Raw genomic sequence first — 72089 nt, 5'->3', positions numbered from 1 at the left:
GGCGTCACACATAATGGCAAGACTTGATAGACTACGAGTAATTGGTAGACCCCTGCAACCCTACCCAGTAAGCAGTTACCTGGATTTCTTCTTGCCACCACCTCATACTGAAGAGGGTTAAGATTGTTGGACTTAGGACTGCGCAACTTACTTCCACTAAAAAAAAAAAAAAAAAAAAAAAAAAAAAAAATTATCAGTGTAGGGTACTACTCTGCATATTTTCTTCATTATGAATCATCATCATCATCTTAACCGAAAAGTCCTAAGGCGATGGGTATGGGCTCGTAGGCACAGGCTATAGGCGCGGCTAGAATTCCCTACCTCCTATCTGCACGTAGGCGGTGCAGGGGCTATGTTCGCTGCGAGTTGGGATTAAAACGGCAATTCTCTTAAGAAGCTCCCTGCAGGACCGAGCAACCCATGCACTACTCACCTCAGATGGGGAGGGACCATGAAAAGGCGGTCTAAACATTTCCTGTTTTCCAAACTCCGAATGTGTTAATAGAAACCTGGAACATCAGGACTCTACTCGACTACGACGACCGTGATCTCACCTTTGGACCATAGAGAAGAACTGCGCTAGTGGTACATGAGCTATGCTAATACAACATCAATATTGCAACCCTCAATGAAAGTGGGGAAGACTCATTAACTGAGTCAGGAAAGGATTATATATATACAGTATATATATATATATATATATATATATATATATTTATTTATTTATTTTTTTATTTTATTTTTTTTTTTTTTTTTTTTCTCTCCCTGAGGGCGAACTGAACAGAGCCTTATGGTGTTGGTTTTACCATAAAAAATTACTTATGAAACGCCAGTGAGACGCCAGTCAGGATCAGTGAACGACTGATGTCATGGCAGATACCCTTTGAGTAAAATTCGATACTTAACCATCATTAGTGTTTACGCTCCTACCCCTGTAGCAGAAGCAGAAAAAATATACTTTCTATAATTCTCTTGATGCGCGTCTACATTTAGTTCGGCGCACCGATAGAACTCTTCTAGGCGATCTCAATGCCAGAGTTGCACTGGAGCGTGATATCTGGCCAGAAATCCGTTAACCACGCCTTCTCGTGGACACTATTTGAAAGATGGAGTTCCCCCATAGTTTCTCACGGTGCTAAAACACCTTCATGACGGAATGCAGGCTAGAGTTCTTACGTGTGGTTCACTCCCAAATCCTTTTCCATTAAAGGTTGGTGTAATACAGGCTTGCATATTTGTTCCTGTCCTTTTTAAAAAAAAATTATGGCCTTATACAATCTTAGCCATGCTGCCCTCGATAAAGATGCTATTATAACCATCCATTATCGGCTAGATGGTAACCTCTTCAACCTCCGCCGTCTCCAAGCCAGGACTAGAATTTCCTCAACACAGGTAATTGAGCTCCAGTATGCTGACGATGGAGCTGGCTCACTTCAGACCATCCTTAACATATTCTCCACCGCCTGCGCTACCATGGGGCTCAAAATAAACTTATCTAAAACTGAAATCTTAGCACAATGCTGAAATTCGCCACAAATTCCTTTTCATTTCAACATCAAAGGGGAGCCTGTCAATTGAACCAGTTGGACATTCCACATACCTCGGCAGCGCACTTACTCAAAACTGGTCAACAGACCTCGAAATATACGTAAGGATAAACCTTGCTTCTATTGATTTTGGCCGGCTGAAAGAGTCTTCTTAAGCAACAACTTGAGAGTAGACACTAAGGCTGTCGTGTACAGGGCAGTTTGTATCTCCACTTTACTGTACACCCCAGAGACATGGATCCTCTACAGGCATCATACACGCATCGCATCCCGGGGGAGATTTAACAACAGATGTCTACAGAGAGTTCTAGATGTGTCATGAAAGAACAAAATCACTCATGACGAATTATTTCACCGCACTCAGACCTCTAGCATAGAAATCATTTTAGTGGAATGACATCTTCGATGGTTGGGTCACACTATAAAAATGCCAGAATATCGACTCTTCCAAGATAAATTCTTTATGGACAAGTTGCAGAAGACAACAAAACTGCAGCACAAGGACCTCTCTAAGAATCTTCTCTAAAGGTGTGACATTACAAAGGATTACAAAGGAGGAGTATGCCGACAGGAGACCTTTTGGTCCATAACTAGGTCGGATGCGAAAAAAATATGATAAATAAATAAAGAAAATATAATAATATGAATAATGATAAATATGTATAGTTGAATAATAAACAGGTAAATAGTAAATAACAATAAATTGACAGATAAATAATAATAAATGAAAATCAAGCAAATAATAATAAACAAACAGACAAATAATAACAAACAAACAAATAATATAAGATAAATGGCAGGCATTACAGCATCTTGCTTAGGTGTTTATCTAAACGAATCTTAAAGCTTCGAACTGAACTACATTGTACTGCCTCTGCAGGAAGTTTATTCCATTCATTAACTACACGGTTGGCGAAGTTGTTTCTACCCACTTCCAAATTAAATCTATTTCCTAACAGTTTGAGACCATTATTTCTTGTCGGATTCTCATTCAGTGTGAAAATTTTGTCACTTTTGATGTTGTCAATTCCCTTTAGAATCTTAAAGACCTGTATCAAGTCACCTCTGAGTCTACGCTTTTTTAGGGGAAGCAGATTCATATGCTTCAGTCGATTTTCGTATGATTTATTTTTCATATTTGGAATAAATTTTGTGGCTCGCCGTTGTACTTTTTCCAATCTGTCAAAGCCTTTAATGAGATTCGGTAACCATACGGAAATAGCATATTCCAAATGTGGACGAACTAACGATTTATATAGCTTATTAATGCGAGGTGAACTTTTGAAGTCAAAAGATCGCGCAATCAGTCCCAGAATTTTATTTGCTTTCTCAGAGGCTGAAGTACACTGCTTAGATGATTTGAGATCGTTACTGATAATCATGCCGAGATCCTTCTCATTATCCACTTTTGTTAACGAATTTCCAAATAACCTATAATCGTACTTACTGTCATTTTTACCTATGTGCATAACCTTGCATTCAATTGCGTTAAATTTCATTAGCCACTTTTCAGACTATTGCTGTAGTTTATTTAAATCTTCTTGAATATCTTAAATGTTTAAGTAATCATTTGCCATTCCGCACAGTTTTGTATCATCAGCAAATTTGGAGATGATAAGTTTCAGTCCGTGATCTATATCGTTTATATATACTTTGAATAGAAGCGGCCCAAGAACGGAACCCTGAGAGGACCCCAAAAACTGGAAATACTGGCTTCTGACAGACCAACCTGACGAGTTGTGATTGGCTGAGGTGTCGCCCAACCAGGAGACTCCCAATCCAGAAAGAGAACAGAAAATCGTGCCCGGCGACATCAGCGTGATGCAGGAGTCCGGCCTACTTGGAAACAGCATCCATATGCAGCAAAATATGTGGTTCCCGCATCGGACTCAACAGACACCTTTCAATAGTACCAACGGCACGGTCGCTGAATCTCATGTTTCATCTCACTGAAACCAGAGCAGCGTCGTCATCGGCAACGATGGACGGACTTGAGCAAGAATTTTATGTGTGTTTGTGTGTGTGTGTGTGTGTGTGTGTGTGTGTGTGTGTGTGTGTGTGTGTGTGCGTGCGTGTGTGTGTGTGTGTGTGTGTGTGTGTGTGTGTGTGTGTGTGAGTGAGTGTTTTGTTACAGGCTGCCCTAAACTGAAGAGAATTGCTTGGTGTTGATAGATACGACTAGTTATTTTGTCAATTTAGAGTAATTCATCTAAAGAGGATCATCTGGCGCTGACAACTCTACAGCCTAAGCAAATAACCTTTTCATATGTTTGCATTGTATTTGTATTGGATGGGGGTACGAGACATGATAGCCAGTGCAATGGTGCTGTATATCTACTACAAGAAAGCAAATCAAGATTTGTATAATTAATCCTTTTCGTATGTTTGCATTGTATTTGTATTAAATGGGGGTACGGGAATTTTTTTTTTTTTTTTTTTTTTTTTTTTTTTTTTTTTTTTTTTTTTGAGATATCAAGGGGTACTAAGGGCACTGACAGAGGTTAAGAACCACTGGGACTCTAGTCTGAGGTGTTCGTTCCCGGGGGGAAAAATACCGAGCGACAACAAATCCTTCGACCACGCAGGATCTCCTCAAACTTCTGCAGCAGCAGGAACATTCCTGAGCGCGCGCGCGCGGCGACGTCGGCGGACATCGCAACGGTTCCTGCAGACTTTTCAGCGCCACCACGACAGCCATCACCTCCGCCGCTCCACAACCGAAGAGGAGGAGGAGGAGGAGGAGGTCCTCATCACCGTCAAGTGACTCGAAGAATGATGGATTTTTTTTTTTTCTTTTTTTTTTTTAGATGAGTGGGTGTGGGTGGGTGGGTGTGGGGCTCAGGGTGTTGGGTGAACCCCTCGAGATAAAAAAAATGGGACCTCCCTCCACTACCTCCCCCAGCATGTCAGGGTTTCTCTTACGAGGAAGGAAAAACAGCGTGGAAACCAATTTTGAACAAATGAACTTCTGAAGTGAACATAAGGCGCGTTTCATAAGACGATGTGGACCTGGCGAGAGAGGCACATACGCACACACACACACAAACACACACACGCGCACCCGCGCACGCACACACACAAAAACACAAACATATACACGGAGGCACAGACACACACACAAACACACACAAAAACACAAATACACGAGCACAGACACACGAGCAAACGCGCGCACACTCACAAAATCTCTCTCTCTCTCTCACACACACACACACACACACACACACACATACACACACACACACACACTCCTGGCGCAGTTGGTAGAGTTCCCGGCTACCACTACGGCGGTTCGGGTTCGAATCCCGCCCAGGGCTGAAATGATTTCAGTATCGCTGCGCTGCGTGTTGGTACTCCGACTCTCGTGGGCGGGGAGTTCGGGGTGTGTGTGTGTGCGTGTAAAGTCACAGCATTACCCATAGATCGGTCATATACGAGCTCTGAGCTCTCTTCCGGGAGGGAAATAGCTGTTGATCACGAGTCCAACACGTGATCCAAAGACCATGGTGAATCACAAGTGTCTTGGTCTTCTCTCTAAGTTTCATGTTAGCGTAGCAGTCTCCGGCTGGCCGAGAGAGTGTCATGAACAACATGCAAATGTGCGTGAGGTTTGCAGTTTTACATACTGGACATATGGTCAAATTGGGTCAATTAGGCTCTGATCTTCTTTGTATGTCTTTTATTCTGTGATATATGTGTAGGTATTTAGTGTAGCGTTGTTTACGGGGGGATGGACAAATGGTCAAATTGGGTCAATTAGGCTCTGATCTTCTTTGTATGTCTTTTATTCTATGATATATATGTAGGTATTTAGTGTAGTGTCGTTTTCGGGGGGGGGGACTTAATTAGACAATGACCCGATCTATATCGTTGCCTCTCTGTTCTGTGTCTGTTCTATCAGGCTGCCCTATTTTAATCTCATACTCTGTTACAAGCTTTCTGTCGCGTCTCTTGCTTACAAACTTCAAAACCCTAATGAAATGGCAGTACGGACTTCTCCTTTCAGGTTGGACCTATATTTTGCTAATTTCATGACGTATGGAAATAAGCTCCACGGCAAGAACTCGAACCTTCGCCTTAGCGACTGCTTATTATGAAACAAAAGCGATAGCATTGAGCCAACCAGGCCGTACAAAAGGAACCACTTAATGCTATCGCCTTTGTTTCATAATAAGTAGTCGCGAAGGCAAAGGTTCGAGTCCTTGCGGTGGAGCTTATTTCCGTTTGTCAAAATGACACACAATTTGTGACGTATCCTTTTCTTTCTTGGAGCTCTCTTCCGGGAGGGAAATTGCTGTCGATCACGAGTCTACTACTGACACATATTCCAGTCTTGGACGGATCAGGGTTCTGATAATTTTTTCACCAATTTGATCTTCTCCCACAATCCCACTGATATGTCTGTCAGGTGGCAGATTGCATCTTACCAACACTCCCAAATCTTTCTCCTCTTTTGTTTGTTTTTGTAATGGGTTCACTTCCCATTTCCAGAACTTTTTTCTTTCTTTCTAATCGTATGACCCAATGCCTCAAAGCCATTAAAAGAGTATGGCTGTGTGCACAGAGAACGCTGTTTTTTGTTTTTGTTTTTTCGCGCGGGCAACCAGTGCCGACCAGCGCCGACCGACGCCGAGAACTTCACCGTACAAACAGCGTAACCGTGCACAGAGGAAGCAGGTTCCAGCCTGTCGGCACTGGCACCCAGCTTCAGTCAACTATCCCGATTCCCCCGGACCATTCCTGCCTGTTCAGCTCGAGCGAGTGGATGTTTGGTAAGATGGACATGAGAATTACTTATTAGAGTATTTGAAAAAAATAATAATAATAATTGTGGGATAAGGGAATTAAGTTTCATGCAAACAGGAATGTTGTTTACAAGCTGTGGGCAGGTCAGAAATGAGCTGGGCTGTGAAGGTGTGTATGTGTGTGTGTGTGTGTGTGTGTGTGTGTGTGTGTGTGTGTGTGTGTGTGTGTGTGTGTGTGTGTGTGTGTGTGTGTGTGTGTGTGTGTGTGTGTGTGTGTGTGAGTACGAGTCTTGATGTATGTGCAAGTACACACACATACACATACACACACATACACATACACACACATACACATACACACACATACACACACAAACACTAAAAAACACACAAATTCACATACACAAATACACACAAATGCACACATATAAACACACACACACAGACACACGCACACAAAGACAAAAAGACACACACACACACACACACACACACACAAACCTATGCTCAAGAAGTCATCGCCCGATGGCGGCTTGCATTCCTATCCACACAACAAATTTTACTCTTTTTCCTGCTGTACATCAGCCAAGGCCCAACCCCCTGCCCATTCCCTGGGGCACAAGCTCTGAAGTGAACTGGCTCGTGTTGTTTATGATGTACTCCAGTTCTTGTCCACTTGATATAATTGTCGTTGCTCTCGGCGGCCGCGATGGCGAAAGGGTCCACCCACCTTCCCCGTCCGACCGACCGAAAGTGGTGGTGCACAGTTGCAAGCTAAAGTAACGACAATGCCTCTCTCCGCGATGTACATCCATGCGCATGCAGCTTTCGAGAAACTCGTTTTTTCTTTTTTTATGTCTGCGATAATTTCGTCCTAATAAGATCTAATCTAATTCGTTTGCGATTATGCCGTAACTATCTCAGGATTGTGTGATGGTGGCTTTTTTTTTTTTTTTTTTTTTTTTTTTTTTTTTTTTTTTTTTTTTTTTTTTTTTTTTTTTTTTTTTTTTTTTTTTTTTTTTTTTTTTTTTTTTTTTTTTTTTTTTTCCATCCGACCTAGATATGGATCAAAAGGTCTCCTGTCGGCATGCTTTGCCTTTGTAATCCTTTGAGTGTGTCCGAACTCTGCACCCCTCTACGATTCCCAGCAGAGACCGTTTACTTCCTCCCAACAGTCCAACCGCATAATAGAGCAAAGGTGACAGTTACCGATGTAGCTACGCACCACCTGCCGTGGCCTCCTTACCCAATCCAATTCAACCAAACCACGGAAAGGTCATGTCATTCACCGACGACTGCCCGCGCTCACCATTCCTTTTCCATTTGGTACAGTCTTGCGGCACCGCTTCTGACCGAGGGCAGTGGACAAGATACAGGGATGACCCGACATCCAAGAGGAGCCAAGATAAGAGGGAGGGAAGAGGGTGGAGGGGAGTGGAGTATGTTGGGGATGGAATGTGTGGGAGTGTTTTTTATGCCTTTGTTTTTTGGCTACATCCCTTGTAAGAAGGAAAAAGCCTTTGATATATGTATGTACATTCTGTTCTATACAGCACTTTCCATGACCTCTTTTTTCAGCCTTTCTGCTGAAGAGGATCACAGATAGCTGTTATAGTATGCATAACTCCCAGTTTCCAATTTTCTCCGACGGAGGATTTGATTATTATTGTACAGAAATTATATCATACTGCAGCGGCTGTGTATTTATTTCCTCGACAGGAGGAAGTGGGGGTGATGTGCAAACAATCTGTTTTCTCCAACCTCGCCATGTGTGTTTACGTACACTGGTTTCACTTATAAGTACTACAGTGACTGGGGTCATCCATCCAAGAGGCCGTGGCAGAGATATTTCTTTACATACGTCGAACGCTGGCGGTCCGAATAACTCTACGACGAGATTGTCTATGGTTCGGTGATATAGCAGATGGGTGGTCCAAAGACTGTCTTCCACAGCAGCTCCGTCTGAAAGGGTAATGAGGATCCAACCCCAGGAGGCTCCGGCCGAAGCCGTCACTTTTGGACTGTTCGTAACAGTCATTTCTGGGAATCGGAGAGGAGTGCGGGATTCGAACCCACAACTAAGCGAATGCGAGACCAACACGCTTCCGATGACGCCACCAAGAAGACGTCGAAATCACTGGAATATTTAGAAATGGGAGCGACTGTACGAGGCATTTCAAGAAGGTAACGCATCGTGTGATCTACATAAGCAACAAGTATTTCATTTGTGTGTGTGTTTTCAAAGCATTTTATTTGTATTTTTGTAACAAGTATTTCATTTGTATTTTTTGTAACAAGTATTTAATTTGTATTTTTTTGTATTGAACATGTTTGTGTATTCCTAGAATGTAGAAACGAGGTCACCTTAAATGTAGACCACATACTTAAGCGGCAACCTTTCTGTAGATCACATACTTAAGCAGGAACCTGTCTGTAGATCACATACCTAAGCAGCAACCTTTCTGTAGATCACATACTTAAGCAGGAACCTTTCTGTAGATCACATACTTAAGCAGCAACCTTTCTGTAGATCACATACTTAAGCAGCAACCTTTCTGTAGATCACATACTTAAGCAGGAGTTTTTTGGTGGATCACATACTTAAGCAGCAACCTTTCTGTAGATCACATAGCAGGAACCTTTCTGTAGATCACATACTTAAGCAGGAACCTTTCTGTAGATCACATACTTAAGCAGTGACCTTTCTGTAGATCACATACTTAAGCAGGAACCTCTCTGTAGATCACATACTTAAGCAGCAACCTGTTTGTAGATCACATACTTAAGCAGCAACCTTTCTGTAGATCACATACTTAAGCAGTAACCTTTCTGTAGATCACATACTTAAGCAGGAGCTTTTTTGTGGATCACATACTTAAGCAGCAACCTTTCTGTAGATCACATACTTAAGCAGGAGCTTTTTTGTGGATCACATACTTAAGCAGCAACCTTTCTGTAGATCACATACTTAAGCAGGAGCTTTTTTGTGGATCACATACTTAAGCAGCAACCTTTCTGTAGATCACATAGCAGCAACCTTTCTGTAGATCACATACTTAAGCAGCAACCTTTCTGTAGATCACATACTTAAGCAGAAGCTTTTTTGTGGATCACATACTTAAGCAGCAACCTTTCTGTAGATCACATAGCAGGAAACTTTCTGTAGATCACATACTTAAGTAGTATCCTCTCATAGATATCGCAAAGCGATCCAACGGTGCAGCGCCTGGGCGGCGACGACGGCGTCGTGTTGCGGTCAGGTCCTGTTCCTTAGCCTCTACCTCCCGCCCTCCCTCCCGTTAGTCTACTCCGGAAGACTACCGGTGTTTACAGTCGTTATTCCGGATCATTAGCGACGTTTTGTCACTGACCCTTACCCCAACACCCAAACCCAACCCCAACGCACAGAATCGGCACAGTTGAACACGATTTGACATCAAACGGTGAGATCCCACACTTGTGTTATTTTGTCCGAAATGACCAGCGATTGTAAACTTCAGGGAAATATCGAAGCGAAGAGGGGGAGTCACAGAGGTGGCAAAGGAATGATTTCAGGAGGGCAGTACAAAGGAAGAGAGACAGTAGGATTCTATCTAATTTCTATTTTATTTTTTATTTATTTATTTATCTATTCTATTTATCTATTTATTTATCTATTTATTTATTTATTTTTACGCGAGAGTAAATCGCCACCCGCAGCAGGTATACCCATACTGCACAATTTTATTCCAGTGATATTCAAAACATTCTAGTGCCAAATATACGAGATACCAAGGACTTCTCCCCCCTTACAAGGGAGGTAACCAGCCAAGGCATGTACCTATCTAAACCCATCATCCCACCCCCCACCCCCGTAGTAGTGCGGGGTGGGGGGATAAGCCAACATATTCCCATGCGAGTCGTGAAAGGCGACAAAGGAGGGGAGTGATGGGACTAGGGATCCTGCGCTCTGCATGTTCATCCAAGTATTAGATAAACGGGTAAATGCGGGGTTTCGGATGACAATCAGTTCTCTAGTATTGGAGATATTATCATTATTTTTCATTGAAACTACCATTATTTCATTACGTTAATGCCGTTACTTCTTATTCCATTGAATAACAATAGTAATCATGACCAAAAGCGTGCGCTATTTTGTCTAGTTAACTTAATCTAACCTAAACTAAGCTGAACTGTACGAGGCTAACCTAACCTAAGCTTACTTAACGTTCGACATACCTCATTATAAAGGGTCATGATGTCTGTGTAACTTAGTGAAGAAAACCAAGTCTAATGAGGACCACAATGGAAATAAGCTTACATGCTTTTTTTATGTTATCCTCGGCAATTGCAATTGTTATTTCGAACTATGTGTTCTTGTCATTATTACACACACACACACACACACACACACACACACACACACACACACACGCACACGCACACACACACACTTTCAACGAACGGACGGCTTGAAGAACGTTCTGAAGAAAAGTGCAGATTGTGGATCCCAACGCAAAGAGAAGTGCCTTTTTGTATTTACAGGGTGGGGGAAATTGCTCGTGGGGTAGTGGGAAAGTAAGGAAAGAGGAGAAGGGGAGGGATTGCTGGGGAAATGGAAGGTAATGAGGATGTAGAGGACTTGGCCCTAACAGACCGCCGAAAAGTAAACAAGCGACCGCAAGACGAGCTGGAAGATGACGACATGTCTAATAAGAATGTAAAGATTAGAAGTATAGATAGGAGCAATACAGTAGAAATTGATGAGAATATTTTCAAGGGATTTAAAGAGGGTGGGGGGGACACAAACCCCCCCCCCCCGACTGACAAGACTAGAAGAGAAGGTCGATAAGATGATCGAGGACTTGGAGCGTAGGTTCGGTAATGTTGACAGTATGATACGAAGAATTGAAAAATTGGAAGAACTAGAGAGGGCGAACAAAAACTTAACTAAGGAAATTGAAGAATTAAAACAACAGTTAAAAGAAGTAAAAGATGAGAATAAAGTCTTAAAGGAGAATAATATGGAGAACAAGGAGGGTTGGAAAAAAATTCATGAAAATAGCAAGGTTGCATTCACTGACATAATCAGACAGCAAATGAATGAACAAACTGAAAACTCAGTTATTAAAGTGATGAGACAGAAGGAGAATATAGTAAGAGACTTAGCAGACAAAAAGAAATGTCTAATTATATTAGGAATGGAAGAGAAACATAACCCAGATAGAACCACAAGAATCAAAGAGGAAAATGAAAAAGTAAGAAATTTACTAGAATTAGTTCAGGAAGATGAACCAGAAATAATAAAACAAATCGAAGAGAAATTCAGGCTAGGGAAATATAGTACAGACAAGACCAGACCAATCAAGATTAAATTCAGGTCACAAACTACGGCTGAGAATATCTTATCCAAAACAGGGAAACTAGCAACAAATGAACAATATAAAAAGGTATGGATAAAAAGGGAAATGAATAAAGAGGAAAGAGAGGAAGAAAAACAGAAAAGACTTGAAGCAAAGGAAAAAAACGAGATAAGAACGGAGTCAGAAAAAGAGAGATTCTATTGGAGAGTAGTGAATATGAAACTGAAGAAAGTCGACATACAAGAGAAAAACAAAAGGGAAACAGAGAACACAATGGAAGTGGCAGAAAACTAAGAGTGTCTTACACAAATATAGATGGATTAATAACAGGATTGAATGAACTGAATGATTACTTGAAAGAAAAAGAACCAGACACAATGGGAATTGTAGAAACAAAATTAAAAGGTCCACTACCACCCAACAGTGTAGGACATGATGCATATAATTATTGGATTAGAAACAGAGTGAAAAAGGAAGGGGGTGGAGTTATGTTCCTAACTAAGAAGGATATAAACGTGAAGGGTGTCACATATGGAAAGAATACAGTAGAAATGATAATGATGGAAGTAGAAGACAGAGATAAGAAGAACAGAAAGTTTGTGATAAATTATGTGCCCCCAAAAACAGCCTCATGGGAAGAGAGTGAACATAAAAGTATGTTAGAGGACACAAAGATAACATTAAACAAGATAATGGAAGAGGGAGGAAAAATAGTTATGATGGGCGACTTTAATTGCAAAGAAATCTGCTGGGAAGAAATGACAGTAAAGGGTGGAGACGGCTCATGGGGTAACGCTCTACTCGAGATGGTTACTGACCATACAATGACACAATGGATACAGGAGAACACTAGGTATAGAAATGAAGAAGAGCCATCGAAACTAGACCTAGTAATTACATCCGAACCTAGAATAGTGGACAAAATTGAATATAAAACACCAATAAGTAAAAGTGACCACATACTGATTGAACTGGAACTTAATGAAGAAAAATATATGAAAAGAAATTAACAATACAGAAAAGGAAGAATGATGTATGAAAAAACAAACTTTGATAAAATAAGAGAATTCTTTCAAAAGGAAAACTGGGAAGAAATATACAAAGAAAAAACAACAGTAGAAGAGAAATGGAATATTTTGACAAAAATTTACAAAAAAGGAGTGGAAAAGTATGTCCCAAGACAAAAACAAGAAAAAGAATATGTAAAATGCTGGTACAACAAAAGCTGTAGGGAGTTAAAAGACAATAGAGACAAAGCCTGGACCAGATGGAAAAAAGACAGAAGACCTGAAAAATGGAAAATATATACCTGCTATAGAAATGAATATGTACAAATGTGCAGAGAAGAAAAGAGAAAATATGAAAAAGATATCATAGAAAAGTGTAAAGATCAACCGAAACTATTCTACAGATTTGTAAACAATAAACTGAAAAACAAACAAGACTTGGAGAAATTAAGACAGGAGGGAGTTGAATACACTGAGGAAATGGAAATGGAGGAAATTATGAACAAACATTTTAAATCAGTGTTTACAAGGGAGAACATACAACCTGAAGAGAAAGAATGGAAAGAGAAAGTCCCCCCTATGGATGAAATAGAAATAACAAAGAATGAAATATTAACACACTTGAGTAATCTTGATGTCAGAAAATCGCATGGACCAGATGAAATAGCAAACTGGATACTAAAAGAATGCAGGAATGAACTGGCAGACAAAATACATAGCATACTAAATAGTTCCTTGAAAGAAGGAAAAGTTCCAGAAGATTGGAAAAAAGCAAACATAGTACCTATATACAAAGGAGGAAATAAAGAAGACCCTACCAACTATAGACCAGTCTCTCTAACAAGTACAATAGCAAAAATTTGTGAAAGAATTATCAAAAGCAGATGGGTAAAATATTTAGAAAAAAAACAAAGTGTTAAATCCAAGGCAATTTGGATTCAGACAAGGACGATCATGCGTCACCAATTTAATATGTTTCTATTCAAGACTAATAGATATAATACAGGAAAGAGATGGATGGGCGGACTGTGCATTTTTAGATCTAAAGAAAGCTTTTGACAAAGTACCACATAAGAAGTTGCTTAAGAAATTAGAAACTGAAGGAGGAATACAGGGCAAACTACTAAATTGGATGGAGGACTTTTTGCAAGAAAGAAAAATGAGAGTAGTGATAAGAAACCAGCACTCAAAATGGGATGAAGTAATAAGCGGTGTTCCGCAGGGAACAGTTCTGGCCCCAATAATGTTTGCTATATATATTAATGATATGGATGAAGGAATAGAAAGCTATATGAGCTTCTTTGCAGATGATGCAAAACTACTGAAAAGAGTGAAAACTGAAGAAGATTGTGAATCACTACAGAGAGATCTAAATAAAGTACAAGAATGGAGTAGGAAATGGGAGATGGAGTTCAATACAAAAAAGTGTAGTATAATGGAATTTGGAAAAAGCAAAAACAGAATAACAGGATCATATAAATTGGGAGAAGAAGGAATAAAAAAAGTAGAAAACGAGAAGGACCTGGGAGTCATTGTTATGAATAATATGTCACCTGAGAAACATATAAATAAGATTTTTGGAGAGACTTATAATCTAATAAGAACAATCAAAGTTGCATTTACATACCTGGATGAAGAAATGGTGAAGAAAATCCTAATCACCCTGATAAGACCAAGATTGGAATATGCAGCAACGATATGGTCACCAAGTACAAAAAAATGTATAAAAAAACTTGAAAGAATACAAAGAGCAATTACAAAACTGGCACCAACACTCTCAAAACTATCATATGAAGAGAGACTAGAAAAACTTGAACTACAGACACTAGAGCAAAGAGAGAGAGGAGATTTGATAGCTATTTACAGAATCATGAAAGGCATAGAAATTACTGACAGAGAGAATCTGATAAAATGGGATGACAGAAATACTAGAGGACACGGAAAGAAAATAAAAAAAGACAGCTATAGAAGAGATTTGAAAAAGAACAGCTTTCCTCACAGAGTAATAGACAGTTGGAACAAGTTAGATGAGAAAGTGGTGTGTGCAAAAACAATACATGAATTTAAAAATAGTTTAGATAAAATGAGATATGAAGACGGGACCCCACGAGCATAGCTCCCCTTCCCGTAAAATACAACTAGGTACAACTAGGTAAATACACACACACACACACACACACACACACACACACACACACACACACACACACACACGCACGCACGCACACACACATTTACGTGAGGGATCGGCAGGGCTGTGTGGATTTGGAGCCCAAGGCAAGGAGAAATTTTGGATGATAAGAGACGGCCTAGGACTAGGCAAAATAACTGGGACTCTAACTCCGGCTGATTTTGAATAGCGTTCTACAGCCAATTTCAGGCACAACAACCACTTAGTGGCAGTCACTCTCAGGCTGCCGCAGTGTGTCAGCCGATTTTCAAATAAGTATCATTGCTTAAAATATCATATATAAATTGCATAGTACTATAACTTCTTAAACATATTCAAGGACTTTAACACTCAAAAGTCGGGCGTGTAATTTAAACTAGAAGCAGTGAATCAGAAGCAACATGACAAGGTTTACATATGCATTCACTTTATTGGTTCAAATTTTCTACTATACCCTTTTCTAGTAGTTCAGCGACTAGTGAGTCTATACGGTGTCACGGTGTGCCAAATTTGTATGTTTGTAGCAAAACCAATCTTATGATTTATGTGTTTATTTATGCATTCGATGTTTGTTAAGTTTACTTGTTATAGATTGTATATTTCTATGTATATATTTGTATATACCTATTAGTAATTTTATCTACTGGAGCATATATGTAATTATTCTTACAATATCTATTAGTCTTTGGACATCTTAGGAGTGTATGTGTAAAAAAAATAGGAATTAGGGTACTTTACGTAGGGGAGGGTGAAGGTTTGGCACTGTGGGTAGCTGGAGATTGACGACGTCGGGTCCTTGACAGTATCGTATCGTCGATGTGCTGAGGTCAACTAGATGGGGAAGTGGGGAAAGGTAGTTCACCAGACGGTGGGCGGACAGTTTGAGAACGTGGCCGATTTCCTGGTGCCCACGTTCAACCGACGCGAAGTACCTGTCCTTGCCGTGATAGTACAGCAATAATGTAATTTGTGATATACTGTTATTTGCGGATGTTATGTACTGTATTTGTATACAACATGCTGAAACTTTATTTTGTATAATACTGCATTGTATTTTGCCATCATCAGATCAAGTTTCAGTTTAAAGGGAGGATAGTGTTATATAGTACTTATTATTTACATAAAATTGTCTTTATATTTACATTACATAAATGCTCCCTTAAGATTTCGTTTGTTTACATTTAACTGTCCCCTATCAGGATCAAATTGAACATGGCCGATCAACACATTTCTTTCCCCAATTACGGAAAACATCACAAAATTTAACCCTATATTGTATGTGGGACTGTACGAGTAAGATGAATATAAGAAAGGACCGTATGTGATATAGCGTAGTGATTGAATCAATGTGTTCATAAATGTGTCAAGAATATTGAAATACGCAATTATCAATACAGGAAAACGTAAATGTATTCTTGTCTTCCTCTGTGAATTATTATTCGCGAAATGACCTCGCCTGAACCCATAACGTAATAAATTATCGTGAGAGAATTACTCCCCTAAACGTAGTTTTGTTGTAATATTACAATCACTACACCCACCCACATTACATGGCAGAACAGACACACACATACCAAGAAACATCAATACAAGCGGTCGATTTTTAGAAGTGCACACCTACGCGATATAGCAATAGAAAATTAGATAACGATTTGGTAAATTATAATACATCAACGTAACATACGTTATTCTTGGCGAAAATCAACAATAGAAAAAAGGTGCATAAAAACTATAAACAAACAAACATAGCCGCTTTGACTACTTGAGACGCCATCTTTGTTTTGATAGAGGCGGAGATCGAATAAATTAAAGCATGATAAATTCGTCTATTCTAACCAAACCTACGTACCTAACCTGCATTTACTAATGTGGTACCTGTAATTCTAGAGGTCATCAGGTCGTCATCGTCGTTTCTGCATAGCTTTTCGCAACGTTTTCTGATATTGATTTCCGCCAAGAAAAAATCTATTACATACAGACAATAGCCTCCAGAAGCATATCCATAATCATTTCGCCCACTGCTCTATGAACAAACTGAAAGACAAAAGGCTGCATTGTTGTATATACCAGATCCCGTTTCCCCCGAGAGAGCAAAATCCATTTGACCAGACTGTGGTACGACCACCATACAGTCCTTCAATCAATCAGAAGAGGCTGTATGACATCACAAATCTGTCCCGGATGTAACACTTCACCTACAGTGCCCTTACATGCCTAAATGCCGCCCCGAGGCAAAATTCTCAGTGACGCCCTCACCCATCACCGCTTCCCATCTGCACCATCCCTTACAGCCTGTTTTAGCTATTGGCTTCCGGAATAATTAAACAAATTTTTAGAAATGGTATCTAATGTCCCTATTGAAGAAAGGTCAAAGGAAAAATATTTCATGTTCTGTTGATTCTAACGCCAAATTCGTATATTACGGTAAAGTGTTCAGAGCTCCTTTGAACTTTTTTTTATTATAATTATTTTGTCAGCTTTGTGGGCGGAATTTCCAGACTAGAATTGCCGCCCCGCTAGATGTGCCGCCCCAGGGCATATGCCCCCCCCCCCCATGTGAAGGCCCTGACAACACATTATGGAAGATTGTATTGCACACAATCATGCACTCCAACAACACAATATACTCTCTATAAAGGGTTTGTGGGAAAACACCCATTTCAGCCATAACGTTCCTCAGGGAGATGAGATTACTCGGCCACTCTAATGAACGACAACCACGAAAAAATTCTCTCTCCCTTAAGATTTTCGTTCTTTATATAAAATAGGTGTCATAGAAAATAACAATTGTAGGAGTGACTTTAATATTTTCTTAGTCTCAAATCTGACGTTAAAGTAGGGTACACATTATACAATATTTGTAATTCATCACGGTTTTGGACACGTGATCGACAGCTATTACCCTCCTGGATAAGAGCTCATAGCTCATATATGGCCTGGCCTATGTGTAATACTGATCTTTAACATATACACCCAACTCCTTGCCCACCAGAGTTGGAGAGTCGGTTAGCAGTGCAGCGATTTTTTTTCCCAGTCCAAGGCAGGATTCGAACTCGGATTACTGAATCAGCGGTCGAGAATCATACTACTGAACCATCGAGCCGTGGGAGACTGTGTGCACATGTGGTAAACAACACTCTTGGATCTTGTACTTGACTTGTGATCGACAGCGATCACCATCACGAACGAGAGCTCAGAGCTTATATATGGCTCGATCTATGGGTAATACCTTACCCCTCACCCATCCCAGTTCTTTGCCCACCAGTTAAAAACTTGAGCACGGATGAGACTACATTAAGAGACCACAAGGCCTACACTAGGCAGTTCCATGTCCCTAACCACCTGTCATTCCTATCCATAAAGTTATCTATTCTCATAAAATATTCATTTTTTTAGTACTCGCTACATGGTTACCAAGTCTTACACTGGTTTACCTGTTGATAAACCAGTTCTTCCTTATTTCCTTGAACCTAAATTTGTCCAATTTAAACTCATTACAACGAATCCTGCCCTACTGTCTTAATATGATGACCTTGTCTACATCACCCTTGTTAAAGCCCTTGACCCATTTGAATACCTCTATTAGATCACCAATCACTTTTTGTCTTTCCAGAGCCTGTCTTCATATTGTCAATTTAAGACCTTGTATCATTCTTAAAGAATTAGTTTCCATTCTATTGTATGACATAACTGGATGGAGTAAAGGGGACATAGAGCAAGCGTCTGTTGAGTAAAGAAGGGAGAAGGCAGAAAATGGGGATGAGTGGAGAGTAGTTGCATTTGTATAGACGATACTGTTATGTATGGAAAGGAGAGACGGTGCTTACGTGTGAATTATATTTTGACACATCTCAACGGGATTTCTCCCCATATTCTGCATGAGGGGACAGGAAGGGGGGCCACGGATAAAGTAAAGCAGCCTTGCTGTGGATGTACTGTGACTTGCTACCTTGCCTCTGACCCAGGTACAGTGGACAGGATACATGGATGACCCATTATATATGAGGAACCAAGACGAGAAGAAAGGCTGGTGGAGCGGAATGGGCAGGAGTAGGTACATGCCTATGACTTGGCTACCTACCTTATAAGGGGGAAAAGGCTATTGGTATAGATACATAGACTATTGGACAGACCAAAACACCACATCATCAAGGATGGGTCACCTTATTGCCAGATGGAGTTTTATGATTAACTCTGTACTGTTTTGTAACTGTCCTAGCAATAAATTCTAATGCGGTTAATCCCATTCCTGGCACTGATGCACTGTTTCCCGGATTTAAGATCCAGATTTAACACTACTAAATCCTTTTCATGTTGTTTTCTTTAATATGGCATGAAAGACTAATGTCTAAAGGCTGTGAACAAATAACTTTCCATACAAATACATAAATCCTTGCAACAGCTTAGGTGATATTGCCCATGCTAGAACAATACACGAATCTAAATTAAGTAAACATAATTTAATATACCAAGGCTTTTTCTCCCTTACAAGGGAAGTAGCCAAAAAGGAAAAGGCATAAAATCATTCCCACCCATTCCATCCCCGAGTTAAATTAAATTAAATCAAATTAAGTACGATAACAAGAAATTACAGAGACATACCCCCAAGTTGGAACCATGTTTGAATTTGTTGCCAGCTGAAGCAAGACCCCATGAGCATTGCTCTATTACTATATAGTACAATTAGGTACACACAAAGATATATAGGCAACAAAGCCCTATATAGGATAAATAAAAATATTTAATTACAAAAATTCACACCTTTATTATATTACACCATGATGCATTGCATTATCACCTAATGTATTGCAACTCAATGAAGAAAAGTTGACATACAAAACCCCTGTGAGGCATTTCCCAAATTCCCCAACATGGCTCCCCGAAAACTAATACATCCCGACCCCCTTTTTTTTTTGTACTTGGGGGTTGGGGGGAGTATCTGTTCCTGTGCATTACCTGACCTCTTCAAATCAATGATTTGCTTCACCTATTTTGTTATGACCAGATGACTTCATTCACTTGAAGGGTAGTCCTCCCCAGCACGAGGTAATGGCTGCAGGTTTTGTACAGCCAAGATTTTAGGAACTTTATTGACATCCCTATGGAACAAGTCACTCCGTTTTCTTTTAAGATTGGTGACTAATCTTAACTCAAAAAAAAAACTCTGGTTACGTCTAACTTATTGTCCTCTTCTGCTACCCTCTTTAAAATTCCTACTTCCCCACTTCTATGACTTCCCCACCCCCATAAAAAAAGCCCTCTAATTGAAATCATACTCTCTTCCATAGGGTGAACCCTTCAACCAAATAAAATCACCTGGCTTTGTTCAAAATAAAATATACAGAGTACGGCACCTCAGTGGAGTGAGCTATTTCATCTTGTCATTTAATCTGTTACCCCAGGGGACCCTGGGTCCCAAGTAACCAGCTCCAGCCACTGGGTAGGCCCATAAATCACTTGAGAAATCAATCAATCAATCGATTATTGCCTCAAGCTTCACTAATGGACAACCTGCAGCACCACAGTAGATGGCAACAGCCCTCAAAACCTCCCAGTTTTCTCTGGAAAGAAACTTTGATCTGTTGTATGTGTGTAGGTTTTGTGTGGGACTTGTTCTATGGCACCAGTTCAGAGTGGTAGGTTAAGTAGAGTTGTTGTTGGTTGTCAGATCTCCATGTGTGAAAAAAAAGTGTACAAAATACAGATGAAGCTGACAGAGATCTTAGGCCCAGTCTGGAAACAGCACCTTAGGGGAGCACCTTCTGATGGGGGGAAGGGAGCTAACTGGTTTTGAAAAATGGGAAGTTTTGCTCTCCAATTATCTTGCAAGACTACCACATGCAGGTACTAGTCGTTGGTCCCTAACTCTGGTAAAAAATATTATATTTTTGTCTAGGGACTGTTAGTGTGGGCACTGTAGAATGGGTCTTCTGTGTGGTGGTTGCATCTAGGCCTATTTCATACTGTTTTAATGCTGGATGATGTCTTGAATGTAGTGTGGTTCACATTTCTGCTGAAAGGGACTTTTCTGTGGGGCTGATGTCTGAGGGTTGTTGGTGGAGCACTGAGCTTGGTGGTCTGTTTGGGAGTGCTTGTTTAGTGATCCAAGTGCGAATGTGTTTTTTGCATGAATGTATTGTATGGTACAGGTAGGCTGTTGTATGTTTGACCAATAAATTGCTGGAGTGTTTTTTTTTTTTTTTACGTTATGTTCAACTGGAAAATCTACAGTACGGCCACTTGATTTACACAGCGACACTATGAGCATAGCTCCCTTCCCGTATAATACGACTAAGTAAATACCCCCTCCATGTTCCCTTCATCCACTAGGAGTTATGATGAGAGGGAAACAGTGAGTGGTGGATGGCAGTGGAATGGTAGGGAACGGGCACATGCCTCGACTGGCTAACCCCCTTATAAGAGGGAAGAAGCCCTGGCTCTTGGTATGTAGACAGATATTCAGCTGATGATGTTTGTGTGTGAATGGTGTTTCGGCTTCTAGTATAGAAGTGCGTACCTATAATTTTCATGTGGCATTCTATGATGGGGAATTTAGTTTGTGTGTGCATGTGCCCTACTGGGATGGTTTTAGTACATCCTGTTATTACTCTCAACATTTCATCTTGTATTGTTTGTGAAGTGTTTATGTTTGTTTTGCTGATTGTTGGGAACCAAGCTGTGGAACTGCAGATGAGGGTGGTTCTTTTGAATTGTTTGAAAACGGTTTTTGAGTTTTTTGTTGTCCGAGGCCATGCTTTTGATAGATTTTAGTATTTTTTTTTCTTGTTAATTTTCACTGTCAGATCTTTCACACATGGGCTCAGTATCAAATGTGAGGCCTAGAATTCTAGGATTCTTTACCAATTGATGGGTTCGGCCATTTAATTTCAAGGCCAGGTTTTTTGATTCATGATTGTCTAGAATGTAAGTGACAGAGAACTGCCTAGTTGTAGGCCTTATATTCTCTAGTAGTCTCCTCCATTCATATGTTATGTTACTGATGATTTCTGGGATGATGCTTCCATTCTTTGATTTGCTTTTGTTCAGTGGTTCCCAACCGATGTGCCGCAGCACTGGAGTCCCACGAGATCAACTGAGGGTGCCGCCAAAATTCAGGGCAAAAATCATTTTCGTATTACCGACTCTGTCATCCATTTTTGCTCATTAAAGCAGCATCAGTGTAAAGATGAGTATTTTCATATTATCCAGGGACAAAATTTTGTTACACTGATGTTGAATCAACAAACTACTGACAAACTAGAATTTAGATTTACTAATAAGGGTGCTGGGGACTTCTGAAAGGCTTGACAAGCCAAAAAAGGCTGGGAACCACTGGTCTAGGTTGTTGAAGTAGGCTTGGGTGTTCTTAACTGCTATTTTGAGGTTACAATACCGGGAGCTCACTTGTGAAAAAATTGAATAACATAAGCGAGAGTATTGCACCTTGGGGGCCTCTTTTGCACAGTTCTTTTGCCCCAGAAATTCTATTATTTTGGGTCATCCTTTCATTAATCCCATTTATTTGGTGATCGTTTTGGTTAATGACAATGGATATCAATCGGCTTAAGAAATGTATCAAGAGGATGTGTGGTTTGCCTTGACAACACCTTATAAAGAGGAAAAGGTCTTTGGTATATATATCTTACAATAATTAACCACTCTTGTAATATGGTACTAATGATGAGTACCTGCTAGCGGTGATCCTGCAAGATGGATAGTATATACATACATATAGCAAGGGACTTTTCCCCCTTACAAGGAGGTAGCCAAAGTCAAAGGCATAAATCCACTAACACCCATTTCATCCCCACACACTCCACTCCTATTCACCACCCCTAGACCTAGCGAAAGGTTCAAAAGTACGATAGTAAGGGGCTGGCAGCCTATGGATTGGACTGAACATCTCTTTATTAGTTCAAACTGTATTTCCTCCACCTTTTATGACAACCAGTGACTATTCCCCTCTTCTTACTATTTTCAACCAGTGACACAGAATGAGTCCCACATTAATACAACACACAAGTCCGAAATATCTTCCCAGAGATCTATGGGAGGGCCCATATCATAACAATGTGTTTCATAATCCAACATCTAACCATGAACTCTTGAATACTGTGGTACCATTTTCTTGTATGACAGCACCAGTTCTTTTCATGAATTCTTACATCTCTGTACATCATGTTTCTTTGTGCTTATGAAACGCTGTTAACAGGTGTGCATGTATGACATGGATATGATATGTAAACACTGTAAGGTCTTTTATGTGTTGGACCTGGCCACTTGCCAATTTTGTTCTATAATACTATTTTTGGTTCTATGCCATTTTACTGTAGCCTTTTGTATTGAAGTGAACACTTTGTAAACTATCTCAATTAGCCCTTTCAATATAGGTGACCACACATCATCTGAATATACACATCTGGTTTATGTATTAACAAAATCTATTGAGTACATCACCATTGTGACAAGACAGTCATTCCCCAGACCTTGTATTCATCAAATCACCCAAGTGTCCCATTTCTAATTCTGCCAAAAGCAGAATGCCTCTAGAAGTTTTCCTGTAGCAAAAATATATGAAATTACAACATATAGAAAAGGTGAAAGGTGTTTATCTATCCTGTGGTTTCATTATCCCCGTCTGGGGTATTGGCTGCATGTTATTGTGGCAAAGGAGCATGCAGTTGATACTTTAGGGTCTATATGGGGCACCCCCACGGACCAGAGCCACACATCATTTTGTCTGTGATAGAGGAAAGCTCTGTTCATAGAGAAATGATGACACTTTTATACTACGACTGTCCCTCCGTTATGCTGTCCCCCAACCCCTTGTTACTGTCCTGTACAATTTCTCTGAATATTCATTTCCTTTTTCGCCTACCTACCCTGTGGTGGGGGCAAAAGAATACTGCCACCAAGTATTTCCACTTGGATTGTAAGAGGCGAGAAAAAAGGGACGGGGATTGGGACTAGGCATCCTTCTCCCTGTAGCCCCACAGGGGGACATTCCTAAGAGGGTCTAGTTTTCCAACCAGCACCCTAAGGTTTGGTTCTTTTAATGTGCGTGGATGTAGTACAGATGAGAGTAAAAGGGAAGAGATAGGTAGTATGTTTGTGAAAAGAAAGGTAGATGTGTTGGCTATGAGTGAAACTAAGTTGAGAGGGAAGGGCGAGTGTAAATTTGGTAGTATAAGTGGGAGGTTATCAGGAGTGAAGAGAGGACGAGGGAGAGAAGGGGTGGCTATACTAGTAAGTGAAGAGATAGGTAAACATGTAGTGGAGTGGAAGGAGGTTTCCTCAAGGATAATGTGGATGAAGACGAAACTGGGAAAGGAGATGTGGGTTTTTGAAAGTGCATATGGTCCTGGTAGTGAGAAGAGTGTAGAAGAAAGGGAGGCTTTTTGGATAGATTTAAATGAGTGCATAGAGGGATTAGGGAGAAATGTCAGTGTAGTAGTACTGGGAGACCTTAATACTAGGGTAGGAAATGAACCAATAGATGGAGTGGTTGGGAAATGTGGAGTTCCAGGAAAGAATCGTAGGGGAGAGTTGATGATAGCAAATACAGTGTTTCGGAAGAAAGTCAAGCATAAGTACACATGGGAGAGGGTGGTGGATGGAAGGGTGGTAGATAGAGCATTAATGGACTATGTAGTGGTAGATAGGAGTATAATAGGAAGAGTTAAGGATGTACTTGTGCTAAGAGGAGAAGGTGGGGGAATATCAGATCATTTTTTGGTGGAAGGTAAGTTGAGAGTGGAGGATACATAGAGAAAGAGGAAAAGGACAAAAGGTAGGGAGGTGCTTAGAGTGAAGTCTTTAAATGAAAAGGAAAAGGAGAAGGAGTACAAGAAGAAGTTGAGAGAGGAGTGGGAGGGAGTAAAGGATAGAGTAGAGCTAGGAGTGGGGATGGTTCAAGGAGGGAGTCACAAAGTGTGCAAAGATAGTGTGTAGAACAAGAAGGACAGGAGGAAATAGAAGGAAGGGTAGTGAATGGTGGGATGAGGAAACAAAGAAGGTTGTAGAAGAGAAGAAATGAGCTTTCACAGATTGGTTACAAAATAGGACGAGGGAGTCATATGAGAGGTACAAAGAAAAGAGAAGTAAAGCACAAGGTAAAGGAGGCAAAGAGGAGAGCAGATGTGAAATGGGGTAAGAGTATGACAGAAAATTTTGAAAGTAATAAAAAGATGTTTTGGAAAGAAATTAAGAGAGGAAGAGGAGGCGAATCAAGTAGAGAAGAAAAGGTAAAAGGTGCAGATGGAGAGATGATAATGGAAGAGAAGGCAGTAAGAGGAAGATGGGCAGAATATTTTAGGGAGTTGCTAAATGTGAAGGAGGATAGGGAGGGAAAGATAGCTGCAGTGGGAAGTGCTAAGAAAATGACCATGATGAGTGAGGAAAATGGAGGAGAAATAAGGAAGGATGAAGTGAAGGCAGTTGTTAAGATGATGAAAGCAGGTAAGGCACCTGGTCTGGATGGATGCCATGCAGAATGTCTAAAAAAAGGAGGTACAGTGATGGTGGACTGGCTGGTGAGGTTATTTAATGTTTGCTGGAGAGGGTAGAGTGCCAGAGGACTGGAGGAGTGCCTGTATAGTTCCACTTTACAAGGGAAAAGGGGACAGGTGTGAGTGTAGTAGTTTCAGAGGGAGCTTGTTAAGTGTAGTTGGGAAGGCTTATGGGAGGATCTTGATTGAGAGGATTAGGAGAGGAACAGAGGGAGTAATTGGTGAGGAACAGTGTGGATTTAGGACGGGTAGAGGTTGTGTAGATCAGATTTTTGTGGTAAGACAGATATGTGAGAAAGCTATAGGAAAGGGGAAGGATGTTTTTTGGGCTTTTATGGATCTGGAAAAGGTTTACGACAGGGTAGACAGGAAGGCACTGTGGGAGGTTTTGCAGATATATGGGATAGGAGGAAAGCTTCTAGGAGCTGTCAAGAGTTTTTACGAGAGTAGTAGAACATGTGTCAGGATTAGAAATGGAGAGAGTGAGTGGTTCGAGGTAAAGGTGGGACTTCACCAGGGATGCATTATGTCGCCCTGGTTGTTCAACTTGTACATGGATGGGGTGGTGCGAGAGGTAAATGCAAGGGTGGTGGGTCAGGGATTGGAGATGGCTAAAGAAAATGGAGAAAAGTAAGAGGTGAGCCTGCTGTTGTTTGCGGACAACACTGCGCTTGTGGCAGGATCAGAGGAGGGATTGAGGAAGTTGGTGACAGAGTTTGGGAGAGTGTGTGAAAGAGGAAAGCTGAAGATAAATGTGGGTAAAAGTAAGGTGAGGAGATGTACAAGGGGTGAAAGTGGCAGCAGACTAGTGAGCATTAAGGGGGAGCGACTGGAGGAAGTGGATAGTTTTAGATACTTGGGTGCAATTGTGGCAGGAAAAGGTGGAGTGGAGGTGGAGGTAGAATGCAGATTGAGAGAAGCGAGTACGTGCCTTGGTGGATTAAAAAGTGTAATGAGGAATAGACATTTGGGAATGGATGCTAAGAGGAGACTGTATGAAGGAGTGATTATGCCAACAGCATTGTATATGGCAGAAACATGGAACATAAGAGAGGAAGAGAGAAGGAGTTTGAATGTGTTTGAGATGGTCTCTGAGAAGTATGATGGGGATTACTAGGCTGGACAGAGTGAGAAATGAGGAGGTGAGGAGGAGAACTGGGGTGGAATGGGAGTTGGGAGATAGGGTTGATGAAAGAGTATTAGGATGGTTTGGACACATGGAAAGAATGAGTGAAGAAAGACTAGTAAAAGAGGTATGGAAGGCAGATGTGGAGGGAGTGAACATGAGGGGACGTCCTAGGATGAGATGGATGGATGGGGTTAAGGGGGCTTTGGGGAAGAGGGGAATGTCATATATGGAGAGGTGGATTTCTTAGTGAAGGGCAATAGTTCCACAAAGTTGAGCACTCTTGGCCTTTTAAGCTACAAATCAGCGAGAATGGTGAATAAATTGTTAAACAAAATTATGCCAAAATCCATTTCAGCTTTCGACATTAGAGAAAAGAATGAAAAGGAGCAGCATAGCCTGGAGAAGAATTGGGGACAACTCAAATGCAAAGAGGAAGGCAGCCTCACAGACCATGGACAATGTGTTCAAAAACAGTATAATCCAGGGCTCAGTAGACATGATGTGGAAGATGACACTTATGTAGACTTAAGCAATCCATCTATGAGCACAATGAAAACTTCGGAACAAAATGGTAGTTCAATATCACAAGGGAATTCCCTTACAATTAACACATCAGAAACTGAGAAACAATCTATTGTAAATTCAATATTAAAAGATAGGGAAACACTAATGCAAACAGGAGAGCTCCATAGTTGCTCTGCTACTGTGAAAGTTTGGCTTCACTCACGGAAGCATACCAATTATCAAAATTGGGGTGAAGTCTGATGTTTGGTCTTTGGGATGTATTCTCTGCAACATGGTATATGGCAAAACACCATTCCAACACATCAGCAACCCTATCATGAAACTGGCTGCTATCTCCAATCCCAACTCAAAAATAAGCTTTCCTGTCATTGAGAACAAATTGCTACTGGATACTTTAAAGAAGTGCCTCCAGTTTGATCCAAAAGCCCATCCATTGAAGAATTGCTGGAACACCCATATTTGAATGAAGATGTCCATGGGAAAGACCAGGCTGCATCTCCTGCATCAAAAGAGGGGCTTGGGTCTGTTATACAACAGTTACAGTCACTCACTCCTAATTCTCTCTCCCAGGTGACCAAGATGGAGGAGAAGCTCAAGAAAGAACCACAGGAGATAGTTGCTTCCCAAATGTGAAGAAATCTGGTGAAGGATTTGTAGTAGAAACCAGTCATAGAAGATTACTATATTATCTTCACAGGACAGAAGACAGGGGTGAATGGAGAATGGTTGTATATGGATGATGTTGTGATGCATGAGGTGGAATGGGTGGGTGGATGGGGGGGTGAGGTAGTATGTGTGAGCAAAATTTGACACAGCCCGAAGGGATTTCTCCCCGACTTCTCCTTTTATGCATGAGGGGACAGAGAGGGGGGTCGCTGATTTGATGAAGCGGCCTTGCTGTGACTTGCAACACTGCCTCTGACCCAGGGCAGTGGACAAGGTGCAGGGATGACCCATCATCCAGGAGGTGCTAAGATAAGAGGGAGGGTGGAGGGGAGTGGAGTGATTTTAGGGATGGAATGGGTGGGAATGATTTTAAGCCTTTTTTATTTTTGGCTACCTCCCTTGAAAGGGGTAAAAAGCCTTGGTATATGTATGTATGGTTTCATTACGGAAAGCCAACATTTGATGCCAATTATTTGATATTTTATCATAATGCTGTATAGTAGATTTCCCTCTTCAGCAAAATCTATCATTTAGCAACAAACGCTACATCTCCACTTAGTGGTCCAAGCTTTTCTACCATAACTGTATAAAGAAAAAAATGCACGGATTCAACAAATCCAGAAAACCCAGGTGTATTGGTGTGGGATGTGGGGTGGATGTATGCTGATTTGGCTACCCTTTAAATGGGGGAAAAAGGCCTTTTGGTATGTAAATGTGTATGTACCAGTCAATTCAAAACAACTCCAGTTTGCTGGTCATATTCAATATGAACAAAAATTGGTGATGTGACTAAAAATTTCTGTAATATTATTCAATGACAAAATATATAGGCCTCAAATTAATATTAAAAATTAAAACAATAGCAATTAATTGAATATACATAAACTCTTGATAATACATTAACTTGTTCAATTCTAACCAGTTACAAAAACTAAAACCTCATAACTATACTTTTTTCAATTAGATGTCCATGCTGTAGTGTACAGTACATGTGTACGCTATATTGACTTATTTAGGCATCAATATATATATTTGGAAAAGTGGTTCTCAAGGAAAAAATACAAAAGAATCTTATGCAAAGGCTAGAAATGGTCTTTTTATTGCCCAATATTTCAATACTTGAAAAAGATACTGAAAAAAGTGGTAACCCATTAAAATATCACATGCTGCATGACCTGACCTCGCAAGATATTTTTTCTGTCATGCCTGACCCAGACTGACCTCACACACGACCCATTTTCTCGCCTGCTCTTTAACAATTTTTGCATCAATCTGTCACCGTTTTGGGCCTCAACAATTTACGCTAGTGCCATGAAGTCATAACATTTCACAGTCCTGAGGACACAATGACAAACATTAACTCTTGTTACCTAAATGAAAAAAAAAAAAATTAAATTCACTTCAGACTCTGAAACGACCAAACATATAATGAATCATTCTTCACAGGAAATACTTATCACAGAAATTATGTCATGGAGCCTGCAATGCATCAATCACATCCCTACAAAATGGAGGTAAAAAAAGGTTGTGAAATTGCAAAAGGGTGATTTTAGATGAAGGAATTTCTCTTCCGATTCCTACGCTGCAATCCAGGTCCAGATAATGGATGACCTTAGCATTGCATGTAGTCTGTGTCTTCTTTCACCAGTCATCAGGGACCACAAAAAGGCCATCTGAAGATTTGTTGGCTTTGTCTGGTGTACCTTGAAAAAAAATATACGAAACACTGTAAATTGAGGAAGGAAAATTTTACCTATTGGCTAGTGACCAAATATATATATTCTATTACAATTAACATCAAACAATATTTATCTGGTAATCAGGGACCAACGATGGATGCAATGGTCCTGGGCAACAGATGTCTGAAGGAATCATCTCCTGACTACTGTCTTCAAAAATATGACCCTACCCCATCCCCACCCTCCCTCTAATCTGGTGGTACCTTGTCAAGTTCACATGGTCTCCAGACTCACAAAAAAAAATCACACTAATACACATGCAATAGTTCAATATTCAGATCTCTTCTGTCAATGCAATCCTTTAGTGACCTGAATATTGCAATCATATCACCTCTCTCTCTCTCTACGATCTTTCAAAGTTGGTAGACCTAGTGATTTTAGTCTCCCCTCACATGGTTTATCTACCAGGCTGGGGACCAGTTTGATTGCTGCCCTTTGCATGCTCTCAATCTTTTTTATATCCTTCTCTCTGTGTGAGGACCTTACTACTGACACATATTCCAATCTTGGACAGATCAAGGTTTCAATGAGTTTCTTCATTATCTCTTCATCCATATAGTGAAATGTGTGTGTGCACATGTATTTACCTACGGGAGTGGGTGGGGGATGGGGGGGTGAGGAAGTATGTATGAGAAAAAAAATGACGCAGCCCAAAGGGATCTCCCCGTCTTCTCCTTTTCTGCATGGGGGGACGGAGAGGGGGGGTCCCTGAATTTATGAAGGAGCCTTGCTTTGGATGTGCTGTGTCTTGCGACACTGCTTCTGACCCAGGGCAGTGGACAGGATGCAGGGATGACCCCTCATCCGGGAAGTGCCAAGATAAGAGGTGGGGAGGAGGGTGGAGGGGAGTGGAATATATAGGAAATGGAATGGGTGGGAGTGGTTTCTATGCCTTTTTCTTTTTGGCTACCCCCCATGTAGGGGGAAAAAGCCTTTGGTATATGTATGTATTATACAAGAAGGGGAATTATGCTCATAGCAACCTGTCTTTGTATCTCACAACATCTAGTTTTTTCTTAAATTCTTGTATGGTGTTTGCACACACTATTGTTCATCCAATTTGTTCCAGATATCATCACTCTGTGTGGAAAGCTGTCTTTTTTCAGATCTCTTCTATAACTATGCTTTTTAAATTTCTTTTCATGTCCCCTTGTTTTTCTTCTATCCCACTTTAATAAGTCTTCTCTGTCAAGGACTTCCATGCCTTTCATGATTCTGTAAATGGCCAATAGATCACCTCTTTCTCTTCTTTGTTCCAGGGTTGGTAGTTCCAGTTTAGACAATCTTTGCTCATATGTCAATTTTGAAAGTGTTGGGGCCATCTTTGTTGTTGCTCTTTGGATTCTTTCTATTTTCCTTATATTCTTTTTTGTACTGGGTGTCCATAGTGTTGCAGCGTACTCCAATCTTGGTCTTATCAGTGTGACTAGTATTTTCTTTACCATTACCTCATCCAAGTAATTAAAAGTCACCTTTATTGATCTTAGTAAATTGTAGGTTTCTCCAACTATTTTGTTTATATGTTTGTCTGGGGACATGTCTTTGGTGATAATTACTCCTAAGTCCTTTTCAGAACTTTCTTTACTTCCTTTGCATTGATTTTATATTATCCTGATATTCTTTTTTTACTTTTTCCAAATTCCATTATACTACATTTCTTAATGAAGTTCATTTCCTACTTTTGACTCCATTTCCAGACCTTGTTCAGGTCTGTCTATAGCAATTCACAATCTTTTTCTGTACTTACTTTCTTTAGTAGTTTTGCATCATCTGCAAAGTTCATGTAACATTCTACACTTTCATCCATGTCATTTATATATATGGCAAACATTATTGAAGCCAATACTGAACCCTGTGGGACTCCACTTATCATTTCTTCCCAGCTAGAGTTTTTATTTCTGAGCACCACTCCCATTTTTACCCCATCCAAGAAATCTTCCATCCATTTCAATAATTTTCCATGAACACCTGTTGTTCCGAGATTTCTTAATAGTTTTTTGTGTGGTACTTTATCAAATGCCTTTTGTAAGTCCAGGAAAGCAGTCTGCCCATCCATCCCTTTCTTGCATTATATCTATTAACCTTGAATAGAAACAGATCAAATTTGTGGCACATGATCTTCCCTGTCCAAAACCGAACTGTTTCAGATTTAGTATATTGTTCTCCTCTTGATATGTATGTGTGTGTGTTAATCATAAAGTAACTCTTCCACTGCAATGGGGCAAGCCATCTATGCTAGGTTATATCACTCAATCCATCTTGCACCAGATCTCTCTTGTACCGTAGATGCCAGATTATAGTAAGCAACTGGTGTGCGAGAGGTTTTTATATTGTCAATGGTATATCTTACATATGAATTCTCTCATCACATGCTCATCTCAAAAACACATACTAGTGATAATCCCATGACAACCACCGAGACTGAATCCTCGGAGCTCTCATATATAAGGTGAGATGTATGTATGTTTGTTATTCTCTCTGAGGAAGGCATACAGCCGAAACATGAGGGGATAAAGTACCCCCACTCTCAGTCTGAGTTTTCCTACGCCAATTTACTCAAACATACTAGTGACTTACCATTTTTGCTGTCTGGAAAAGTAACAGGAGGTTCATCTGCCATTGGAGACTCCAAACTCATAAGAGACATTTGCTCTGACCTGTGGGACAACACCAGACACTAGTCACCGATACTTTAATTTTCAATATGATCTATTTTACTTATTTTAGTAAATTTAATTTTGTACATACATATAGGTGTCAACTCTCAGATTCATCTTAGCTCCTCTGGACAATGGGTTATCCCTGCCTCCTGCCTACTGCTCACATATCCTGAGAATAATTACAGGACGCATGAAACCACCCCAACAGAACACATACACACAGAACCAAAATCCTCTCCGCAGAGCATGACATGGATATAATAGGTACACAGTTTTACGCAATATCTCAACCCTAATCACTCATGTAATTACATCAAACTGGCACTGAGTACAACCAAAAACTATTCCAGCAGTTTACTACTCCTACATCTACAACTTTCCACCTGCACCACACAACACATTCATACAAAAACAAGCACTCTATGATCACCAAACACTTTTTCCATTCAACCCCTCTAGACATTAGCCCCCTCAGAAATATCCCTCCCATAAGAAGAAAGATCCACACCAGCACAACTGCATGCACATTAATATCCAGCACTAAGACAATACACAGAATAGGCCTGACACACTGGGCAAACTACCCCAGATACAACCATCATATAGAAGACAATGACAATCTCATTTCACACTCCCCCAACCTAGTCATTCCTAGATAACAACACAATCTTTCTTCTCTGAACAACTTTTGGGCCAATGCATTCTGCCAGTTATGTAGGAGTTCTGGGTCCATTTTATGATAGACCAAAGGCAACCAATTGATTGATCCAATCTCTCATTCAACTTGCCTCCAACCTACCTCATTCCTTGTACATCTCATCCTACCTTTGCCTATGTTCACTTGCCAGGCTTGTCTACTCACATAGAATCCTAAACAATATGAATTAGGTAAAAACCGACACCAATTAATGAACAAAATTAACTTCAAAGGTACTTACCCAACACTCTTAAGACGTTTAAAGTCAGAGCGTGTAGAAGACGGGACAGCCACATTTAAATCATCTACTTGAGATTTCCTTTTGTTCTCTGACTGCTGCTGCCCACCATACATCCGCACCTGCCATTAATAAAATCTTTTAAAAATTATTTCCTTTACCAAAATCAGGGATTAATTTAGAATATATGAATGTGTTCAAATTAGTGAGTACCCATTTCAATCTACATCTGGGGGACCAATGACAGAAGTCTGCATGTGGTCATGCAAGATGGACAGAGAGCTGCAAACAGAGAATGCATACATATCCTAATGGTCCTCTCTTCATTCTATGGACAAGAGTGAGCAAATCAAAGCATAACCCACTTTATAAATACTTGACTGATGATCATGATTCATTTTAACATCATGAACCCCCCCGTCATGAGGTTACATATATATATATATATATATATATATATTCCCTCCTAATTTGGGGAGGTGGTGGCAGCAACAAATTAACCTTTCATGTCCTTCCACCATTGCCCACCAACTTGCCTAGCATTTTTGTGTTCCCTTACCACCCCATCTATATATACACATTAAAGAATCATTGAATTATCGCACAACCCTGATACAGTTCCCTACCTGCACTTATGCCCTACAACTCGTGTAAAAACTTTTGATTACCCTCCACAGACTTTCCTTATCATATATATCTGCAACACTCCACAACTCCTCTCTATAAACTCTGTTATACTCCAAGTCCATGAAACCCTGAAGAAGCCCTGCTGGGCAAAACGTTAAATATATTGGATCCCATACTCTGCGTTTGGCCTCTCTCCTACAGTACCCTTTCGCCAGATGATGATCAGGTATTCCGTGTGTTGAAAAAGAACAAAGCAAATGTTGAAGAGTATCTTCATACCCTGACAAGCGGAGGACAAGAAGCCATGATGCTCTGTAAATGGACATTTGCTTTCTTCACATCAATCTCCTCCAACGGAATCACGTAGAGTGAACTGCTGTTGATCCAAGCTAATTTGATCGAACCTGAAGAAAGGACGAGAATTATTTCTAATTAGATGTACACAAATACTGCATCTAAAAATGTCTCGACTATATGTACTTCAGACATTCTACCACTTGCAAATTGTCAAAGTCAAAGGAAAATCAAATCGTGTATCAGAATTCTGGGGGGAACTACTATTGTCCAAAATACAATACCATAAGGCCTACACTAGGTATTTCCATGCCCATTACCGCCTGTCATCCCTTTCTTGCAGTAACATACACATTTTTCAAGACCAATAAAATCCATGCTAAATCAAGTATCCATCATAAACCAAGAAAATACTTCCAAAATACATTATAAACACATTTGCCTGCATATACTTAGGTCACCATTCATCACTTCTTATAAATAGGATTCCCAAGTCATGGCATATTCATCCCACACCTATCTACTATCCAATCACTCCCCCTCCCATCTCTGTGGATGAAGAACATCCCTATCTTATCACACCACTTAGGTCAAAGGCAATGCATTGAGACAATGTACCTCCACAGCAGGGCCTGACATCAAGAGCTAGTTTACCTCCAACATCCATCACTTCATTATATGGTGAATAACTCCCGCCCCTTTGCCCAAAATCTAGATGAAAACAAGATGAAAATACTCTTCAGGCAATGTCACTTCTTCGCTGATCTATACCACACTTAATTCACGCATCTTTTGGACCTTTTCTTTTTTTCCCCTTGTTTGACAAATATTCCTCTTATATCCAATACCCTCTTTACCCCATCCATCCACTTCATTCTTGGTTTCTCTCACAGTCACTCCATCTGCTTCCACTAAAACAATACCAAATATATATATATATATATATATATATATATATATATATATATATATATATATATATATATATATATATATATATATATATATATATATAAATACATACATACATACATATACCAAGGCTTTTTCCCTCTTACCAGGGGGGTAGCCACAAAGGACAAGGCACAAAAACATTCCCACCCATTTCATCCCCGAAAACACTCCACACCCCTCCACCCTCCCTCCCATCTTAGCACCTCCTAGATGACGGGTCATCCCTGCACCCTATATATATATATATATATATATATATATATATATATATATATATGTATATATATGTATATATATGTATATATATGTATATATATGTATATATATATATATATATATATATATATATATATATATATATATATATATATACACACACACATACATACATTTACCAAAGGCTTTTCCCCCTTAACTGGGGGTAGCCAAAAAGAAAACGGTATAGAAACCAATCCCACCCATTCCATTTCCTATATATTTCACTCTCCTCCTTCCCTCTTATCTTGGCACCTCCTGGATGACAGGTCATCCCTGCATCTCCCCGTCTTCTCCTTTTCTGCATGAGGGGACGGAGAGGGGGGGTCGCTGAATTTATGAAGCGCCTTGCTGTGGATATATATATACACAATGGGAAGGGGACTGGAGATGGTTAAAGAAAATGGAGAAAAGTGGGAGGTGAGCCAGTTGTTGTTTGCTGATGACACTGCTTGTGGCGGGGCACAGGGGGATTAGGGGAATTAGTGACAGAATTTGGGCTGCTTCTGACCCTGGCCAGTGGGCGAGATGCAGGGATGACCCATAATACAGGAGGTGCCAGGATAAGAGGGAGGGAAGAGGGTGGAGGGGAGTGAAGTGTGATATGGACGGAATGGGTGGGAGTGGTTTTTATGCATTTTTTTGGCTACCTCCCTTATAAGGGAGAAAAAGCCTTTGGTTTATGTATGTATGTATTATTATTAGGAATGTTCAGTGGCTGATTGGGGCAGAGGTCAGGGGTGGAGGCAGTTCAAACCGTGCATGGCAGCAAGCAAGTGTGTAAGTTTGTAGCAAGGGCATACTACATTGAATTCCATGCTTCAAAAAACCATGGCTGTGATTTGCTTAACACACAGTAAATACATACATATACCAAGGCTCTCTTCCCCCTTACCAGGGGGGTAGCCAAAAAGGACAAGGCACAAAAACATTAAATAAACACAGCAAATAAATAAATAATTAAACACAGAAAATAAATAAGAAAAATTACTTACCCACCATGTGAAAGAGCTGCTTTACCCGAACTGCTTCCCAGTCTGGCGGGATCTCGACATGAAATATGTGGTCTCTCTTAGGTTGTACTAAAACAGAAAAAAGGAAAATCAAAAAATAGGTAGAATTCCTGATGCACACTATATATCAAACAAAAGAAATTGTATATTCGTAAAACCGAGATTAGGACAGCAGTTAGCAGTTGACTCAAATCCTGCGGGAGTTAGATTTGCTTGACCCAACCTAACCTAATCCAGTGAAATTATGCAATTATGCACCACAGGTACCTGTACCGTATATTACACTGGCTCCTGGTCATATGTACAGCTAGTTCAGCCTTAACTTACAATAGATGAGACAAACTCGCCAAAACCCCTTTCTCTTTTCACAGTAGCATGGCTAAACCCCTACCTTCTCCCATCCTTCCTCAACAGCCTGCACTTGAATGAAATTCTATAGAGCTAATTCAAGCTTTTTTCAAACACTTACCATATTTCCCCTATATCTTGACCCCTTTACTTACCATCATGGCCAACAAGGTTTAGGTAAGGCAAGTCATGACTCTTCATCATATTCAATCTGGAACATCAATGAAGAATTGAGAAAACAGGAATACAAAGGTATCCACAATCTCAAACATCTCTATAACAAAATTCAACATAATCATCAACATGGAAAAATATCTTGTGGTTAATCAACGGTTATATTATTTGAGAAGATAACAAAAGATGCATGATAGTTTTTCTTTCTTAGTCTAGTCTACCCATCAGCAGAACAGAAAAATCTAGCATGATGCAGAAGTCTATTAAGTATGCTACTCAACAGAAAGGATTGTATTAAATCAAAATATCTTATAGCCTCAAGTATAGGACCAATTTAGTTATATATATATATATATTAAGCCCTCTGTGAGGGGCACTATCCTAGCCTTCCGATAGGGGGGAGTTTGTGACGTTAAACCACATCATCATATATATATATATATGTGTGTGTGTGTGTGTGTGTATTTACCTAGTTGTATTATACGGGAAGAGAGCTATACTCATAGTGACCCGTCTTTGTATCTTTCAGCATCTAGTTTGGTCTTAAATTCTTGTATAGTTTGTGCACACACTGTTGCCTCATCCAATTTGTTCCAGGCATCTACCACTGTGTGGGAAACTATTCTTTTTCAGATCTCTTCTATAACTATAATTTTTGAGTTTCTTTTCATGTTCTCTTGTTTCTCTTTTATCCCACTTTAATAAATCTTCCCTGTCGAGAACTTCCATCCCTTTCATAGTGAGTGAGTGTGAGTGTGGGTGTGAGTGTGTGTGCGTGCATGTGTAGTGTGTGTGCGTGCATGTGTGTATGTGTGTAATGTCAAATTCTGGGACCTGTCTGATCCCCTTTCAGACCACTGTCATACTTTTTCTTTTCATGCCAGATTAATTGTCATGTTGTAGGGCAGACTCAAAACTGAAATAGTTAATACTACTTCTCTGAATTTCACAAGCTTGGCATTTTTATTTTTGTCTGTTCTGGCTCATGTCATGAAATCTTATTCAAATTTCAGAAAACCTCCTTGACAAAGAGAAGTAATCAGTGTTGGCCATTCGCAAAATGATTTTATCCTAATAATTCCGAGTTTGATAAACAAGTCGTCTATCTATTCTATCAACATACCAAAGGCCTTTCCCCCCCTTATATGGGAAGTAACCGAAGCAGGCACCCACTCCCGTTCACCACTCTTCTTACTATCAGGTCAATATGTACTTACAAAAACCCAATCTCCCGTCCCAGTTTCACATTCATGTTTGCCTTGAGTGGAAGATGGAAGGATTGCCATGTAATGAAGCGATATGGGTAAACCAGCTTTGGTTGTTAGGCACTACGCTGGAAATCCTGTCTTGCTGTAATGCCTACGACCCAGAGGACTGGGATGACCCTTTATCTATCTAACGAGATTGCAACAAATAAATTTGAACGAGGGTTAGATGGACAAGGGGCGAGTTTAAGCCTTGACCTGGTACTTTTCGCATATGTATTTACCTAATTGTAGAATCTAAGAAAGAAGCATATCTAGTCCTCCCAATTTTGCTTTTCTTGTTTATTTGCAACAAAATACCATCAAAATAATTTTTGGGTTGAACTGGTGGTCACAGCTGGTTTCCTGGGGGCTGCTGGTCACTTGTGAGGGAACCAAGGCAACGGACTTAATGAATGTTTTATGATGTAATTGATTGATTTAAGATGACAAGTTGTCTTACAACTTATTTATGATGTAATTATTCAAATCTGTTCTTTTTCTTATTCTGATAAGTTCTTCTGCTCTGCTTTAACTGATGCCTTCAATCTAAGATCACGACATTAAAATAAACAAAATATCTTAGCAGTGGTCAATGTGAAGAAACAGAAAAGCATTCACCAGGAGGCACTTATCTGTGGCCAAAGCCATCACCTTTGCCCTATGCACTCTGCTGGGGCAAGTAACTATCACTGCTTGGAATCAGTGAAGTGTGGGATTCAACTCATGACTAAGATGATACAAGACCAGCATGATTCCAATTATACCACCACCGCACGGACAAAGTAAAACCTTCAAATTTATCATCATGTTGAAATATTTCCATTGAGTTTCTAGCGGCAAGAAATTCTAAATTACCCCATTACTAAACACGATCATTACAAATATTGGCCAACACTGTTAACTACCTCTTGAATAACCTGCAAGTTCTAATCCAATAAAACAGCCATCTTGGAGGTTATCAAGAACAAATAATAAGGGGAAAACAGAGGTAAACGTACTTGCTGGTATAGGGAGCAAGCTTTTTTGACTTCACTACTGACTTTTTTGACCAATTGGGCCCATCTGAAGAACAAAATTAATTATGGTTACAAGAAAATATAGAGCAAGTCTTGTTATTGAAAAGTTTAACAAAAATAAAGGAAAAAGCAAAGTGAAAATTTGGTTATTAATGAAGACATATATAAGCTCAAATAAAACATTATTTCACCCCAAACTATATTCCCATTGTTTGAATATTATTATGTCTATTTTAAAGCTATTAAAATCATAATTTCTATTAGAATACAAAGAAGGTATACATGCATATGAATATACACAATGTCTGTATTCACACAAGAAAGAAATTACACAAACCTAATGTCTACATACCAAGGTCTTTTTCCCCCTTTTACGGGAGGTAGCCAAGTCAAATCTAACATCATACATACATACATATACTAAGGCTTTTTCCCCCTTACAAGGGAGGTAGCCAAAAAGAAAAAAGGCATAAAATCATTCCCACCCATTCCATCCCTAAATACACTCCACTCCCCTCCACCCTCCCTCTTATCTTGGCACCTCTTGGATGACAGGTCATCCCTGCACCCTATCCACTGCCCTGGGTCAGAGGCAGTGTAATGACCCATAATAATTGTTGCCTAAAGTTTCACAAACTGGAAACCTATAGCTCCAAAGTAGCTGACATTGTTCCTCAAGGCCTTCAATAGATCTTTCCGGGAAGAAACTTTGGAATGTTTTATCTGTGGTATTAGTATGGAAATGCTTCAAAGTCGATGGATGAGAGTAGAAGGAGAAGTGCAGCTGTAACTGTTTATCAGCTCTCCATATGTGAGAAGGTGGATGAAATTAAGCTCAAGTCACCTTAGGCCCAATCCAGAGACCAAGTGCCAGCCCCTCAGGGCTGCACCTCTAGATGGTGGTGAGGAGTTTGCTGAGATGAGAGATGCATTAATGCAATGTATATATATATATATATATATATAAAAAAGAGAAAAAAAAAAAAAAAAAAAAAAAAAATACCCTAGGTATCTATATACCAAATTCATAAAAGCCCAAAAGATATCCTTAACTTTAGCCAAAAAACTTCTTGTATGTTTACCTGACAATGAAAATTTTATCTATGCATCCACTTTCTTTTTTAAAAAGCCACAATGTTCCTATCCAATTACACCCCCTGTTCCCCTCCTAATTAACACTTTCCCATATGCCTTTCCAACTACACTTCAAAGATCGATTCCTCTGTAGCTACTACATTCATTTGTCCATTAACAGCAGTCAAGTGTTTTTACAAGAGTAGTAGGGCCTGCGTTACAATTAGACATGGAGTGAGCAAGTGATTTGAGGTAAAGGCGGGACTTCACCAGGGACATGTCATGTTGCCATGGCTGTTCAATGTATGCATGGATCAATAGGTGCATGAGGTAAATGCAAGGGTAATAGACCAGGTATTTGGAGATAATCAAAGAAAATTGTTAAAGATAATATAAATTCAAATTAAGCTGAAACAGTGAAACATCTTTAACACAGCAAGGAAATAAATGAAAAAACTCAAAAGACAGAAACTTTTTCATACATACATACACCACAGGCTTTTTCCCCCTTACACGGGGGGGTTGCCAAAGAGAAAAAGGCATAGAAATTACTCCCACCCATTTCAAATATATTCCTTTTTCATACATGATAATATACTTAACATACCTAAACATGAATATGATAATATGTCTTTCTGCTAGACCTCACTCAAGCCTAATTGTGAACAGTATTTACCAGTCAAAGCCTCCCACTAGAGACCTAAAGAACTTATCATTTCATATTCCTTTTGCACAATCATCGATGCCAGCCTTCTTCCATCTAAACACTCTTCAAGGTGTCAGGAGTCATCTTCTGAGGATTGGATGCATGTGTAACCACCACACTACACAACGTACGCCTAAAATACGCCTTCTATTTATATGTGACAATACACCATGAACAATGCATTAATATTGCACCCATTGTTGGAAAAAGGGTTGTGGTAACCGATGTTGCTCCCAGGGATTGGTGCCACCTGTGTTAGAGTCAATGGCAAGGGATTCTTATGGCTGTTTGGTCCCCAGCTCTTGGGGTTGGGGGTGTCACACAATGAAGCAACACTCCCACACCAGATGCTGCATGCCAGACCCCCCCGATATCCATCTCTCTGACCTTTCTCCCCACCAAAAAAGGAGAGTCCACCTGACCGGACTGGTCCAGTCACCACCCAGCCCTCCTAAACTACCAGCAGAGGTTGGATGACCATTTCGTATATAACTATCCAGGATGCAACACTTCACCCCATACTATACAACATATTATGGAAGACTGCATTGTACACAATCATACATGCGAACAACTCAATATAGACAAATGATTTGGATGATGGAGAACATAAACGCAGGGGTTTAGGGTTCCGAGCCTTCCCCTGTGTTTATGTTCTCCATCATCCAACTCAATATATACTTTAAGGGATTCATGGGAAAACCCCATTCCAGCCTTCGCATTCTTCAGGGAGGTGGGACTGCTCAGCCAGTTGGAGAACAAGAACAATACTGCAACCACTCAGCAGAACACTATGTCATGATCAGGTGAACACCACATGACAGAGGATTGGCCACTGGATCCCTGACCTTGAAAACACATCCTAAAGCAAGTACACCTTTAATAAAGGTTACAATATTCAAATGACCATAATCCACTTCAAGATACACTTAATAATATTGACTAGATTCCTTGTACATACTAAGTCTAGGAATATTGAGTGAATAGAAGATCTAAAGACTAATAGTAAACCCTGTGTATAAATTGTATATAAAACCCCAACCTTTGAGGAGAGGATTTTATGCCTTTGTTTTTTGGCTACCTCCCTTGTAAGGGGGAAAAAGGCTTTGGTATATGTCTATAAAACCCTAACTCCTGAGACATCAAGCAGAACTACAAGACCCTGTAGAGGATGCCTTCACTGTATGAACACCCCACACCTCAATCCTCATGTAAATACAATCACAAAGAGCTTTGCCAGGGTTTGAATTAACCCTTATGATTACAACCTATCTGGTTACATCCCCCAAATCTCATACATCCTCAACACAACCTACAACACCTCTGTCAATCCTATCATATACCCTTTCAAATCCATGAAAGCAAATATCTTTACCATTTACCCCCACAAATTTTGACTTCAAATTAGTTTCAGTCTGAATAAAGGAAAAGAGAATGTTAAGAATTTGACTTAATCCTTTAAGACTCTTAAATAACAACAATCACACACCCTTTCATGTATATCAACAGCTAAAAAATTGTATTTGCACAAGTATATAAATTACAGATCTACACACTCTGTGTATATGCAAATTACATGAATACACATGCCCAGTGTCACACAACCTACAAAAATTAGTAAAATGATAAAAGCAAGAGAATAGTACATTAATACCTAAAACCTTGACCATCGTCAAAAAGCAAACTCCTGTCATGAAGGCATCAAATCCTGCATTGTGGCACTGGTTGTCATTACTACAATCAAAACTTCTATGGCCCTCCTCCACAACCAATGTTGGTGGACTGTACCGGCGCTGGCACTCCTTGTAAAGATTCTCAAGGGATGTGTTCAAGATCTGTAAGCTGAGTATAGGTTCTATTAGTAAAGGTAGTATAGTAAGCAGTCAGCTGATGAACTGGTTCATGGACAAGTTAATTCTAAATAAGGGAAGGTGGTGTTTTTTCTGTAAGCTTAACAAAATCATCTAAAGATAAGAGGGAAAAAAAATTATATTTGTCAATGGGTTTAACTCCATGTTCCTGCCCTATACAGTGTTATTAACAGTCACCCCTTTATATGATCTCCTCTTTGCATCCATTCCCAAATGCCTATTCCTTATGACACTTTTTAACCCCCTGAAAGCATTTATTTGCTTCTCTCAATCTACAGTTTACCTCCACTCCTCCCTTTCCTGCCACATTCAACTCCAAATACCTAAAGCTGTCCGCTTCCTCTAGCCTCTCTTCTTTAAAACTTAACTTCCAATTTGCTACCATCCTCTCCCTCTACAGATCTCATCATCTTATTTTTACCCACGTTTACCTTCAACTTTTTCCTCATGCATATCTTCCTAAATTCTATCACTTACAGTGCCTTAATTCTCCCTCTGACTCTGCCACAAGTGCAGTGTTGTCAGCAAACAAGTAGCTCACCTCCCATTTTTCTCCATTTTCTTTAACCACCTCCAGTCCCCTGCCCATTACCCTCGCATTTACCTCTTGCACTATCCCATCCACGTACACACTGAATAGCCATGGTGACCTGACAAATCCCTGACATAGCCCCACCTTTATCTCAAACCTACTCACTCTCATACATACATACATACATATACCAAAGGCTTTTCCCCCCTTACACGGGGGGTAGCCAAAAAGAAAAAGGCATAGAAATCACTCCCACCCATTTCATTTCCCATATATTCCACTCCCCTCCACCCTTCTCCCTCCCTCCTATCTTGGCACCTCTTTTTCCTCACTCTCACCATTTGCAATTTTGACACATGTTCTACTACTCTTGTAACAATTCTTGACTGCCCTTAACCTCTTCAGTACGAGTCAAATATTTACATGCACATGAGGCTGCATGATGTATGATGATGCATCACAATACATGCATTATAACATACAAAGTTACAAGTGTTATACTCATTCTCTTTCACCCAGAATGTTTATGGCCACAGAAAACATGATCAAACCTATTCACAGAAAATGGGGGTCACCTGGCTATAACTACAAAATAAATATAAACAGTACACCAATGACAGCATTCTCACATACCCACTCTCTCCTCATGATGCCTACGTAAGCATCATTCTATTCTAAGCGTTAACAGCTTTCCCCCAACCCCATATATCTGTAATACCTCCCACAGTGCCTTCCTGTCTACCCTGTCATAACCCTTTTCCAAATCCATAAAGGCCCAAAAAAATATCCTTACCTTTTGCTAAGGCTTTCTGTTCTACCACAAAAATCTAATCCATGGGTGCAACCCCTACCTTTCCAAAACCCACACTGTTCCTCACCAATTACTCCCTCTGTTCTTCTCCTAATACTCTCAAATAAAACCCTCCCATGAACCTTCTGAACTACACTCAACAGACTCATCCCTCTGAAACTACTACTCTCACATTTGTCCCCCTTTCCCTTGTAAACTAGAACTATACAGGTACTCCTCTATTCCTCCGGCACTCTACCCTCCTTTAGATACACACTAAAAAACCTCACTAGCCAGTCCGCTATTACTGCATCTCCCTTTTTCAGACATTCCATATGACAACCATCAAACCCAGTTGTTTTACCTACTCTCACCATTTTCAAAACTACTTACAACTAACTTTTTTCTTTCTTCTTCTCCATTTTCCTCTCCCATCATTGTCATTTTCTTGGTGGCTCCCAGTGCTACCATCAATCCTTCCCCTCCTCCACATTCAACCACCTTCTCTTCCTTACTAATTTGAGTTTCCTCTAGTAAACACAGACTCTTGAACTCACCCAAAGGGAGGGTCCTTGGCAAGGAGCTTTGTATCATAAATGGGAGGCAACTGGAGACGGATGAGCTGTTTCAAGTCTTCAAGATTTGATGGCAGGGGTTGGATTGTTTTGGTGATAAGATGCATCAAGTCCAGGATCAGGTTGTGGCCCACTACTGGTACATTCCGTTCCAACATGTAGCGGACGACGTGAGTGAATCCAACCTGCGGTTTCAATTTTTAATAGTCACAGGAAGTCTTTCTGCATACAGGTCTGGGATGTATTATGGATGTATAGGATTGGGGTGATCCAGGGCAGTGGACAGGATGCAGGGATGACCCATCATCCAGGAGGTGCCAAGATAAGAGGGAGGGAGGAGGGTGGAGGGGAGTGGAATATATAGGAAATGGAATGGGTGGGAGTGGTTTCTATGCATTTTTCTTTTTGGCTACCCCCCGTGTAAGGGGGAAAAAGCCTTGGGTATATGTATGTATGTACTAGAGCTTATGTAAAAGTAGTGAATGGAGAAAGTGAATATTCTGATACAAATTTCACACTGTGCCTGGTTCAAAGATCAATGATCAACTGAACAAACTGCGGGTTATGACTGTCTATAAACAACACTTTAAAGGAGTAACAAGCTTACCTCTTTATCCAATGCTTTTATTTTCTCATCCTTGACAAATTTTTCCTTTTCTTCTTTGGAGCCGAACTTGCGTATCTCAACATTGCGTTCAAAGTCCTCTAAACTGGTTCTGATTAGAAGGTTTGGATACTTTGCACCGATGTTGTTGAAGATGAGCTTTCTATAAAACCCACTGAGCTTTGATGAATTAATGATGAGGACTTCCTCATCTGAGTCTTCCAAAAATGCTGCGACTGTGTTTTCAGTGTCTTTTAAAAACTTCTTGGCCCCTTCTTCCGCTACCTGCCACATTGAAAATGAGAAGCAAATAATATAAAATGTAACATTTATACATGAGATACATGTGTAAAACAAGGCTCCTTCCCTTTTTCACAGAAGCAAATGATGTGAATTTGATAGGAAGATCAAGAATGAGGGAGATGGTTGACAAGAAGAGGGCCTTGGATATGCGAGAAATACCTGCTGAGCTACCACCTGTATACAGCCAGTGGCAGGGATATACTGTGGCTGGTTGGCCCCTAACAAGGGTGATGCAAACAAGGCCATCATATTAAAACAGGGCAGGACTCAGAGTAATGGTTATAAACTGGACAAATTTAGATTTAAGAAGGAAATAGGCAAGAATTAGTTTACTAAGGGTGGTCAACGAATTGAATAAACTTAGTGACCATGTAGTAAGTGCTGAAACTATCAGTTGTTTTAAGAAACAATTAGACAACTTTATGGATGGGGATGACAGGTGGTGATGGATACGGAGCTGCCTGGTGTAGGCCTTATGGTCTCTTACAGTCTCCTTCATTCTTATGTTCTTATGTATGTTAACTCTTGGGATTGGGCAGTGATCCCATGACAAAAATGCTGCCACACCAGGACCTGTTTGACATGGGAAGTGCACAAACACTTGCCACAGCTTCCAGAAACACAGCACACCCAATACACTTGCGAGATACAAAAACGGGTCAACACGAGCATAGCTCCCCTTCCCTTATAATACAACTAGATAAATACACTACATAGCAGACCACCCACACATGCCAAGAAACATCAAAACAACAACCCAAATAACAACATTACACACAAATACTTTCTTCTCTTCCTCTACAACCACAAGGCACCAGTCTCCTGAAGGATATCCATAATCATAGCACTCATTGCTCCATCAACAAACTGAAAGACAATACATTGTTGCATGCCATGATGATATGGTTTAACGTCACACACTCCCCCCCCCCCCTATCGGGAGGCTAGGACAGTGCCCCTCACAGAGGGTTTTGTAGCATGGAATTTAACGAACCATGCCCTTGGTTCAACTTCGCTGGTGGCAGAATTTGAACTGCCCTCACCTCGACCTTCGCCTCAAGTGACGATGCCCTAACCTACTGCATGCCAGACACCCTGATATCCATCCCTCTGAATCCTCTCTACCACCAATAGGACAGAGTCCACCTGGCTAGACTGCATTGGGGCCAACATCTAACCCTTCTAAACTACCAGAAGAGGCTGGATGACCGCAATGCAGACAATTGCCCAGGGTGTAACATTTCATCCCATACTATACAACACATTATGGAAGGCTGCAATGTACACAATCATGCATGCCAGGAAAAAATGTACAGGAAAAAATGTACACCCTATAAAAAATTTGCGGGAAAACCCTGGTCCGGCCAAAGCATTCCTCGGAGACAGGACTGCTCAGTCAGACAGTCTAGGGCAGTGTTTCTCAACCAGGATTCTGCAGAACCCTAAGGTTCTGCAAAAGGTTATTGTAATAATGAATATAGACATCATCTTTTCTAACTTATTAAAATGAAAATAAAATGAGAAAGATATGGTATTATGCGTTTTTTTTCGTTTTTTTTTTTATGTAGGGGTTCCTTGAGACACGCAATTTATTCTAAAGGTTACGCAAGGGTAAAAGGTTAAGAAATGCTAGTCTAGGGAATGACAATAACAACAGTCATCCCTGTTCCACACCGATCAGGCCAAATCCAATGCAGTGAGACAAAGTGCCTCCATGGCAGGATCCATCAGCTGGAGCTGATTTACACACACTACTTGATTATATGGTGAGCCCCCTCCAAATTGAATTAGAAGACAAGAACATCCATTTGGACCAAGGCATTCCTTCAACTATTCACAATCTCTCTCCATTCATTCTTTCTCTTGCTCAATGGATATTCCTCATGCACCCAAATCCCCTTCACAATAACCATCTGCCTCATTTTTGTTCTTCCTACATCATACATTGCGACACTGCCTCTGACCCAGGGCAGTGGACAAGGTGCAGGGATGACCCATCATCCACGAGGTGCTAAGATGGGAGGGTGGAGGGGAGTGGAGTGGAGTGTATTTAGGGATGGAATGGGTGGGAATGATTTTATGCCTTTTTCTTTTTGGCTACCTCCCTTGTAAGGGGAAAAAAGCCTTGGTATATGTATATGTATGTATGTACACCATACATAATTAAAATAGATTCAGAACAAATGCAAACCTCTTACCTTAACTGGGGAGGGTGATGATGCCTCTACAGAGACAGAAAGTTCTGCTCTTCTCTTAGTCTCTTCAATCATAGACATGTAAGACAATCCATCTGATGGAAAAATTGGCTAAATCAGAAATGAGCAGGTTGCAAACACAATACATAAACATCTGAACACTTACATATGCATCACAGCATCATCCATATACAACCATTCTTCATTCATTCCTATCTTCTGTCCTCTCCCATCCTTGATATACAGATAGATAGAAGAAAAAAAAAAAAAACTTCTAATTTAACTGAATAATTGATACTCTTAGAGCTGACAATCATTAAAGTCATGAAAATTAAACAAGGACAAGTTAAGGATTTAATGTACAACATATATCTGACAAACCTTTGAAGAGTTTGTTGAAGTCAAAACCATTGTTGGCCAGGAAGTTGAGACTGCTTGAATCACAGGTGTAGATTTCACGTGACTGCCCCAGTACATAAAAACAATAACTGGCATGGTGGTACCTACAAAAAGGAAAGATTTTGTATCCACAGCTATACAAGCCAAAATGGTAATGAAACATGGCATCCATTATATCTTTGCCCAGTATATCTTTCAATCAAAAGGCTTCTTCTCCATTGTAAGAGAGGTACCCAGCCAAAGCATACACCCACTTTTCATTCATTCTTCACCCATTTGTTTTCCCTATTGCCTCAGCTCTTTGTGGATGAAGGGTTACCACTGCCCCCAACCCCCTGCCTGGATCAGATGCAATGCAGCAAGACAGAGCACCTCCACAGCAGAGCCTCACAAAGTTGGTTTACCCCTCTCTGTTTCATACACATAGCAACCCTCTCTCCTTATCCATGCACTTATTCATTTCTATTTCTAAACCTCCTGTACTACTTCTACAACACCACCTCTTCCTTTCTCACGTTCTGTGATTGGGGGATAAGCTCGATCTTACTACATTCCCGAGCATCTAATAAAAGATGATCAAATGGGGTAAAGTGAGGGGACTGGGGATTCCCCTATTTGTATTTTTCTCCCATTACGAGACAAGACATGCTTTGATTCAGCCACCTCCCTCACAAGGGGGAAAGGGCCACTGGGATCTATACATAATTCTATATTCAAAATTTTTTGCAAACTATAAATTTGAGAAAACAGGTTATTTTCTACTTAAATCAGTTATCACATAAATGTATCATGTTTGCCTTCCAAGCTTTATGTTTCTGAGAAAGAAGAAGATATACTTAAAATGATAAGGATTTCAATGCTGGAATTCCCTGAAACATGAAAATTATTCCAAGTATTCCACAACAGGAAAAAGGCTAAGAAATACTGGACTTGTTACACAACTTTCTTGTATGTTTAAGAGATAAATCTTCAGTAATGGAGGAATACCAATCCACATTTCAACAAACTACCTGGTACTTACTGTTTTTCCTCAATATTGTATCTGAAAGTAGTTAGACCAAACTGGATCATCCCGAAGTCATTTGCAGCTTCACAACATTTAGAATATCTACGGAGAAACAAAGAAAATTGAAAATGTCAAATAGGAAACAAAACTCGAATAAAAAACAGACATATATAAAATATCCACTAGTCATTATTTCTATTCATTAATATCAAAATTTGTCTTCAACACACTTTGTATTGCATTCCTTTGTTTTAGAATTTTTTATTAACTACCATTCTATCAACCTAACCTTTCTTGTGGAGTATCAAGTTCACATAGTTTAGAAGTTGTGTCTCTTCTAAGACCAGTGAACTCTGCATCAATGGATATAAAATCTGCCCCATCTATCGCATCTTTTATTTTTGGTAGATTTTCTTTAAAATCTGAAAGAAAAAATTATGGGAGTACTGAATCTCCATTCATAAAGATTTATGAAAGAGAAAGAAAAGAGATTAGAGATGAGAGAGAGGGGGGTTTATGCCCTGGGCTCAAACATCCGCACAGCTGGCAGTTGGCGAGTGTGGGACAACAAAACCGGGATGAGGTCATGCAGGGTCGTCAGGTCACAATATAAGATGTTGACAGACTTTCATTCTTCTTCTATTTTCAGTCCACTAAGGAAGACCCAAGAGGTTGAAATATCTGGTTCTGAATAAAGCTCCATACTCTAGCCTTAACCTCTTCACTCCGGGGCATATCGCACATCTGGCAGCATTAGCTGCCCGACATGCGATGTTGCGTCATAATAATCGCATTATAAAAAATAAAGTCAGTGCTCAATCGTTCGTTCTCTTTCACCCGTGAATTTTGATAACCATAGAAAATATGATGAAGCCAGTTTAGAGAGAATGGAGGTTACATAGGTACGACTACAATAAATATAATCAAGACGCCGACGTCGGCATCATCGCGTACCCACTTGCTCCTCATGACGCCTACGTAGGCGTCACCGTATGGAAGTGGTTAACATTTCATTTTGCTACCTCACCTCCATATTCGTCTGTCTTTACATATATATATATATATATATATATATATATATATATATATATATATTTGACACGACCATTCCCCAGCGACAACTCGTATGGCACAGTATGTAACCTTAATATCATCAAGTCTGTATTCAGGAAAACCATCCAACAAATGTGTGAAGTTACAACAGATGTATTTACAGAAATTTTAGTTATAAAAAAAAAAAAAAAAAATCCTGTTAATATCTATTATCCTTCCCTTCTGTGCACCCCTTTTGGTATTTTTTTTAGAAGTACACACCTATGTAATATAGCAATATAAAATCAAATATTCATTTTGTAAATTATGATACATCAATGTAATATTTTTTCTTGGCAAAAATTAATAACAAAAAACACTGCTAAAACCAATACTACTACTGAACTGAGGTGCAAGAGGTTCAAGACACCATATTGTCGTTTGTCCAGTTCCATCAATGCCAGATTGACGATGGCGTTGACATTCTGTACCGGGTGTTCTCCCACTCCATGTGATGTCACCAAACTACATATTTCTAAAACAGTGCTACAGAGCTAAGCTTCAAGCTATGAAATTCCTCTATATCCAATCAGATGTCAAAACCTCCCATCAACATCCCTTACGATGACAATCATGATGACCTCTGCAATTACAGGTACCACATTACTAAATGCAGATGAGGATTAGGTTAGACAAATTTATTATACAGACGCTCCTCAACTTACGTTTTAGTTACGTTCCGAACGGCCGAACGTAAGTTGAAAATGAACGTAAGTAGTTACTGTACTATACATCCGTAAATTCTATTACCGTATCTTATAAAACACCCCTAAATCATTAATTATACACATAACATTGTAAAATAATAACATTAATTTCAAATAAATTAAATTCAAGCAACATAAATTGAGATGGTGGAGGAGGAGGGGGAGGAGGATGAGGATGAGGCAAGGCATGTTCAGTTTGTCGTTTGTGCAATGTAAACAATGGACGCAGCGTCATGCGCAAGTATCGTTTGAACTACGGAGAGCGCGCTAAACTAAAAAATTCACTCAAAAAAAAAAAAATTAATTTTTTTTTTACAGTCAGTTCAAACGTAAAATCGAAAAAACGTAAAACGAATGAACGTAAGTAGTGTCTGTAATTTGATATCTTCAACTTCCACATCCATCAAAACAATGGTGGCGTCTCAATCAGTTGTCATGGCTTTATTTGTTAAAATATAGCTTTAACAAATTTTTCGGTTAATGATTTTTGCCATGAAAAATGCATATTACATTGATGGATCATAATTTACAAAATTAATATATAATTTTCTATTGCAACATCGTTTAGGTGTACACTTTAAAAAATTTACCCTCTTTTCTGCTACCCTTAAATGTTCACTCTCCTTCATCGCCTACAAAATTACATAAAAGGCAATACAATATGGAAAAATTCCAGAAACACTCAAGCATGGCTAAAGTAAATAACATGAACCTTACACTGTTCAACAGTTCCTAACCTAACCTATCCATTCTGCATAAAAAGCTTTCAAATGCACCAATGAAAAAAGTTAAATATATTTGTATGTTACTAGAACAGAACCTGAAATACAAATGTGTAGAAGCTACAAATTCTTTTCTTTTGACACAAAACTGAAAAATTATCATACTTAGTAACTTAGGCTACTATTATAACTATAAGAAAATTCAAATTCTTATACTAAGTTACATCATCCTCACATAACATAGTGTACAACCACACCAATGACACTTGCACTCATTACAAACGGCATTTTGTTTCATAAATTGAAAAGAGAAAAATATATATATACATAATTCTTGATTAAGTGGCCTATCGTAATCGTGTCCACCTGAACAGGGATGTTTTTATCAAACAAATGCGTACAATGGTTTGTCCTCGATTTATTTTTGTCAGGCTCGTTTAATTTAAATAATTTATCATCCACATATCCCCAAAATTTGTTGGCTTTCCATAAATACTTAATAGGTGTTTAAAAAAATTGAAGACAAAACAAAATTCTACAAAATACAAAGGTAACAAAATGCAAAGTAAAATTATAGCATCTTACTTTGAAACCATGTCTGAATACAAAATTGATGGAATTATAAATTAAAAGTATATCCAGAAACCACCCCATAGAACAATGGGAACTTACTTTTTCTTGTGACTTCCATGATTTATAGATAAGCCAGGAAACTCCAATTGATATTCTTCGTCACCTTCACGTCAACTCTCCCTTCCCCTGTCCTAGACAACACAAACAAGGGCTAACGTTTTCTTCCTCTGTTGGCCCCATGCTCCCGGACCATCAGACGCAGAATAATTTTGTTCTCGTCTTATAGAATTGATGGGTAATAGTTGTTGCATTTTTCTTTTAATTGTGATCTATTAAAGATGACTTAATTAGATTTAAAATTCTGCATAAATCATATGTGTATTCTGCATGTTATTGAAAGATACATACTTTTATTTTCCATCACTGTCGCTCCATTGCATTTTGTATTATTTGTACATTTGTTCCCAAAGCCTTAAAATATTGCGTTGTTCTGTTTTGATATTCATTATCAAAATAGTCTAGATGAAAAATTCTATCGCTGTCTTATACACTTCGAGCGCGTACACTCTCACTAGGAAATCCTCTCGTGCATTACCTATTCTCAATAGAAAACTCATGTGTAGGTGAACTGATAGCAAAGTTTTATGCAGTTGGTTCTGGAGCTCCCAACACTTCATACATAGACCGTGGGTCAAAATCTATGCTGACTTTCCGTAGCAACCCTTGCAAGGCAACTTTAAATTCCTGTGGGCACTTAGCCTACTTTGGACCATTGTGATGTTAAAACATCAATGTCCTCATATTTTCACTTGCGCGTTAATTAAACTCCATTCTAATAAAAAATTATACTCGATTTCTACCGTGTAGCTCGTTACAATTGATAGTACTGCAGACTCCTGCCAATTTTCATACCATATACCAATTAATATGTAGTTATACTTTACTCAGTGATTTGATAAGCTTTTTTGCTCTATGTTCGATAGTGTGAATTATATAATCTATAGGCATACTATTCTATGTAGCCTATTTATATCTATTTTTCTTACATTTTTTAGTACACTCAAATAATCTACCTACCCACTTCACAGATTATTGATAAATTCACTTTACATAAAATAGTCTCTGGTAAGAATGACAGAAATTGAATATTTTCTCATACTAAATTAAATCACGAATAAGTTCGAAGGAAGGAGTCAGTAACTACTATCTCTCCCTCGCTCCTCAAGCTTGAAGACGCAAAATATTTATACATTTTTTTCAAGCCTTTCTTTGTGAAATCTGAATGCACAATCATGTCCATGGGTTGTTTGTAAAGGAGACCACATTTTTTATTCTAAACTTTTATCACAATTACTGTAAACATCGATTATAAGTAAAGATGGTTATAAACCAATATTTTTTCCCTCGAATTCATCTCCACATAATTACTTAGTTTCTTACCCTATCGAGTTTTGAAATTGTTATTATATTTGTAGAATGACTGCTCTTTCTAATGATTTAAACCAAATTTTCCTATCTTATAAGTAAAGTGGAGAGGTGTAATATTTTCTGAAGGAGGTGAAGAATTTGCGTGTCGCTGGTGCAGTGGCGCAGCAATTTGCGGACCATTTATTTACTGCCCAACTCCCCTTACCTGTCAGGCAGGAACATCACCTCCTACGACAGGGTAGAGAGGATGTGGTCCACACTGCCTTGGCCATGGCTCCCCCGACGGACTTTCCCCCTTATGCCACGTCCACACGGTCGAGCACTGTTCGCCGGGCACGAGGGCTTTGCTCGAGAACGGGCAATTTCAGCGGGCAAACCATCAAACTGTCTGTTCCCGGCGCAATTTACGGGCAGTGGATGGAGGGCTGACATCGCTGCCAAACGCACGAGGTGAAGTGCGAGCAAAGTTAGCAAACCCGCTCAGTACAGACCAATGTTACCTTACCACCATGTCCGCACCTAGTACTAGTTTGTAATGGCCTCGACAAGACGTGCTATTGGTGTTTTGCTTTTCCTCATATTTGTCTCTTGCCTTTGTATGTATGGCCCCACTTTCGAAAGGAGAACAGAAAAGCTGCTTATGTTCATTCTCATGTAATTGCAAAACAATTGTTCATTTTCATCCTGCAATTCACGTAGAATTGTCACTGAGCTTCCCATTAAATCACGTCTTTGTAACCACTCCCGGTACCAGTCATGTCTCCGTGATTTCTCGCTTTTCTTTTTAATGCAGGCAGCAATTATAATGTTGTAAAGTGCTACCTTCTTTCCAAGTACGGCGGGGACCATGGTCATCGTACCGCACTGAACCACTCCCTCCCAACCTCTGCTTGCGACCAACTAACCTCCAACCACCATCGTCAGCCGTGTGGACACTTCGCGGGCAGAGTCTGCGGACTTTGCCCGGTAAGGGCAAAGTCTGCCAGGCACAGCTCGACCGTGTGGACGCGGCATTACACTCGAGGAGTTTCGACGGGTTCACAAGACGAGCAAAGGTAATGTTCCTGGTAGTGACAGGATATCTTAATCCTTCCTTAGGCAACTGGGGCCAGCTTGGGAGCTGGCATCACTGGCACTCATCAGTGCCTCCTGGAAGGCGGGTAGACTCCCTGCGAAGTAGAAAAAAAGGTGGATGTCGTGCTGATTCCCAAGCCCAGGGACCCACACATCTACGGGCCCATATCCCTCACGTCCTGCATTGACAAGACCATTGAGCAGATGGTCCTCAGTCGCCTCCTGTGGTGGATGAAACCCTTCCATCACAATACGTATAATTTCATAAAAAGGAGTAGTAGCAACTGTTTATGTGGCAACCCTTCTTGGATTGATCGGTAGTGAGCCTACAATTGTGGTGTTTCTGGATCTGGAAAAAACGTTCAGCTAGCAAGGGCTTATACCATTCTTGCATCCTCGCCTACTAAGGGGACCCAAGGCAGTCTCCTGACCTAGGTTGCAGGCTATCTCACGTGCAGGGTAGCGAGACTGCGTTTCCAGGGACACCCATCCTCATACCACAGTAGAAAATGGGACTCCGCAGGGGGGGTATTCTTAGTCCTACCCTCTTCAACGTGCTCATGAAAAACCTAGGAGGATGCTCGTCTCCTCTTTTATGGGGGCAATCTCACGTTGGTGGTCACTAGGGGCGACTACCTCCTTCACAGGGCTCAGAGAGCACTCAAGTACCCTTTCCAGGAATGTGAAATGCTGAGACTGAAGATCTCGACGGCCAAGACCAGAGTAATGAGTCCGAGGAAGCGGAAGCAACGCCCCCATTTTATCCTTCAAGGCAACATTCTCCAATCAATACTTGTGTATCTGGATTGACGCCAGGTTCTCATTCGCTCCGGAGGCCAGGTACCTCCGTGAGGCCACGAAGACGAGATTAAATCTCCCCAAGGTCCTCCAGATGTACTATATTCAAGCGACCTGTTCGGTGATGGACTATGCTGCTGTGGCTCTCATCTCCCTCTAGGTCAGCTCATGGGACAAGCTTGAAGTCCTTAAAAACCAGGCTCTCTACACTGTCACTATGGCCCCTCCATGGGCTAGTGTGGTGAATCTTAGATAGGAGGCGGGAGTTACCTCCCTTTGCCTACGGGTGGAGAGGCTTTCTTCCTGTCTTCTCGTCCGACTTTTGACCGGCCCAAGAAAGAGGGAAATGAAGACCTCCCTCCTGAGTTCCCTAGACGCCGAGGGAGACCCCACTGGTCACTCCCGAAGTGCCCATGCGCTGAATGCAGTCTACGCCTTTGAAATCCAGGAATTGTTTCGCCGACGTGCTCTAGACGGCCCTAATCCATATAATAATCAACCCCCTCTCCCATGGTGATATCTCTGCGCCAGCCTCCAACTTCTCCATCTCTCAACGGAGAGAAGGCTGACTGTGACCCATAATCATTTTGGAGAAGGCATTTGGTATGAGCAAGGTGGTTTGCACCACAGATCAGGGTTATTTCGTCGACATCTAGGCTAGCAGTTATTTTTGTGAGAATTTGGTGATTATATCTTTGGCCACCACCAGACTTCGTTGCGCTGTCTCGATGACCCCGTTTGAAAGGCGTCGTCTTGTAAATCTGTTCCTACACATACCGCAGGACTTCTTTTTAATATCTCCAAAGGCACTCTCTCATTCCCTCGAGAATTCAAAGGAGAGAAAGGGTGTGACCGCCGCGTGCGTCTTATCTCCTGGCGTCCGCTCGGGAAGATAATCTTGGGTTTTACTCTACGTTGGACCTCCACTGCACCCCTCCACCTCCCATAATACCTCTGTCAACAGTCGACGCCCGTGCATTGACACTACTTACTTTTATTTTTACTTACTTTTTTATTTTACTTACTTTTTACTTACTTTACTTACTTTTTACTTTTATTTCCAGCCGGGGGCAATTTTTTATTTAGCAAAGGAAAAGACATCATTATTATTTGAGTGACTTGTTGGGGTTCGTATAACCTAGATTCGACCCTCCACAGCTACTGATGACTGCCACTTGCCCTGTTTTTCTTAACACAATGAATAAGGGTGTTGTGTTTGCAACTGCGCAACCTGTGGTCTCACGTACCTCTCGTACTCTTCCATTTGTCGAGTAGAACAGAACCCAAAATTTTTAGTCTTGCTTAGATTAAACGGTTTTCTTTTCTCGTGGTGAGGTTGGTAGGGGGTTATTTCATTATGTTTTAATATCAGACAACGTGACTATGCTTTGGTTGGTTGGAGGGTGGACCCCAAGCTGTTTATCAGTCGAGACCCCGCGATATAATATATTATTCCTGTGGGTTGTAATCTAAATGCCTGTCGTGTGAAAAAAATCAGATGTAACAACTTTCATGCGTGGAATCAGCAGAAGATCAAAGGTGATTACAAAGGATTACAAAGGCGGAGCATGCCGACAGGAGACCTTTTGGTCCATATCTAGGTCGGATGCGAAAAAAATCATAATAATAAATTAATAAATAAAAACTATAATAATGTAAATAACAAATAAAAACACAAATAAATGCATAGGTATAGTTGAATAATAAACATACAGGTAAATAGTAAATAATAATAAATTGACATATAACTAATAATAAATGAAAATCAAACAGACAAATGATAATAAAACAAAAACGAATACTATAAAATAAATTATAATCATTACAGCATCTTGCTTAGGTGTTCATCGTAAAAAGTTAAAGCTATTTTAGATACCAATCTGGTGTTACCTCAAAGAAACCCCATGAGCAACTAACCACGTAGTCAGTTTGCCCAGTGAAGTCAAATTCAACGTCCCTGTGCATCATTATCATCGCAAATACAATAACAATAGCAGGATATTTTCCATTTTACTGCATCGTTGATTTCAACAGCTGAAGAGAGGTAAGAAATGAATATTAATCTGAAACCTAACCTAACCTGACCTGACCTGACCTAAAAATTCTGCATGCCTTAAAATCGAAAAGATCTCAATAACAATGGCAATAACAATAACAATAACAATAACAACAACGATAACAATAAAAACAATAACAAAACAACAATAACAACAACAATAACAACAACAACGATAACAAAAATAACAATAAAAACAACGATAACAACAATAACAATAGCAATAACAATGCCAGTAACAACAACAACAACGATTTTGAGGAAAACGTTGTGGAAAACAGTTGGATATTCATGTGGAATACACGACCTGGCGCGTGCGGCGCTCGAGGTCGACTCGACATTGCCTGGTCCTAAGACTACCGAGGCTAAAAGGATTCCCAACGATCAACATTATTATTATTTCAAATGTGCTTGAGCATACGTACGAATATGTATGGATGGGTACAGTGTAAAGTTTAGTTATGTTAATGCAGCTGTATCTTCAAACCTAGAAACAAAAGAGATGAATGATATATATATATATATATATATATATATATACATATATATGTATATATATACATATATATACATATATATATGTATATATATTACACATATATATGTATATATATATAAATATATATATATATGTATATATATATATATATATATATACATATATATATATATATACCTTGATGGAGCAATCGGTTAAGTCACCACAGCAATTGTCACGTGCTAGCCGGGTTCGAGTCCTTGGCCGTACCACGTTTCAATTTCCGCATGGTGGCCTCCACGGATCTCCCGATGTTGATGGTTTAGAATATAAGTGCATTGTGGTTGATATATATATATATATATATATATATATATATGTATATAGACACACACACAGAGAGAGAGAGAGAGAGAGAGAGAGAGAGAGAGAGAGGAGAGTTGAACTGTCAGGGTGTACAAAATGTGAGGAGGAACGCACGACGCTGAGCAGAATCAACACCACTGGAGATCCATACTCCAAGCTCACAAATTTGTAATGCACAAAGTCACTCATACCACTTATATAAATTGTCTAAATATCAAGTATAGAAATGATATATATACACACAAAACTGTTAGAAGCCTACCATTCTACACGTTCCCTCTCCTTTCATCCTTCCCCCTTACCTACCTCTCCTCCCCCGGTACCATCAACTGTGAGGTCAGCCTACATGTCTATTTCTCATTACACTTTTTAATCCCTCAAGGTAATTACTTGCCTCTCTCAGTCTACACTCTACCTCCACCTTCACTCCTCCCTTTCCCGCTACATTTGCGCCCAAGTATCTACTATATAACTATTCACTTCCTCCAGTCTCCCTCCCTTATTAATACTCACTTCCAGTCTGCTGCCACTTTCTCCCTTTGTAGATCTCATCACCTTACTTTCACCCACATTTATCTTCAACTTCCTTCTTTCCCACACCTTCTAGCTCAAACTCTGTCACTAACTTCCTCAATCCTTCCTCCGACCCTAGCCTACCACAAGGGTAGTGTCGTCAGTAAACAACAATTGGTATATCTCCCACTTTTCTCCATTTCCTACCATCTCCAATCTCCCGCCCATTTCCTTGCTTTACCTCTCGTACCACACCATCTATGCTTGATAATATTAAGCAGAGCTGACAACCCTTCTGTAAAACGCCGAATAGGCAAATATTAGGATCATAGGCGGACAGTAACGCTGTTTGAGAGGAGACTTGTACCAATCTCTCAGAAATAAAGACAATTATCAAGACTGATCAGGCTTCCCTACATATGTAGCAATCAATGGGTACAGTTTACAAAACTGCTTACTTGTCAATGTCATATTATTTACAAATATATATATATATATATATATATATATATATATATATATATATATATATATATATATATATTATTTACAGATCTCCATGATGTCACATGTCATGAAAATTTTTACAGTGCTCTACATCACTGGTGCCATATTGTGGGAAATTTCCACGAATTTGTGTGAGAAATTTGCTCATTTTGGTGTAGAATTTGAAGAATTTTATGCGGCAATGAACTTATTTGTGTATATAATAATTCCTCTTTGTGGGAAAAAATGTGGAAATCCAGATTTCCTTGTGGGAACTTTGTGGAAAAAATCTCACTCATTTCTGGGAACTGGCATAGATCACAGTGGCAACACTGCTTTACATAATAATTTTAGAAGTTTTGAATTAAACGCAAGTATATATTTCAAGTCAAACAGGTTCACAAGAAAACAGATTACCTTGTCGTGACTTGATACAGTACACTTTCTTTATTGCAGCATACAGGCAGTTAGAAATATGGTGCTGGAAAATTGTGAGAAAGAGAAATAGCGTTATTCTATCAACATGTGCCTTAAAAAAACAGGACTGAATTGCAGTAAATGATCATGTGTACGATTGCATGTGCGCGCACGCGCGCGTGTGCGTATGTGTGTTTCAAGTTTCCTCTACCGGAAGGGGATCGTAGCGGCCAGAGCTGTTATCAGGTGAGATGTCCCTCTTTCTCCAACAGTATAAAAGGCACATCATTACTCAAGAATGTTAAAGTAGTTAAAGCAACAAACCCGTTTGACGTTCACTATTTTCCGCCGAAAACATTTGTTATTTTTAACTCATTTTGCCGTAAACAATTAAACATTACCACAACTATTTTCGTGTACTTCACAACACATTTGTTATTTTCACTCATTTTGCCTTAAACAATAAACATTACTACAACTATTTTCATGTACTTCACGACAAATTTGTTTAGGATGCACACGTAAATAGATGAAATATTGTTTATTATTTTTGACAAATACATTAAAATATTAATTGTTGTTGGCGAAGATTCGTAAGTTTCCGGTTTTGAGGCAACCGTAAGGACGTCTTGCATAGAGGTGTACTAGGTCCATCATATGCTAAACTGACTCGATTATTCAGAAAAGCACAATGTTGACTACTGCGTGCAGATGACACTGAGCTTTATTTACCAGTTTACCAGTTACCACTGTCATTGGTACATAATATATATATATATTCATATATATATGTATATATTTATATATATATATATATATATATATATATGTATATATATATATACATATATATGTATATACATAAATATGTGTATATATATATATGTATATACTGTATATATATATATATATATATATATATATATATATATATATATATTTAAGATTATTTCAGACAAATGAGAGAGAATGTGGGTGGGGAAGGGCAAACGAAGATGTGTTAGGAATAGAGTTTATTGCCCTAACGTTGCGACCAACTTGGTCTTCTTCAGAGGACTACAGCATTACAGACGGATCACAATTCTTATATTCGTAGTGAGAGGGAACCCGCCAAGGTATGAGCGTCATGTTTTCCCTTTGGCTAATGATTTAATTATTAGGACACTTGCTGCTTTCGAGAGGCATTTAAATCCGTCTCTGTCGTTGTTGTTCTTGTTGGTGGCGATATGTGCAGCTTCCACAGTTTTTCTCATTTTCTTCTCAAATCCCTCGTGTAGAATTTCTGTGTTGTTCCAATCAGGTAGATGTCCACATTTGTCCAGGTGACGAACCAGGGAGTTAGATGTTCTATGAGCCCTGAGATCGTTTTTGTGCTCACTCAAGCGTTTATTGATCCCTCGACCTGACTCACCGAAGTAAGATGATGGACAACCGTTCCATGGAATACGGTAAACGACACTGAGATTATTACGTTGGTCGCAACGTTAGGGTAATAAACTCTATTCCTAACACATCTTCGTTTGCCCTTCCCCACCCACATTCTCTCTCATATATATATATATATATATATATATATATATATATATATATATATATATATATATATATACATACACACACACACAACGGGTAATGAGTGAATTTGAATTAGGAAAACACATGTTGCTTATCTAAAGGGTAAAAGAACATTTAAATAATTCTTGCCAGGTTGAAATGAAGCGAATTTAGTGACATAATTGGGAAAATCAGGTATGGTAATTGATAATGATTTAGCTATGGAAAAACGTATACTGAATGCAATAAAAGTGTAATTAGTATGAAAAGAACTATCTCATTTATAAAGAAAAAATACACAGATTGATACAATAAATGTGTTCATTACCACAACAGCTGAATCAGACCACTGTAAATAAATCATAGTCTACCAACTATTGTATGGCGAAGACTACATATCATATAAGGCAAAACTACTAGATTTATACGAGAAAAAGTTAATTTGGTGTAATAACTTCCGATTAAAAATCCCTCCAACCAATCACCAATAAAAGCGAGAATCATATACAGTATTCACTTACTGAACAATAAGATTTGGTAAATCTGTATTAAAAAAACAGAATTAATTTAAACCTTCAATATATATTGAATTTTGGCATGTAATAGATATCTCCGAATGTATGACCCACGTTCCAGTTAAATGATCCGAGATAGAATGTTGGGGAATTATTCTACAAGACTATGCTCCCAATTAACTTGAAAATACATAAAAAAGTTATGGCGTAATGACTTCATGGCAACATGCAATCAATACTTTGGGAATTGTCTTCGAGCTCCTGTGTGGACTAGAGCCACGCATCATTTGCTTTTATCAGAGTAATAAATATCTTTACCCACAGAGGAACGATGATATATGTGCACTGCAGCTTTCCTTCTTTTATGCCGTTCTCTTGAATCTGTACTTAACACTTCTATAAGTCTACCTCTTAGGGATCCCTCTGTGATGGTGGAATGACAAAATGGGACTGAGTAATGGGACTAGGGATTCTGCTTTCTGCATGTTCCTCCGAAAAATTATGGCATAAGAGGATTCAGGAAGAGGAATCCAGCGAAACGTAACTATGAAATTAAGGTTGCCAGACAAGCTAGATCCAACCCAAAGGGCTTTTATTTCCACAGAGCTAGAAATAAGAAAGGGATGGGCCCAATTAAAAACGACGAAAATGTCATGATAGACTCGGGAGGAAAAATGAGCGAGGCGTTTTACAAATATTCTCTCTGTGTTTACTAAGGAGATGTTAGATAAGGTACCTGACTGCGATCCGACTTGCAATGGGGATGAAGTAAATAGACTATCAAATATCAGCACTAGTAAAGTAGAAGTAGTCAAACAGATTGAAAGACAGCTATAAAATCCCCGGGTCCAGACGATTTTATTTCCGAGATTGCTTGAGAGTAATTTTGAATTCTGCGAATTTTATTCCTCCTTGCCTTCAATATGTCTATACTCTACCACAGCGACTTAATTTTCTTTTTATCACACCTCTTTGTAGGTACATAGAGCTTTACTACTCGATCATATTGTTCGACAAATAAACTCCACTTTTCTGAAACTTCCCTCTCTTTGAACTTACCCTTCAGGTTGTTTGTTACATGCTCTATGAAGACAGAAAACGAAGCGAAAACGCATACTTACACATACATTTTTCAGGTATGCCATCTAGCAATCGTATTTTTCAATACTCTTGGCGGAATATAATCTATCTTCCACCATTTGTGATCATCTCATAGATTTAAAAGGGTGTTCCCTGCATATGGAACATTAGAAGGTGCCCGTAGCTTTAAATCGCTCATTTATAAAAGTGTCTGCTTATATGTAGAGTTCCATGTCGTTTTCTTAGATATAAGTATTGTAGTTGAAACACAAAGGCAAAAGCCGACAAGACTGTGAGAATCAACACCGTGTGAGATCGAAACCTTTATTGGTACGACGTTTCGCTTGTTGCAGCTTTTTCAAGTACTTGAACAAGCTGTAACAAGCGAAACGTCGTACCAATAAAGGTTTCGATCTCACACGGTCAAGTATTGTAGTGTTTAGTGACCTTAGTGCGACTGGCTTATGGTCATAGTCGTCGGAGATCATGGTTTGTTTTTTGTATAGAGAGGTCATATAAAGGTAAGCTAAGGACCTATTAGCTGTTATTAATCACTCTCCATCAATCCCATAGACTTAATATGTATCATTAAAAGAAAACGGCGGAAATATTATGTCAGTACTAACTACAGAGAAGTGGTAGCACTGGTTCACATGCCTCTTGTTAGTATACATATTGTAAATACAACAATCAACACTACCAGACGTTTTTTATTCGATCCTCAAACAGTAGCCTCAAGGTGTGTGTGCTTTGAATTCCTTCTGGATGGTATTTTTTAGTTGTGAACACCGCGATATAGCATTAGAAAATTAAATATTCATTTTGTAAATTATAATACATGAACGTAATATGCGATTTTCTTGGCGGAAATAAATAGCAAAACTTTGCTGCAAGCAAATCTACTAACGAACAAATCCGCTAGGATACGGTCCAGAGGCCATGTTGTCGTCTGTCCAGTCCAGTCACTGTCAGTTAGATGTGGGATTTCACGTTGTGGATTGGGTGTTCTCCAACTCCAGGTGACGTTAATAAACGCTGTTACAAAGACAACATTGCTTCCTTGTACTTTATGAGAGAACACGGGGTTCTGCCGTCGTCTGTTAATTACCAGAGGTACAATTATAATCAGGCCATTATCATCCGTGACGGCGACGACTCGTATGATCTTTAGAATTTGAGGTACCGATTTACTAAATATAGGTTAAGTTACGTAGGTTATTGATGTTAGGTTAGAATAGACAAATATACCATCCTTTCATTTCTTCAGCCTCGGCATCTATCAGAACAAACATGGCGTATAATTATTCAACCGCCGCGATTTCGCTTGCTAGTAAATCGGTTTTAGCAACTGTTTTGTTATCGATTTCTGCCAAGAAAATTACATATTACGTTGATATATTATAATTTTCAAAAGTAATACTTATTTTCTTATTGTTATATCGCGTAGATGTGCACTTTTAAAAAAATACCGAAAATGAAATATCTATTTTGTAAGTTATAATATATCAACGTAATACACGTTTGGGATACGTGAAGAATCGTCACCCCATGAGATTCCACCTGAAGAATTGTCACCCCAGTACGCCGAATATTAATAATGGAATAAAGATTATGTTAGGTTGAATGAGGGTTATGCTTATTGTTATCAAGTTATACAACCGAAGAATCGTAAACTCAGGATCAAGGTCTAAATATACAGGTCAGACCGTTTACATTCTTCTGCGCAGCTTCTGACGTCATTTGGCTGAGTCCATTTTCTCTTTGTGATACACTGAAGAAAACTGTGAAACGCCAAGGAAGACAGGAACTATAATATTTTATATATTATATATATATATTATATATCATATATATTATATATTCATATATATAGACAGGAACTATAATATTTTATATATATATCTTATATAATATTTGTCAGAATATAACTAATTGCGTGGAGCAGTGCGAGCGAAGGCGACGTCATTTTCGAACGACGGACCAGCTTCAACTGACAGCTATAGGACCCGCTAACCCCACTTTGAACAGCCAGGTGACGTTCACGGGCCCGCTGCGCCAACTCCCTCGAAATTCGGTCGGAAGTGGTTAGACCTTATATTCTTAGATCTTGCTCAGGATGGTCCACTTGAAGAATTGTCACTCTAGGATGGTCAACATTAAGAATTGTCATTCTATCGAAGTATGGAGTAACGACTCTTCATGTGATCCACACGTTTTTTTTTCGGAAATCAATCACAAAATGTTGCTAAAAACTATTCACAAACGAATGGGGCCGCGATGAGTACTTGGGATGCCATCTTTGTTTTGATAGATGCGGAAGTCGAAGAAATTAAAGTAGGATAAATTGGTCTAATCTAACCTTACCTGCATTTAGTAATGCGGTACCTGCAATGATAGAGGTCAGCAGGGTCTTCGTCGTCGTCAGGGATGTTAACAGTCGGTTTTGGCAAGTGATCGGACTGCGAGGTGTATCGGAGATTCATAACTTCAAGAAAGCTCAGCTCTGTAGCATTGCTTAAAAAATATGACGCCACTTGGAGTGGCTGAACACCCGGTACACAACGTAGTCATCGCTATCGTCAAACTGACATTGACGGGACTGGAATGGCTATGGCATGGCGCTTCGAACCTATCGTCGCCGCTCCGTTCGGTTGTGTATTTGCTTTTAGGAAGATTTTTTCTTATCGATTTCCGCCAAGAAAAGTGTATATACAAAATTAATATTTATTTTTCTATTGTTATATCGTTCAATTGTGCACTTCTAAAAATAAAACCTATTTTGTTTATTACTTTATCCAGGGATGGGAATTAGTCAGTTTCAAAATGTTCTAGCTGTTTCTCTATGTCTTCTTGGTATTTTTGCCATTTTGCTTTTAAATAGTTTACAAAGGTTCTCCTGGTCGTGGGCTTTAATTCATCTTCCAGTTCTTTAATGATCTTCATTTGGAATTGATCAGGTGACAGATCTTGCATGGATTCCCATTAGGTTTGGGTTTGTAGGTAGGGAAAGCACATTGTTATGCCAGATGTTGGTTGTTGATTGTGTTCAAGAGGTTGTCTGGTGGGATTGTTGCTGGAGTTAATTATCTTTGGGCTGTGAAGCTGTTCTAGGATTTTATGTCTTCTTTGATCTGCTGGTTATGTGTCAAGCCAAAATTGGATGGTGTTCGTTCAGGTCACCTACCAGTATGTAGGTTGTTATTGATGTGAGAGGTTAGAACTGTGAGATGTAACATCATAGGGTTGATGTAGTTGGAGGGACATCTATGTTTGTGATAGTGTAGGTCTTCTTTATTTGTGTTTGGATTGTCATTATTTCTGTAATGGCATCTGCAGTTGATTGTTTGGTGTCGGTAAAGAAGGGTATGCTGTTGTGTAATATTTTTTATAATCCAACTTTATTTCTTGTGCTGTCTTCTTTTATTGTTGTGTAATCTGAGAATCAGGGAATTGTTATTTGTAGTGTCATTTTTGTTTCTTGTATAAGTGTAATATGTATGTTGTGTTCATGTAGGAAATGGAGCAGTTCTTTGTGTTTGTTGGTGAGTCCATTTATGTTTATTTGTAGTATATTTAGGGTGTGTGTGTGTAGTATATTTAGGGTGTGTGTGTGTGTAGTATATTTAGGGTGTTTTGGTGTACTTGTGGGTGTGAAATTGTCTTCTGTTGGTTACAGTTACAAATGTGAAATGGGATAAGAGTATGAAAGAAAATTTTGAAAAGTAATAAAAAGATGTTTTGGAAGGAAATTAAGAGAGGAAGAGGAGGTGAATCAATTAGAGAAGAAAAGGTAAAAGGTGCAGGTGGAGAGATGATAATGGAAGTGATGGCACTAAGAGGAATATGGGCAGAGCATTTTATGGACTTGTTAAAGGTGAAGGAGGATAGGGAGGGAAAGGTAGTTGCAATGTGAAGTGCTAAGAAAACGATAGTGATGAATGAGGAAAATGGATGAGAAATGAGGAAGGTTGAGATGAAAGCAGTTATCAAAATGTTGAGAGCAGTTAAGGCACCTGGGTTGGATGAGTGTCATGTGAAGTGTCTAAAAAAGGGAGTTACAGTGATGGTGGACTGGCTGGTGAGGTTGTTTAATGTTTGCCTAAAAGAGGGTAGAGTGCTGGAGGACTGAAGGAGTGCCTGTATAGTTCCACTTTACAAGGGAAAAGGGGATAAGTATGAGTGTAGTAGTTTCAGAGGGATCAGTTTGTTGAGTGTAGTTAGGAAGGCTTATGGGAGTGTTTTGTTTGAGAGAAAGCTTTAAGAAAAGGTATGTTGTTTTGGCTTTTATTGATTTGGAAAAGGCTTATGACAGGGTAGAAAAGAAGACACAAATGGAGGTATTTCAGATATATGAGATAAGAGGAAAGCTATTAAGAGTAGTGAAGAGTTTTTATAATAGTAGAGCCTGTGTTAGAATTAGAAATGGAGAGAGTGGTATAAAGTAAAGGTGGGATTACACCAGGGATGTGTAATGTCACTTTGGTTGTTCAATTTCTACATGGATGGGGTGGTGCAAGAGGTAAACACAAGGGTAATGGGCTGGAGGTTGGAGATAGTTAAAGAAAATGGAGAAAAATGGGAGATAAGCCAGTTGTTGTTTGCTGATATCACTGTGCTTGTAAAAGGATCAGAGGAGGAATTAAGGAAGTTAGTAATGGAGTTTGGGAAGATGTCCAAGAGAAGGAAATTGAAGATAAATGTGGTTAAAAGTAAGTTGATGAGAAGTACAAAGGGAGAGGGAGGATGGTAGCGAATTGGAATTGAGTATTAAGGGAGAGAAGGAAGGAAATGGATAGCTTTAGATACTTGGGTGCAACTGTGGCAGGAAAGGGAGGAGTGGAGGTTGAATATAAGTTGAGAGAAGTGAGTAAGTGCCTTGGGGGATTTAAAAGTGTAATGAAAAATAGACATTTGGGAATGGATGCTAAGAGGAGATTGTATGAAGGAGTGATTGTGCCGACAGCACTGTATGGGGCAGAAACATAGAACATAAGAGAGGAAGAGTTTAAATGTGTTTGAGATGAAATGCCTGAGAAGTATGGTAGGGGTTACTAGGCTGGATAGAGTGAGAAACAAGGAGGTGAGGAGGAGAATGGGAGTGGAAAGGGAGTTGGAAGATAGGGTTGAAAGAGTATTAGGATGGTTTGGGCACATGAAAAATATGAGTGAAGAAAGATTAATAAAAGAGATGTGGAAGAAGTGAACATGAGGGGGTGACCGAGGATGAGATGGATGGATGGGATAAAAGGGGCATTGGGAAGAGGGGAATATCTGTTGAGGAAGGAAGAAGACAGGAGATAGGGGTGAGTGGAGAAAGGTTGTGTATGGATGATGCTGTGATGTATGGAAGGTAGTGGGTGGGGGATGAGGGAGTATGTGTGAAAGATATTTTGACATGACCCAAAGGGATTTCTCCCGGTCATCTCTTTTTCTGATTGAGAGGATGGAGAGGGGGTTTGCTGATTAAATGAAGTGGCCTTGCTGTAGATGTGCTGTGTCTTGCTACATTGCTTCTGACCCATGGCAATGGATGAGATGCAGGGATAGCTTGTCATCCAGGAGGAGCCAAGATAAGAGGGAGGGAATGAATGGGAGTGGAGTATGTGGGGATGAAATGGGTGGGAGTGGATTTTATGCCTTTGTTTTTGGCTGCCTCCCTTGTAAAGGGGAAATAGCCTTTGGTGTATATATGTATATTGGTTCATGTTTTTAAGTGATGTACATTTGAAATTGAACTAGTTATGGCATGCGTTGCATTTGTCGGATGTGTAGTTTAGGGTATGTGGGGCAAGTGTAGGGGCCTGGACTTGTTTCTATGTTACCAGGTAATAAGAATAGAAATGGAAGGGTAGGTACCAGTTTACTGACCTTATGTGAAAAAAATAAAGAAGGATATAGAAAAGGGAGATCATTGGGAGTAGTGTGTGAGTGTAGGAAGTGACTTTCTGGCCCGGTCCAGAGACCACATAAACAAGGATATTTATAGATAATGAAAACAGCAGTTCGAAGGCTCTCTTTATTGGCGAGCAACATTATTGTTATTTACAAATAAAATACAAAGACTAGAATAGACAGAAACATTTCATCTCTGTCCCAGTAGGACTGCACTCATACACCTACATGCACTCACATGCATTCACACACTTGATCACTCTCAGAGGGGATAGGAAAGCTATTTACACTTTGATTGTGATGTCATTATCAGATCGGTTTAGGAATCAACTATGTAGAAAACAAACTAATATTCTCACATACTAATGACACCTTAATTACACTGATGCACCTTACAATTTTTATAGCAAACTTCAAGTTGTTTTATTCATATAAGGGTCAGAACTCTTCCTAAACAAGGTCTTGATCCCTCAAGACAAAGTTCAAGTTAGGGTCTGCTTGTGCCTTAGCTACATAACAAAATCATTAGATGTTTACCACCACAAAACCTGTCAGGGCACTGATAAAATCAATATACTTTGATTGTTGAGATAACTTATTTTTTCAGTATTGATCAGTGTGGGTAAATTCTGTTTAAAAAAGAATAGGCTATATCTGGTATACTGTTAAACTTTGATTGCAGAAAACATTTTATATTATTTACAAGCCAGGAGGGACCAATAATGGGTACCTGCATGTGGTGGTCCTGAACAATGGACAGCAAAACTGTCCATTTACCTATCAACCCATCAGGAGGTGCAGCCCTTTGGGGCTGATACTTGGTCTCTGGACTGGGCCCAAGATCTCTCTATCAACTTAAACTGTATTTCTTACACTTTTTCATACAAGGGGAGCTGACAACCAGCAACTGCTTCCCTCCCCCTACCACTTTCAGCCAGTGACATAGAAAAGGCCCCCATACTAATAAAACACAGACAACAGTCCAAAGTTTCCTCCCAGAGAGATCTGTGGGAGGACTACCATTGCCAGCCAACGTGGGGTCACAGGTTTTCCACTTAATGAAACTTGAGGCAACAATTAATTAGAGTAAACAATCCAGGAACCAAAATTGGCAGTGGTCTGCCTAACATAAACCATTTGTGGATGATGTACAAAAAGGACAAGTACTATGTCATCATAAACTCTTTCACTTTAGTGATGGAGTCTAAAGCTCTTTGGCCTTGCTGATGCCAAATAACCTGAAGAGTGAATAAGAGTGAACTTGCAACCATATGGGGTTTTGCTTCATCAAGACCCTGTTTGATCTGGAGTTCATCTCTTCTTCACACAAACAAAATTAATGTAGGCAGGAACAAGACCCAAGATCCTGAATCATATCACCATGGTGAACGGGATAAGAAAGGTTAAAAGTATAAACCTCTAATTTGCTAGGTAAAGACATGAATGTCAACCACCACTGATAAGGGTATAATGCTTATCCACTTAAGTCAAAGACTTAGTTCTATGCTTTTCCAGGTATTAGCATAGTCCTAAGTATAACTAGGAAATATATGATTGTGGATGGTTGGAATAATCAATTCTAGTCTAGAGTGAAAAAAAAAAGACTATTAGGGTTTTGTTTTGGAGGATATGCAGCATGGCTAGTTTGGAGGTGAAGTAAACCACTTAGACTCGGATATATTCTCCAAATGGCCTGGGTAATGCCAGGCCATTTTCTACAACCCAAGAGGCATTCTTGTAACAAAATGAGATTCCAGTTGATTGAAGCTACAATTTCTTTAGTGTATTCTTTAGAGGAATAAGATCATTTGGTGTAAGTTAATTTATAGATTGTTTTGGGAGTTAAGGGGTTAGGTTGTAGTTAGACAAGTTGACTGCGATTTGGACAAATGAATATTCTTCTGGCTGCCACCAGACAATTCTATTCAGCTGACAAAACCCTCTTTTCTTGATTAACACAGTGACTGCAATTTGGGTTACCTGAACATTATTCTGGCTGATGGATGGAAATTCTATTCAGCCAAGGGAAGTACCTCCATGTTCAGAGATGAGGACAATTCAAAGGGTCAAATAGAGAAACAGGTTGTCCCATACATGAGTGATGTGTGGAATCGGGTAACAATGGATTCTTAACCAGAATTCCTTGTAGTCCATGGATTGCCTTATGCCCCCATATCCCCTTTGCCAGACTGTTAGAAACAAAACTATCATCATAAGTATCATCACTGTCATCACCATCATCACCAGTTCTACCAGATGGTAGTATGACTTCAGAAGATAGTAGCTTGGTTTCGCTTTATAGGTGGTCAACAAACAAAATAAATTGATTAGAAAACCATTAGTGTAATGATGCTAGTTAATTTAACAACATTCTCCCTAGTTATTAAAAACAAAATAGCAAACCCCCTAGGGGTATGGACACTTCTTGTCATAATCTAGAATTTTAGCTACTCCATTCCATTTCATTGCAGACTGCTGTGTAAAGTCTTGTGTTTGAGCAGTACACAGTGGTAACTAGTGTACTAAAGCTTGGGTCCACACAACATCCCAACATGAGCACAACTAAAGATGTACAGAGAGGAGATAGGAAACAATAGGATAAAGTTAGCTGAATGCTAATAGATAAGCAGTCGGAAAAAACAACTAACTGAGGCAGTCATATGTAATACAACTGGAGATTCTAATGCAATAAGGACCATTGCAATGAATTTATCACACTTAATGCAGTTTTCCTCTAATACTAGTCTATCTTGTTCCATTTAGAATCCCTTATTATAGAATTAAGTTTCACTTCCAAAACACCTGAGTGGTCTGGGTTTTAATGTCCCTTTTATTTATTCATTTGTTAGCTTGAGTATTTACTCATTTATCTTTTATGTATATAGCCTCTTCACAAATTGAAGGTCTCCAGTTACATTTTTCAATATAAGCCACCATGGGCATTGTGGTTGCAATTGGGTGGTGGGAGGGATGTGGGAGGTGGACGGTGGATGGGCAGTGGTCCCTTTCAGGAGAATGGAGGGTATCAAACAATGAAAAATATGCATATGAATTATCAAAAATGCTGACAGTTATATGGAAGTGAAGGTGATTCATAACAAAGTATGGTACTGGTATGGTATGATATGGTCATCAGTGCATTGCATGGGGAGAGCCATTTCCTACCATAGAATGCTGTACAATGATAGTTCACATATCAGAAACAGGAAAATAATTATATGTCCATGGTGATGTATGCACATGGCAATGTTCACTTTGGTGGAATCTTTCTGGTTTGCATCATATATATAGTGACAGTATGGTAATTTGAGTGTATATGTACTGGTATAACAGAATTGTTTAGGATTCTAGACTTTTTTAACCACCGAAGCAAATAACTTTA

The 72089-nt window shown here is 39.5% G+C and overlaps 1 protein-coding gene across 3 annotated transcripts; it reads right to left on the bottom strand.

Annotated features, from left to right (window-relative positions):
* Window positions 1-19551: 19551 nt before the first annotated feature.
* On the bottom strand, window positions 19552-52319 carry LOC143025022 (poly(A)-specific ribonuclease PARN-like). Of its 3 annotated transcripts, XR_012966330.1 has the most exons (16): window positions 52150-52319; window positions 49246-49378; window positions 48972-49058; window positions 47933-48054; window positions 47555-47646; window positions 45057-45338; window positions 44432-44634; window positions 42336-42523; window positions 38884-38947; window positions 36620-36675; window positions 36099-36185; window positions 33880-34004; window positions 32977-33095; window positions 32127-32207; window positions 31956-32035; window positions 19552-29342 (listed from the first exon to the last, which is right to left on the bottom strand). XR_012966330.1 is itself a non-coding variant. In XM_076184628.1 (15 exons), the coding sequence occupies exons 1-15, from the start codon at window positions 52166-52168 to the stop codon at window positions 29281-29283; spliced, it is 1719 nt and encodes a 572-aa protein (XP_076040743.1). In that variant the 5' UTR covers window positions 52169-52319; the 3' UTR covers window positions 19552-29280. The 3 variants fall into 3 exon arrangements, 1 of the variants encoding a protein (XP_076040743.1); XM_076184628.1 differs by lacking the exon at window positions 32127-32207; XR_012966331.1 differs by lacking the exon at window positions 19552-29342 and having other exon boundaries at window positions 31981-32055.
* Window positions 52320-72089: the final 19770 nt, after the last annotated feature.

This window comes from Oratosquilla oratoria, chromosome 4, assembly GCF_046742065.1.
Source record: "Oratosquilla oratoria isolate Oo_2021 chromosome 4, ASM4674206v1, whole genome shotgun sequence".
NCBI lineage: Eukaryota > Metazoa > Arthropoda > Malacostraca > Stomatopoda > Squillidae > Oratosquilla > Oratosquilla oratoria.
Note: the sequence above shows the minus strand (reverse complement) of the source record. Positions and strands in the feature narration are given on the sequence as shown.

Coding starts and splice junctions, on each gene's coding strand:
- LOC143025022 (XM_076184628.1), bottom strand. Junction 48,055..48,971: donor TACAATATTGAGGAAAAACA/GTAAGTACCAGG, acceptor TCCTTTTTGTAG/GTACCACCATGCCAGTTATT. Junction 34,005..36,098: donor GCAGCTCTTTCACATGGTGG/GTAAGTAATTTT, acceptor TCCTTTCTTCAG/GTTCGATCAAATTAGCTTGG.